The 72,089-nt window shown below is 38.3% G+C and overlaps 2 protein-coding genes across 2 annotated transcripts; both read left to right on the top strand.

Annotated features, from left to right (window-relative positions):
- The first annotated feature begins 13,635 nt into the window (after positions 1-13,635).
- LOC138874720 (uncharacterized) lies at positions 13,636-14,181 on the top strand. Its single transcript, XM_070153498.1, has one exon. It carries the CDS (start codon positions 13,636-13,638, stop codon positions 14,179-14,181), a length of 546 nt encoding a protein of 181 aa, XP_070009599.1.
- A 14,344-nt stretch (positions 14,182-28,525) lies between these two features.
- On the top strand, positions 28,526-29,860 carry LOC138874719 (uncharacterized). The gene is made up of 2 exons (XM_070153497.1): positions 28,526-29,258; positions 29,346-29,860. The coding sequence occupies exons 1-2, from the start codon at positions 28,526-28,528 to the stop codon at positions 29,858-29,860; spliced, it is 1,248 nt and encodes a 415-aa protein (XP_070009598.1).
- The last annotated feature ends 42,229 nt before the right edge of the window (positions 29,861-72,089 follow it).

Raw genomic sequence — 72,089 nt, 5'->3', positions numbered from 1 at the left:
CATTGTTGTCATAATCACTATTCTCTTCCTGACTCTACGCATTTGCCAGATCCCAATTAAATTTGTCGTGATTGGTCAATTGAGTAAGGATAGGACCATTAGGTTGCTCATTTTCACTACACAACCAATAAAATAATGAGTTGCTCAAATTGGTCCAAACTTTACATATAATTTATATATTTTTAACAACCCGACCGGTCGTTATAAGTTTTTTAACTTTGCTCGCCAGTTCTCAGGCATGACTAGCCTCGTGTGATGTATTATTACTTATACAAATTGTCGGTTTTGATTTTCAGGGTAATCGAAATGGATTTGGAAGGACAAATCTCAGTTTGAAGCTTAAAATTTGAAAGGCTTGACCAAGTTTTGACTTGTTAGTATATGATCTCGGATTTTAATTTTTATGATTTGGTTAGCTCCGTTAGGTCATTTGGGACTTAGGAGCATGATTGGAATGAGTTTTGGAGGTCCAGAGTAGATTTAGGCTTGAAATAGCAAAATTGGAATTTTGGTGTTGCCCGGTTGATAGGGGAAATTTTGAGATAGAGGTCGGAATTGAATTCCAGAAGTTGTAATAGGTTCGTTGTGTCAAATGTGACGTGTGTGCAAAATTTCAAGTCATCCGACCAAGGTTTGGTAGAATTTTTGATCAAAAGTGGAATTCAGAAGATTCTTGGAACCTTAGGCTTGAATATAATGTTATTTGGTTGATTCGATGTTGTTTGAGGTGTTTTGAAGGTTGGCATAAGTTTGGATAGTAGTATATGACTTGTTCGTGCTTTTGTTTGAGGTCCTGGGGGCCTCAGGGAGATTTCGGGTGGTTAACTAGTGATTTTGAGTTAGGTTTGGCAGCTGAAGTTTTTTGTTGCTATCATAACCACACCTGCAGCTAGGGGACCGTAGGTGCGGACTCGCAGAAGCGGATTTTGGAGCCGCAGAAGCGGCCAGGAGAGGAGCAGGCTGGGATCGCAGAAGTGAGGTCATGGTCGCACCTACGATTGCGCAGGTGCGGATTTCTTTGCGCAGATATGGACTTGGAGTTTTAAGTGAATCTCGCAGGTGCACATCTAGGACCGCAAGTGCGGTTCCGCAAGTGCGACCATTTAATTGCATGTGCGGTTTTGCTGGGTCAGAAACTATAAATTCCACCCTTCGTGATTTTTGGCCATTTTACTCAATATTTCATTCGGGAAGAAGCTTTTGGGAGCAATTTAAAGGGAGATTTTCAGAGGGATTCATTGAGGTAAGGTCCTTGGTTCCTAAACTCATTATTATGGTGAATTTTATCGTTGTTAGCATGAAAATTTAAGGGAAAATCAGTGGTAAATTGGGGGTTAGGGCTTTTAATTGGAGAGCTTTGAGTGGTAATTTGAGGAGCCATTTGAGGTTCAATTTTGGTACTTTTTTGTATGAATGAACTCGTGGCCGAATAAGTATTCTATTGATGTGATTTTTATCGGATTCCAAGACGTGGGCCCGGGGGCCAGGTTTGGCCAATTTTGGGATTTCTTATGTAAATTGGTTATTTTCGAGTGGGCTTTGTTCCCTTTGCATTTTTGATGGTATAAATTTGTATTTGGTTAGATTTGGAGCATTTGGACACCGAGTCGAGAGGCAAGGGTATCACAGGCTAGAGTTTGGACCGGATTGAGGTAAGTAATGATTGTAAATGTTTGTTTTGAGGGTATGAAACCCCGAATTTCACATCATTGTGCTACTTTGAGGTGGCGCACACACTAGATGATGAGCGTGGGGTCGTGCACCATTGGGGATTGTGACTTAGTCCGTCCCGTATGACTTTTAAGTCGCGTATTTGATTGAAAATTGTTTGATGTGTTTTGGAAATTATTACCATATTTTGGGCTGAAGGTCATATTTGGGCTCCGTGCCAACTGTTTTGGACCCTTAGGGAATTTTTGCTACAATTCCTCACTGTTTTGACTTCATATTTGTACTCAGTCATGTTGTATTCTAGTGTTTTCATAACTCAGGCATATTTACTCCGTTTTGATATTTTAAATGATATTTTGGGCTGAGCGTCATGTTTTACTGTTGCCCGAGTGGCTTGAGAGATTTTTTGACTGAGTGAGGACGAGGCTTGTGTTGTGAGGATATTATAGGATCGGGCTGCGTGCAACAGCAGTGTTGTATTAATTCATGATTATGAGGCCGAAGGCCTGATTTGTTATGCCACGAGGTGGCTTGATATAAGGTCAAGAGCCTATTTTATTATTCCACGAGAGGGCTTATTATTGCGCTTGGGCCGTAAGGGGCCCCTCCCGAAGTCTGTACACCTCCAGTGAGCACGAGTACCCAGTGTGAGTGATGTGATGTAGCCCGAAGGGCTGTGGTTGATTCTTATTGTTGCGCGAAGGACTATTGTTGATTCATGTTATGCCCGATGGGCCGATTACGAATGATTATGAGGTAGCCCGAGGGGCTGGTTCTGTTGATATTTTGCCTGATGGGCTATTTACGTTTTCTATCATTTATACTCACTATTTTATCACTCGTTTGAAACTATTGAAAGTTGTTTTAAAAGGATTTTTTTATTGAAACTGAGCTTAATTTATGAAGTAAATGATTTGTGTACGACTTTGGAATTGATCTACATTTGTTGTAGTGCTATGACGTAGCTTACGTGTTTTCTTACTGCTCAGCTTTCATTTACTTTTATTACTTACTGAGTTAGCGTACTCACATTACTCTCTGCACATTGTGTGCAAATTTAGGTATTTCTGAACCCGGTAGCAGGTGTTGATTGTTTAGTGGCAGAGTCATCGGAGTTAACAAGGTAGTTGCTCGATGTTCACATCACTGCTTTTCTCCCTCTTGTCTCCCTTAGACTGTAGTTAGTACATTTTTAGACTCTTCGTTGCATTCAGACATTAGTAGATGCTCGTGACCTGTGACACCCTCGATGTCGGGCTTGTGTATTTATTCCGCACTGTTCATTTAGACTTACATTATGAGATATTTGATTAGTTAAAGGCTTAAAAATGATTTTTATTGATAAATGATTAATTCGGGAGTTGTGTTGGCTGGCCTAGTTTCACGATAGGCGCCATCACGACCGGTTCGGTTTTAGGGTCGTGAGAATATTCACTTACAAATCATAATGTGTTGATATCCCATGATGCACATTATCCTATTGATGATGACTCCCGGATGGACCACCATGATCCAACACACCAAAACTAGGCATATTCCAACTGGCCGTTAGTTCACAACTTGTAAAATTAATATCTGGTCGGTACTCCCTGTGGAATATATGAGTGTTAATACAAATTCAATACACAAAAATATACATCGTAACACAAAGAAAAATTGAAGTTTACCACTCCTCTTGTGGATTATGTAAACTAGGAGAGAAATTATTTCCTTGCTCCTCATTCGCTCGTGGAGATAAGTTTAGATCAGTCCACACTCTTTCAGCCGAAACCTGTTCGGGTAAAACTACTCCAAAATATCCACCGGATGATTGAGGGATATCCCTACATTGCGCAACCTCTTTATTGTGACCATCTTCAGCCTTGACATACATTTCCAACAGTTTTATCACAATAAATTTCGGGTATTCATCCGGAGTCCTCAAAAATTCTCTCAGAGTTTCATCGTATTCAATGTTAAACTCAGCATAACAAGCGACCCCTTGCGGAGTTACAGAATACGGGTATCTTCCGGTTACTTTAATATTCATCGAGTGTTTACTCACACTTATTTTTTACATTAAAAATGATATCAATGAATCGTACTCCATTGTAAGTGGCAACTTAACATGGCACTGTGGAGATAAACTATAGTTTACTAAGTTATTCACCACCATAACCTCACCACCCTAATATAATGAAACCCTAATTCTTCACTCTTCAGACATTATGACAAAATTCAAAACAACTTAACGGAGAAATATTTCACAAGACTTGAGAATATTTCTGAATGGATTTTTACAAAATCCTTAACGTCTTTAAATAAGGCAAAAACCAATCCAGGGGGTCGAATATTTTGAGGTATAGCGCCTTAAATAAGGGCGCTATAACCATTTGAATTATTGTTATGTCAGTTATGCCCAGAAGAACTATTGGTGGGCCCACATAATATGTATATCGCGGTAAGGAAGAGATTTATATATATAGCGCCTTTTAAAAAGGAGCTATACTTAACTGGCAACCGACCGTTAAGGTATAGCGTCCTTTAAAAGGGCATTATATATAAAATATTCACCATCTTTTTTTTCTACACATTTCGATTTTTTGAGTCCAAAAGAACCACATTTTGGTTCTGGACTCGAAAATGTCTCTTTAACTGAGGAAAACACCTTTTCAATTGTAATGTCCACTAACAAGTTACATTTCAGTGCCTCCACATGATAACAATTTGTACTCTTTTCAAAGTACATTCCTTATTTAATGGAATCTGGTCTCAACGTTACTTTGTTAAAGAAATCACCATGCATTATCGATTTCTAGTCGAAAACAAATTACTGGTGCCGCCTAACAGATCCAAATTCCTTTTGTGAACGGATCATACATATCCCACGTCGGTAATATGATATTGCAAGCCACCTATGAAGATCTATATAAATCCATGCGCTCATAATTGTTGAGCATCAGTTCGCAGTTTTTGCAAGCTATTTGAGTCTAGTGTTGTGGACTCGAAAGCATTGATGCGAAGGTAGTTTCATCTTCTTTTCTTTTGCTTTCTTCTATATTTTTTACTTTGTTGTCCTTTTTTTTCTTTTTAGAATTAACTTCATCAAAATACAAAGTACTTTAAAAGTTTGAGACAGAAGATTTTTAAAAGTTCTCGATGAATACCTTTAAAATTTATGGCGAAGACCCATAAAAGTTCGCGCAAAGATCCTTAAAAGCTCATGGTCAAGATCTTTAAAAGTTCCCAATGAACACCTTTAAAAGTTCGCGGTGAAGACCTTAAAAGCTCGTGGTAGAAATCATTAAAAGTCGGGTGTGTGGACCCTTAAAAGTTTTCCACGAACACTTTAAAAGTTCAAGATGAGCACCTTTAAAAAGTTTGAGACATACACCTTTTAAAAGTTCGGAATGAAAACCTTAAAAATTGGAATGCCTTAAAAGTTCGAGATGAATTCCTTTAAAAGTTCGCAACGAACCCTTTTTTTTAAACGACAGAGGCGAAAATATTTCTTATCCATGCTCTATCCCAAGATCATGAGTGTTACTTATGATCATTCTACAAGTATCATGCAAGCCTTTTGTGAGGCTTGATGTCCTCTTAAAAACACGTTGCTTACCTCAGGTGGAGAGTTATCACATCCCTTTGGGACTTATGCACTATTGAGGGTCTGCCTTTAATTGGGTCTCCTTATGAGGAAGTTATTCCAAATATTCAATAACTTATAAGTGCTTACGACAAGAACAAAATGTTCCTTCCACAAGCTTGCCAGCAATTGTTTGATGCGTATTACCAACTCCGAGAGGGAAACACTAAAAGTCATGACTTCCTCGTGAGAATATGGATAGAGTTTTGGTGCAAAAATATTGTAAAGCATGAACAACCTCCAGTAAGAAAAGAAAAGAAGTCTGCTCATCCCAAATCAACACACAACCCTAACAGAGCTATAGATAAAATGGTCAATTGGTCGGAAGTTGAAGATGCACTATTTGTTAAACATGGTGTTAGAAGTGACAAGAAAGGCGAAGTATAATTGGCTGATTTTCTATCATGCTGGTTATGCATCTTTCTGCTCCCTACAAAAGAAGGCAACTTCATTCGGCCTGAGTCTTTCAAGATTGCAAGCCTTCTAGCATGTGGGCAAAGAATTAACCTCGCCATTCTAGTCTTAGCTAACATCTATAGGGGCTTAAACACAATTTCAAGTGGCTCACCACTCAATCCCTCTAGAGTTTATTTTCCAATTCATTATGTGTATGGTTGGTTGGCCTATTATTTTAAGACTCATTTTTCTCTAACAAATAGGCTGGCTACTCCTCTGGTGGCAATATATTCTGGTAAGGTAACAGCGAGATACTTTTATAATGAAGATGCCAAAAAATGTATTCATGGAGGAGAAATTGCCGCATGCACTTCCACAATGCCAAGTAATTCTCAAACTTATTATTATTGTGATGACGACAATGAGGAAGAGTTCGAGTCAAATTATTTTATGAGTATTCGCTTGAATTATCTTCCTTTAAGAAATGGATCGACCTTCATCGTGAAGCCTTATATCCCTCATCGCTTCAGTTGTCAATTCGATTTTTATCAAGCCATCCTCGGTTTCTTGAATCAAGATTTTCATGACGCTTCTTTAGAAAAAGGATTGGAACATCTACGAACCTTTGTGTTGTCTAAAAGTAGGTCAAAGGCCACATTCTCCCCTTCCCCATCATGCCCAAGATGAAGAAGTATTTCTCGTCCGATTATAAGTCTTGGTGGGAAAGAGTGCATAGAAACTTCCTTGAAAACAACTTACAATCTTTGTTGAATACAACTAGGCTAGCTACTGCTACGCCTTTAGAGATCACACCTCAAGAGGATAACAAGGAGGACAAACCTCTTACTTTAAAATCCAAAGTGGTTGTACCATACAGTGTCAAGGGACCTACATAAAAAGAATTTCAAAAAAAGAAGGGACATGTCCAGGCTCATCAAGTCAATGAGGATTCCTTTCTATTAGGCATCGTTGTTCCTACCTCCAAAAAATACCCATCTCAAAACGAGAGTGATAGTAGTATTAGATATCAAAACATTAAGCGGGTGAAGCCATATTCAAACAAACAAGGAGACGGTAATTTGGGTGTAGTCGAGATTACTGCAGCATTGGCAGTGCTTCAAGGACTTTGACTGCTATTAAAGAGGTAATGATTAAACCTTTCATATTATCTTATAATATCCAAGTAATTTCACTAACTGTCTATCCTTTTCAATGCAGCCAAACGGTGTTCATATTTCAATGGTGTCACACCAAAGCAAGCCACAAGGTAGTAGCGAATCCGTGACAAATCTAGACTCGAGGATATCACTTCCAATACCTAAGTCAGAGCTACAATTGACTTCCATTCCCAGTTTTAGAGCAAAATCAGGGCCTAATTTTCACCAACGATCAGCACTAACGATGTCTATCTTTGATAGAAGAAACGTTGTCTTGACTTTTCGCAAGGATTTCATTTTGAATGTCTGCGCTAAAATTCATGCCAAACTCAGCGACCTTACTACAGACAATGCTTCTTCTCTTCAATTTGAGATCCAAGTGACTCTCGAGGAGATGGATGGAAAGGGTGTGGCTATTTCCCATCTAAAATACCTATTGATGTCTTTATTTGAGCTTGCCACTTCATATGGCCAGGCACGATCAACTCTTTCTGACAAGGTTGTGGATGTTGAAAAATCAAAGTCATTTTTAAACGCTAAGAAACATCTTGATCTTGTCTTAATTGAGAAAGGGGAGAATGTTGAGAAATCGTGTGCCACCAGTCAGTCTCTCAAAGAGGCCAAGGAGAAGGTAAAACAGTTAAGAGCTCTCCGAGATGTCCAATAAAGGTTGAAGAGATTGAATGTAGAGTCTCATCTGCTGAAGAGCAGTACCGTAGATGTTCTGATGTTTCCTTGGCAACTGCTGATGACTTGACGACGTGGAGATGAAGAAACAACACCTAGAGGCCACCCTTAAATAATTGGTCAATTACAATTTGTGGTTGAATTAGTCTATATAGAGTATTTTATTGGCCTCTTTTTTTTTTTTGCATTTAATTGACTAGCGGCTACTCTTAGGAATGAAAACTCTATCTATTCTACTTTATATCAAGCATTTTCACCGATGTCTCTTTTTTTCTTTGCATTTCATTATCAATAGTTCTTTGCTTATTGATGACGTCCAAATCCACTACTAAGAAGTAAATGGACATGGTTGCATACAATGTAATTTACCCAACTATGAGTCGGGGTTGAATCCCACAGAGAACAATATGTAGGCGATTAGGAATGTAAGAGAATCATCACTTGTTATGCAATACCAAAACTCTTGAAAATTTTTTTAGAAAATATTTATACCTAAATGCAAAAAATGTAAATTAACCTAGAAAGCAAGTAAAATGATCAATGGCTACAAGTATGGATGCATTGGGAATTACACTCAAGTAACGATCCAATGTATTTTACGATTTACAAATATGAGCGAGTTTATGTTAATTAGCCTCGGGTAATAATCTATATGAGCTTTTTCCAAAGACTAACAAGACTTCCTAAATGAATTATTCCTAAAACAATTAAGAGATTAAACACACCTGATTATGACTACAACTAGTTCAATCCTATACCTGGGTAGAATCTATAAAATGAGGGTTAAAGCCTCAAGTTCTTGTTAATTAATCTTTTCCAACCCCAAATAATCTTTCTCAAAATTAATTCAATGTTAATGGGTGACTCCTAGGGTTAGCTAATCCCTTTGGAAACATTAAAGAACAAGAATAATTAAACAAAACAATAACTCACTTCATAAAAGATAAAAAATCATTCAATACATAAGCACAACAAGATATTTAATCTACACTTTAATTATGAATATTCTCATAAACAAGATTTAAGTGTCGAAATAAATACTATACACTTAGATATTCAATACAAAGCAAGAAAATGAAGAAATGAGCACAAATGAATAAGAAATTCTCAACCAAAAGCTTCAAATCTTCAAGATCCAAGTGTGTGTACAAACTCTAGCTTCCCAAAACTTGTTCTCTCTAGTCTTCAAGACTGAAAATAAGCCAAAGATCTTTTACAGATAAGCTAGTTTGTGTATTAAAGGGTTTGGGGCTAGAAAATATGAAATGACATAATTGCCCAGAACTGCAGCGCGATATTCGCATTTGCAAACTTTGACTATCCTGTTGTCACATTTGCGATCATGACTTCGCATTTGCGAAGGTTGCCTATTACATCTCGCGTTTTCGTACGTTAAAATTTCGTTTTCAGTCAACAGACGTAGACTTGGGGATGAGATCATCTTGACATTAACGTACTTACGCTATTTATACCAAGCGATAAATAAGTGTTATGAAGGATAAAGGGGTACACGGATTAAAGAAAACGAGTTTCGTTGAAAGTGGACAATTTGGAATAAAATATGGGTCGAGCGATAATACCCGATAATTATGAACTAGTACAATGCAAAGTACCATATGACCACGGTAGTATAATATATAAAGTATATATGAAATATTTTAAAAATAAATAAAATTTTAAGTAATTTGTGGTAATTTTTAAATTATGCGGGTAATTGATTAATTACCGGATAACAGGATATTATCTGTTAACTAATAAGTAGATAAAAAGTAATATCCCACCCCACCCCACGTGGCAAAAAACCACAAGATTGGAAGTGACTAAGTAGTCACTTATACCTAGGTGGTAACCTAGGCATAAAAGAGTATGGCATGGATAACTATCCAAAAATTGTCTGGTTACAAGCAATATGAATCAAAAATGAGAAAGCAGAAACATTACTCCTCTCAAAAATCCAAGGAACCAAAAAACGTATTTCTTCCAAAATTTCAAGAAACCAGAGACGTATTCCTTTCAAAAATCCAAGGAAGAAAAAACGTTATTTCATTTCAAAACTTTTAGGAACCAGAAGTAAGTTCGTCCGTGAATTTCTAAGAAGCATGGGCAAATTTTGCTCAATCAACGAAGGTTTTCCAACGGAGTATTATACGGAATTTTCCCTACTTTAGGTATGTTAAGGCCTTCCCTTTTTTTCTTTTGGCATAATCCAAATTATACTGAAGAAACGAGCAAACAGACAGTTTCTACAAATTACTCTATTCATAGAAATACTAGGGGTGTCTATATTCTTGATTCCTCATGTGAATTATTATTATCTTCTGGTCATGGGTCTCAGAATAATACGCAATTGAAAAAGTTTATCCGGAAGAAATATTGAGATTATTATGTATTTTTCATGCATTTCACTCATTTGCATTGACTCATGACCAAATGGCGTTATATAACCGTATATATATATATATATATATATATATATATATATATATATGGGAAAAGGTTACAGCATTATATATGCACCACCACCTGATCAGCTGGTATATGTTGATGATGTTGCCCATAGTAGCCGAGACGATATGATGGGATGCCCTCAGTGGCTTGATGATATTATGTACACCCATACCTATGCATGGCACGACATTTATATGCACGTGCATGAAATTATTAACGTGTCAGAATTTATAAGGTTATTCAAATTTAAAGATGTGTTTCTCTATTCCATGTTTCGTCTATGTCTTTTACGTACTAATTTTCATGCCTTACATACTCAGTACATTTTTTGTACTGATGCCCTATTTCACGGGGCCTACATTTCATGCCTGCAGGTACAGGTAGGCAAGCTGACGGCCCCCCTTCGTAGGATCCCTAATCAGCGAGAGTTGGCGTGCTCCACTTGATCCGGAGCTGCTTTTGATTTTTGTACGATATGTTTATATATATATATATATGGAGATAGCGTGGATCAGTCCCGTCTTCGTACAGTTATGTTCTTATTAGAGGTCTATAGACAGTATACCTAGTAGGGTTGTATATGGCCTTGTCGACTTTCAGTTATTGGATGTATAGTTGTTTATTGCAGCCTTGCGGGCTCGCCCATTGTATTCTGCATGTATAAGTACATATGCCTTGTTGGCAGGTTTCCTTCATGTATGTTACCTTTGTAATTCAACAGATGTTATACAGGTTCATATCCTAGACGCATGCTTAGGGGTGTTTGACAGGTACGACTCAGGCACCAGTCGCGGCCCATCGGGTTGGGTCATGACAAAAGTGGTATCAGAGCAGTTCTGTCCTAGGTTTGTCTATAGACCGTGTCTAGTAGAGTCTTGTGTATGGGTGTGTTGTGCACCACACTTATAGATAGGAGGCTACAGGACATATAGGATGTTATCCTCTCTTCTTTTCTTAGATCGTGCAATATAAACATTTGTGTTCCTAATTATGTGTAACATTTTTAGTGATGCCTCCGAAGCCTATAGCCATTAGCATGGGTCAGAAGGCTACGAAGGTGTTAGAAAGAGATATAAGTTATACTATGGAGTCAGACCCATCAAAGATCATGGTTTCTATTGAGGAGGATCCATCCGAGGGTCCATTTGAGGCACCCGTTTAAGCTGTTTCGACCAATCCGGCAGCAGATGGGGTAAGAGAAGTTCCGCCCTCGCCAAGGCCCTTAGTTTCACTAGCACAGACCATTGATTAGGGTATGAGGGGAGTAGTGCATGGATTGGCATAGCCGGGTTTCCCTCAGGCTCAAAACTATGTCATGGCATTTGCGGACACCAGCTCTTCTGAGGTTCCGGATAGTCCACAGTCTTGGGAGTCAGTCAATCAAGGTTCGTCAGTGTATGTTATGGGATATGCAGAGGAAGAGGATATTTGTCAGGCTAAGAGAAGGAAAGTGACCAATAAGAATATGAAGATTTTGCTTCAAAGTGTGTCTGATCGAGGTTCTTATATAAGACGAGGCAAGGACCCTTTACTTTAGACTTCCTCCAAGTGTTAGTTTTTGGTTGATGAGTTCTACTTCTTCTTGGAATATTACCAAGTCAGGGTTCTAAATATGTTAGGTTATTTTATGAGGATGTAGGGAGCCCCATCCCAACTTGTATATATTATGGTTATACCTACTTAGAGGTTTTGCAGACAATATCATGTATATACTTTTGGGTATGACATGTCTACGACCTAGTCGACTCCTATGTATATAAACCTTTTTGTAAATTAGTTATGCAAGTTATGTTTTAATATTATTACTTATATATATGGATATGACCCGAAATGGCCCGTGAAAGATTTGATAATAAACAAGGATAAGATACGTGGTGTTCGGTTGGGTAGGACTTGATATTATAATAGGTGTGGATTAATTGGCCTTTTATTATGTTAACATCAAGTGTAGATCAAAGATTGTTTGATTTCAGCTTCTAGTAGAGCCTGTTTTAGAATGAAAAGGTAATATCGCATCGCCAAGAGGTAAATTTATATCCTATCTCAAGGCAAGGAAGATGATCATAAAGGACTATATTTATCACTTAGTTCGGGTTTGGGATGTGGAATTAGAATTCCCGATGAGCTTTCGGGTTTTCTGCCAGAGCAAGAAATTGAGTTTGTCATTAACCTACTACCAGATACTCATCCAATATACATATTTCCCCCTTATAGAATGGCCCCTGCAGGGTTGTGAGAATTACAGGAACAACTAAGGGACTTGCTTGAAAAAGGTTTTATCAGACCTAGTACGTGACCGTGGGAGCACCTATTTTGTTTGTAAGAAAGAAAGATGGTTCCTTACGAATGTATATTGATTATAGGCAGCTGAATAAGATGACGATCAAGAATAAGTACCCGCTCCCGAGAATTGATGATTTATTTGATCAGTTGCAAGGTGTCACGTATTTCTCAAATATAGACTTGAGGTCTGGATACCATCAGGTAAGGGTTAAGGATGAAGATATTCCAAAAACAGCATTCAGGATTAGATATGGGCACTTTGAGTTTTGGGTTATTTCGTTCGGTCTAACCAATGCCCCAGCTGTATTGATGGATTTGATGAACCGTATGTTCAGGCCCTTTTTAAGATCTGATTGTAATCGTATTTATTGATGATATATATATTGGTATATTCTCGTTGAGGGGCTAAGCATGCAGATTATTTGCGTACCGTGCTCAGAGTTTTACAAAACGGAAGTTGTATGCAAAATTCTCTAAATATGAATTCTGGTTGAACTCTGTAACTTTCCTTGGGCAATCATTTCGGGTGAAGGCATCCGGGTGGATACACAAAAAATGAGGCATTGAAGACTTGACCTAGACCCACAACATCGACGGGGGTTCGTAGTTTCTCTATTTGACAGGTTATTACAGGAAACTTGTAATTGTCTCACTTAATGTTCCGGAATAACATAAGGAAATCTATGATGCAAGTAAGTTGAAGAAAGATTGTGAATAAGTATAAATAGATATATGTAGGTCGCAAGCTAAAGTATGGTAGAGCGACAAGTTTTTAGGAAGATGCGAGGAAGGATAAGAAAGGATGAGTGAAAAGGTGACGAGAATGGATAAGTCCTTGGGGTTAAGCTCATAAGAGAGTTAATGGCTTATCTAAGTTATAGAAGGATCAGTATAGCCTGAATGAACTCAAAAGGAGCCTAAGACTAGTAACATTTGGAATAAATGAAATGTTGCCCTGGCAGTGGAATAAGGGCTTAATTGTGATAAATAGAGGATGAAGTTTGGGCCTTCGAAAAGGGAAAGTTCACGAATTTTAAAAGATTATAATACCCATGTATGTTAACTCATAAGGGAGCTAAGTTTCAATGGACCGATGCTTGCAAATGGAGTTTCCAGGCATTGAAGGACAGATTAATTTCAGCACCGGTTCTAACACTCCCAGAAGGGACCAATGGTTAGGTTATCTATTGTGACACTTCAGGCTTTGGATTGGGTTGTGTGTTGATGCAGCATGGTAAGGTTGTAACTTATAGACAACTAAGAAAGCATGAGAATAATTACCCTACCCACGATCTAGAGTTAGCCGCAGTGATTCATGCACTAAAGATGTGGAGGGACTACTTGTAGGGTATTTATGTTGATATCTATATGGATCATAAGAGCCTCCAGAACTTCTTCAAGCAAAAGGAATTGAATCTACATCAAAGGAGATGGTTGGAGCTACTTAAAGACTATGACGTTGATATTTTATACCATCCGGGGACAGCGAACGTAGTAGTAGACGTCCTCAGCCGTGGATCTATGGGTAACCTGTCGTATTTACAACCAGAAAAGAGGGTAATAGCCCATGAGGTTCATCAGCTATCTAGTCTTGGAGTTCAGTTACTGGACTCATGTGACATTAGAATTACTCTTCAGGATACAGCAACATCCTCTTTAGTAACTGAAGTAAAGGAATGCCAGTACGAGGATCCTGTGTTAGTTCATTATAGGGATGCCACCCTTCTGAAGGAGAAAACACCATTTGAAATTATAGAAGATAGAGTTCTCAAATATCAAGGGCGATTATGTGTGCCTAATATTGCAGGGTTGCGCCGGCAGGTTATAGGACAAACTCACTATTCTCGCTACTCTATCCATCCAGGTGCAACAAAGATGTATCATGATATCAGGGAAGTATATTTGTGGGACTGAATAAAAAAGGATATAGCAGAATTTGTTGCCCAGTGTCTTAACTGTCAGCAGCATCAAAAACCCGATGGGTTATTGCAAGCTATGGAGATTCCGACTTGAAAATGGGAAGTAATCAATATAGACTTCAGCGTAGGTTTACCTCGTACCCAGCATAAGTTTGATTCGATATGGGTGATTGTTGATAGGCTTAAAAAGTAAGCCCATTTTCTGCCCATTAGGACTACATATTCCTCAGAGGATTATGCAAGACTTTATATTAAAGAAATAATATGACTTCATGGTGTCCCTGTATCTATTATCTCGGATAGAGGTGCTCAAGTTACAACTAACTTCTGGAAGTCCTTCCAAAAAGGATAGGAGACTCAAGTCTTAGTGCAGCATTTCATCCCCAGACAGACGGACAGGCTGAGGGTACTATTTAGACATTGGAGGATATGTTACGAGCTTGTATAATGGACTTCAAAGGTAGCTGAGATGATCATCCGCCACTTGTTGAGTTCGTATATAATAATAACTACCATTCCAGTATTCAGATGGCTCCATACAAAGCTCTTTACGAATGGAAGTGTAAGTCGCCTATAGGGTAGTTTGATGTTGGAGAATCTGGATTACATGGGCCAGACCTGGTTCAGTAAGCCATAGAAAAAGTAAAGTTTATTCGGGATCGACTATTGACAGCTCAAAGTTGTCAGAAGTCATATTCTGACATGCGGCGTCTAGATTTAGAGTTCGGGGTCGATGACTAGGTATTCTTAATGGTGTCACCTATGAAGGATGGGATGAGATTTGGCAAGAAAGGCAAACTTATCCCACGGTATATTGGGCCTTATAAGATCATTCGGAGAGTGGGCCAAGTAGCTTATGAATTAGAATTGACCTCAGAATTAGAGTATGTTCATCCGATTTTTCATGTATCTGGGCGATCATACATGAGTGGTGCTCAGGAATGATGTACAGATTATAGAGGACTTGTCATATGAGGAAATTTCGGTTGTCGTGTTAGACCGACAAATCCGCAAGCTGCGGAATAAGGATGTAGCCTCCGTGAAAGTACTTTGGAGAAACAACAATGTGGAAGAAATGACTTGGGAGGACAAGGAAAACATGAAGTCTAGATATCCCTACTTATTTCCTCCTCCAGAGAAGGGTCCGACTAAGACGTCATAATCATAAAGTACGTGTATAAATTCTTGTATTAGTTATTGTCGTTGGTCATGTGAGGTCATTGTCATTATTCATAATTTTGGTCCTGTGTGTCGTTGGGTTATTAAGCTTCTACAGGGAGAGTTGATAGTGGTGTTGTTACATAGACGACCTTGCTGAAGTTATATAGATCACGGGGAGTTGAACATTTGAGGATGAATATTTCTAGGGGGGAGGATGTTACATCTCGCGTTTTCGTACGTTAAAATTTGATTTTCAGTCACCGAGGTAGACTGGGGATGAGATCATCTTGTCATTAACGTACTTACGCTATTTATAACAAGCGATAAATAAGTGTTATGAAGGATAAAAGGGGTACAAGTATTAAAGAAAACGAGTTTCGTTGAAAGTGGACAATTTGGAATAAAATATGGGTCGAGCGATAATACCCAATAATTATAAACTAGTACCATGCAAGGTACCATATGACTACGGTAGTATAATATATAAAGTACATATGAAGTATTTTAAAAATAAATAGAATTTTAAGTAATTTGTGGTAATTTTTAAATTATGCGGGTAATTGATTAATTACCGGGTAACAGGACATTACCCAGTTAACTAATAAGTGGATAAGAAAATTAATATCTTACCCCTACCCCACGTGGAAAAAATCCACAGGATTGGAAATGACTAAGTTGTCACTTATACCTAGGTGGTAACCTAGGCATAAAATAGTATGGCATGGATAACTATCCAAATATTGTCTGGTTACAAGTGTTGATACCCAATTTTTCTCTATATATTTTTAATATATATAAATACTTCAAAATAGCATATATATGCATATATAAGCATGCACAAGATTTTTATAATTTTTCTATAATTTTAAAGATTTTAAATTGATTTATTTCCTCCCCTTTTACTCATAAAATCCCCGACAATTATCCCTCAAATTATTATTGTGTTAATTTAGTCATCTAAATTCTATATTTATGCCAAAATATTGTTAAAATATTTTTAGTGCATTTTTATATTTGTATTTTTAAAACTAATTTGCATATAATTGCAATATTAGCCCTATTAATGTATAATTATATTTATATGTATAAAATTGATCTTTTATATTTTTAAAATATTAAATATCTATTTTAAATCATTTTATTACACGAAACTATTTTTTTAGAAATTATTTACTATTTATTGTAAATTATATAGGATAAAATTGGCTATTTAAAACTTAGCCAAATTGGATTTCAATTTTAGCCTAATTAAAACCCAATACCCCAGTCCAATTTCATATTAAACCACCCGACCCAAACCCTAAACACAACTACAAAACCTATAACCAATTAAATCATGGTCGTTGATCTGAGAGATCAACGACCCGTATTAACTCTTGCCATTTTTAACTCTAAACGACCACTAATCCTAACTCATTTTCCAAACCCTTCGCCTCTGTATTCTCTCCTATCCTCTCCTCTCCTCTCTCAGTAACTCAACCAAACCCTAGCCCTTCAACCACCGACCTCTCTTCCCCGGTCTTCTCCGGTGATCTCTCATCGACTCCTAAGCCTCCAATGGCTTCTCTCATGCCATGCTTGACTTCTCTAAGGTCTTCACGTTGTATTTGTTATTATCCTTGGGATTCTAGACAGATTCTTTCATCTCTATATGGGTTTCTTCTGAAACCCTAATTTCTGCCTATATCTCCTAGATCTGTACAGATCTAGATTGATTTGAGTTTGTTTCTTTAATGTTTTACACTGTCCTTGAAACTCTTTACAAGAATCATCTGATTTCAAGTGTTTTCATCTTCTTCAAAAAAATTCGGGTTTCGAAACTTCTTTAAAAACTTTGTTTAAACTAATTCTTTATGTTTAAACTTCTATTTCTTGAATATTTTTGACTGATTCTATGATTTTACTACCTCTTCAACTCGTCTATGTTGAAAGACATAATTTTCTAGGTTTCTCCGTTTGGTTCTGTGTATTAGCATGACTGATCATTTTTTGTTTGAGTTTTTGTGACTATCTTTCCTCGGATATATTCTTACTCAGTTTTAGCCTAACTTATATCACTTCTATGTGCTTGTGTCCATCTTGACTGTTCAAGACTTGATTCTTTCCATCAGTGCTGTGTAACCTTCGTGTTTGCTATGCCTGGTTGTTCTTATCTTACTCTATTTATATGTTGAACACTGAATCATGAATTTCTCTTTGATTGATTCTGGATTCCCTATTTCATGGTTTGATTGGAAGACCTTCCTTTAAACCCTCGATTTCTACCCTTTCTATTCAAATTAATTGATTCGCCTACCTTGTCTGTTGTGGTACTTTATTACCTTAACTAGAGTTTTCTGAACTTAACCCTAATTGTTTACCCTACACTTACTGAGTTTGAAATCTTTCCTTATTGGTCATATATTGATTTCTTTCCTTATGTGTTACTTGTTCTTACCATTTGAACTGATTCCCTTAACTTAAGGGAGTACTTGTCCTGACTTTACTCTAATTGGTTCTGAGTTTCATAGTTACTATACTATTGTGATTCTTGCTTCATTTTTAACTAGTTTCGAACTACTATATATGCATACTCTCTCATTAACACAAAGACGAACACATTGGTTCAAAACTCTCTCTTTCACCCTAAAAGTTTTCTGCTTTCTCTCTTGGTTACTTGCTACCATTTTGAATTAGTCGGTTGTAAGCCAAGGCTAATTATTGTGCTCTCCTGTTCTTCACCTTGTGTTTACTATCTCTATACTGGTATGCTATGATTTCAATTCAAGCCCCAAAAACAATATGTTTCTTTTAATAGTTCAGTTCATCATGTTCCTGATTCATTTCTTCCTATGGTTTTGATGTTCAACATGTAATTAATCTCTTTGCTTCAGCATGCTCTCATGAACTAGTTACTTGACTCTACTATATTTAATGCATGTCTACTAGTTCTAGTATGCACTTGTTGGGCTATTGGCCAAGTTGTTTTAGTATTATGCTCAACCATGTTTAGTGTAAAATCCTATAATCTACTATCTCCCACTCCAATGAATCCCCTAGGCATCTCTGGTTCTGTAACTGTGTTCTAATTAACACTCATGAATCTAAGTCTTACTACCTGCAATAAGGGCAAAGGACTTCTGCCTGTTATGTGTTCATCATACCGACCTTATTTGTCCCCAACCCCTAATTGACCCTGTGTGGAGACTTGTTTCCTGAGTGTTTGCTGAACTTGCTTGACTGACCTGCTGTTTGTTGAGTTACATGACTGTTCTCAAAAATTGTTTTACTAAACAACCCTCTTATTTACAAAGCTATTTCAAGCAAATCTCTTTAACACTATTTCCCCACTAAAACCTTTCAAACTGTTTCAAGCACTCTCACTCTACTTCTAAATCACTAGGTTCTACCCCCTCCAGTGTGTGTACTGCCTTGGGATCCTCTTGAGAACCCTCTGAACTCTGGCACACTGAGGCTGGCCCTTCCACACTACACTTACTCAATTTGGCTACAAAGTCTAGGTGTGAGCACTACCCAGGATCCTTGATATCCTTGGGGAACTCTGACGCACCTAGACAATAATATTGTCTATGAAGTTGGCATTTGAGGCTATTGGAGGTTTTGGGAAATCACTTGGGCCTACTTCAGGCTCCCTATAGTGTAACTTCTTCTTTTCTTTTTTAGCTAATTATGTAATTCATTCATATGGTCTGTAATAATTTGTAAACGAATATTGGGGTAACTAGTGAAAAAGGGTGGGTAGTTACATATTTGTAAGGTAATACGGGTAGAAACCATGCCTATAGGACTTTATATTTTTTTTATATTTTGTCTTACCATGTTAGAAATCATGCCTATAGGTCTCAAGTGGTTCCAATAATAGAAATCATGTTTATAGGTCTTAAAATCAACTTCACAAGTAGATACCATGCATATAGGATATGATCCAGTTCAACTTCTGTTATAACGAATGTTTACATGTGTTTTTCATTTGTTATCACGCCCACAAGTTTCTAACATCAGTTCTTAAATAATTAGATGTCATGCCTAAAGGAAATAACATCAGAAACTCTACCTAGATCTCAAATCAGTTTAGTTTAAATAAGTCAATCCAGTCCATGATTAGTTCACTTCGAAAGTAGTTTAATTAGTGGTTTATTTTCCTTGAAATGAATTCTTTCAAAAACTGCTTTAATCTATCATTAGACAGCATGCCTATAGATATTCAAGAGTCTGTTTTAAAATCTGCCCTGTTTTACAATATAAAATGTAGTTATCATTATTCCATATGTAGGCAAGCTTATAGGGGGTTTTCAAATCCTATAACTCTAAAACTGTATCTGTTACTTAATGTCGTTATGATTTTAACAGGCTTAAAAAATTAGTAGGCAAACTGATAGGGCCATTACTTCTGGGTTTATAAAATAAAATGCCTATCTTTTGTGTCTTGATATTCACTTAGACATCATGTCTTAGGATACTGTTTAACAAAAAGGCCCTTATTTGTGTTTGAGTCGTGCTGCTTATGTGTGTTGTCTGTGGAGGTAAACTTGAGCCTCTAATTGCTCCTTTTCTGTCTTATGTGCTAAGGTCCTAATTGTTCTTGCCTGTCGCCTTAGTATTTTCTCCTTTAAACCTTAGGGGTCTATCTAGAACTACATATAGATAGAGGTCCTAAATTTCATCCAGGACCATTAAGAGGGGACGTGTAACAGCACGCAATAGAGATCGCTGACCAACACTCGCTTTAATGACCACTAAGGGGGTGAGAAGGGTAGACATGAGATATGATGACTACGCACTAATGTCACTGTTGATACCCAGTTTTTCCCTATATATTTTTCTAATATGCAAAATACTTTCAAAATATCATATGTGTACATATATAAGTATGTCCAAATGCTTTATTATTTTTACTTAGTTTTTAAAGATTTTTTAACCAATTTATTTCCCTATTTTGTTCATAAAAAATATAATAATAATTCCCAAAATTATCGGATTCTCATATTTATGCCAAAATATAGCTAAGATAATTTTTACATATTTTTTACTAATTTATTTAGTATTTTTAAAGCCAAATTGCATATAATTGCAATATTAGCCTCTTTTAAGATTTAGTTGCGTTTACATTTATAAAAATTAAGTTCAGTATTTTTAATTTGATAATTATGTATTATAAATAATTTTAGTACCTTTAATCTTTCTGATCTCCTTTCCTTCTATTCATCAGATTTTAGGCTTTGACCCAGTGAAAAATGGGGTTGATGGTGTTGGCTATTTATTTATAGAAATTATTTTACTATTTTGTATAAATCAAATAGGAAAAATTAGCTATTTAAAAGTTAGCCCCATTTTATTTCAATCATATCCTGATTTTGAACCCCAATTGAACCCAATTTGAAGCCCAATTACCCTAACCTAATTCCCATTCAAACCGGCCCACAACCCATTTAAATGACCCACCCTGACTCCCATCTAATCCCAGCCGTTGATCATTTAGATCAACGACTCCTATTAATCCTTTCCTAATTAAACCCAAAGACCCCCCCAAACCCTTTTCATTTTTTATAATCTGCCGCCTCTGAAACCCCTCCTCTCCCAAATCCTCTCTACAACCACATCAAACCCTGGCCACTGCCACCCTAATCCTCTCTAATCCATGGCCTTCCAAGGTCATCGGAGACCTGTATCAACCTCCTATGGCCCCTACGTGTTCGTTCCTGTGGTCTCATGACTAGATCCTAAAAGGATTTTGTCCAGTCTTTGCTCGATGACTGTTCTCCAGTCGTCTCTGACCTTTCTCCGGCCAGCCATGGCTATTCTACTCAGACTTTTGACTCTCCTGCTTAGATTGATGGTTTTCAAGGCCTTTCTCATCACTTGAGGTTCTTCTGAAACCCTAACCTCTAAGGTTCTTTCGATTTCTCTTAGATCTGCTTCAGATCTATGTTTGCTTTGGACTTCTAAGCGTTTTTCTCAAAGTTTCTTTTTAAAACTCGTCTTTCAAAAACCCTTATCTTTTTCGATTAGGGTTCTTGTTAAGTTATTTCAAAACTTTCCTCTGGATTTTGACATGTTTTGCTATGTTTGCTTATATCGTTCTTCTACCTGAGATTGCATGTTAAAAGCCCTAATTTCTTTTGACTGTTTATTAGACGAATGCTTGTTTGCTTGAGTTTTGTCTGATTTGTTTGTTTATCCACTTTTAAAACTCTACTGTTGGTGAAAATCCTATGGCTTTGAGTCTGAGACTGCTCGTTTAAGTGCATGACTCGATTTGAAGTTCTTTATTTCAAAATCTTTTATTCCTTTGTGTGATTCTTCTAACTCTGGTTTTCTATCATCTCTAAAACTCGATTATGCTCGAAACCCTAATTTTTAAAAGGGGGTATTCCTCACCTGCTACTGTGAGATCTTCGCATGCCTTTGATATTCTATGTTTTTTTTTCACTAGTGGTTCAATGTGACTTCACCTACTAGACTATCATGCTTCGAATGTTGCTATCTATTGAATTTTGTGCTACTATTGTATGCTATTTCCTTTTGCCAACAGGCTTGGCCTCGCATGTATAATGTTTATGCACCTTATTTATATGCTGAGTTTCCTTCTTTGACTGATCTTCATACTTGTGACTGATTTCAAACTTTTCCTTTGCGAAATTCTAATTTCACTCGCCTGTTAAGGTTAACTGATTTCTTTTCCTGTTTTGCCTTACTGAATCCTTTCCAAAATTAGAGTATTTCTGTACCTAGACTCGATTGCTTACTTAATGTTTTACTACTTCTTTTATGGCAAATGTCAGCCTGCTAACAAATTAATTTCCTTCCTTATTTTGAACATGTCACTGCCCGTTAAGCAAGTGATCCCTTAATTAAAGGTAATCACTTGTATAATTGATTCTGAATCATGATTGTTTCCATGTTTGTAGCTTATTACCTCTCTCTTACCCATTTTCAAAAAACTATAAATACCCTGTACTTTTTTTCTTTCAAGGACACGAACACAAGGCATAAACATTTGAGTTCAAACATGCACTCCACTAAATCCCTCTTTTTTTTTTATCTTTTACTACTATATTGCTGCCTTACCTAGCCGACTGAAAGCCAAGTCTAGGCTGTGGGAAACTTGCTTATTTTTCTCTGCATTTGCATTTCTTACTGGTATGTTCTAATTAAGCTTCTGCACCACCAACAACATGCTTATTTACTGTTTTTTGCATCCTTGCTTGTCTACTGTTTGTATTTAACCCAGTACCATTATTAAAGCATGTAACTTCCCTTTTTTCCTGTTCTGAATTAATGTATCATGACTTGTGAATCCTAAATCCCTACCCCAATGTGTTTAATACTTGTGGTTGGTTTGGGACATAACAGCATTGGACATTGCTGTGCATGACCCAAACCTGATTCCCCTAGGATCATAACCTCCATGTTTATCTCATATGTTGTGATTGGGTTACAGGCATGTCAGCACTTCCCATTGTTGTGCATGCCAATTCTAACCCATACCTAAGTGTATAGGCTCATTGCAATGGACTCCCAATCACCTGACCCCTTTGTATGAAATTGTTAACTCTGTAAAATGCTAATGGTTGTCTCCCTATCATCCTTTCCCCTCCTCTATTCCCTCAGTTCTTGAAACTCTATTTCTGCATTTTCACCATCTTCTTAGACTTAAGTTTGGCCCCCCTTATGTGAGCCTGCCTTGGGACCCATGAGCTCCCTCTAAACTTGGACACATAAGGGATGGTATTTCCACACTGCACTCATTCCTATTCTGATTATGTAACTTGGGTGTGAGCACTGCCCGGGTTCCTATTGAGACCCTTAGGGAACTCTGACACATCAAGTTCGAGAAAGGCTTTGGATCAATGGCATTTTTGAGGTGGTTTATTCCATAACTCAAAGAGAAAGTCAAGAATTATGCTTCCTCTGGTTGTAACTTTTCTTTGTACTTTTCTGATATAATTCATTATTTTTGGTCTATAATAATTTGTAATAAACATTTGGGGGTTGGCTAGTGAAAAGGGTTGGGTAACTATGTATGCTCAAGGGTAGAAAGCATGCCTATAGGACTGTTTTAAATTCTTTGTATTCAATTTTGTAGTTTTTAGACACCATGTCTGTAGGGTTTATCTCAATTTCTTCATAGTCAATGTCATACCTAGATAACCTGCCTATAGGACTTATTTACATACTGCATGCCACTTAGATATCATGCTTTAGGTTCTAAACAGCTATAAATAAGTGTCATGTTCATAATCTCGAAATTAGTAACATATAGAAATCATGCCTATAGGGATTCCCAAGTAAATCTGGTTCGTTTACATTCACATTCAATATTAGATATCATGTCCATAGGGTTTAAAATCAGCAATAGTAGATACCATCGCTCGCAAAATCTGAAACTAGTTCAATTTAAGATCAGTCTATTCTGAATCAGTTTTAAATAATCTAATTCCCTTCTTTAACGAGGTTTAGCAAGCATTCCTATAGGATATTAAACAAATCATTTTGAGTTATTACCTTTTCGCCACATTCTGAATCAATTAGATATCATGCCTATAGGATCTCATCTAAACACTTAGGCAAGCCTTAGAATAATAATCATAAAAAACTGAATCCGCCTTTGTTAATTGCTACAACTAGCAGGAAGGCCTGATTCAGACTTCTTATCTGAGTTATGTAATAAACAGATCTGCTTTAATAATCAAACTCCCCTCGTCTTTAGTATTTTAATCAGACCGAAAAAGTATGTGCAAGTCATGCTAGTTATGTGCTTTTTTGTTTAAGGAGGTGTATATGGGCCTTTATCTGTTTATATATTTTCCACAACATGAAGTATGTGTTTGTATGGCGCCTTAGATTTTTACCCTTTGAAACCAATCAGCCTAATATCCCTCCCCTTTAGGAATAGTAGTCCTAAGCTCCTCCGGGACTGATAGGAATAGGACGGGTAATAGCATGCAATAGTAATCGAGACCAATCCGTGCTTTAATACCTTAACGGGATGGGAATGGTAGATATGGATATGATGACCGATGCGCTAATACCACGTGTATCACCTCTTTTGAGGAGTGTCATACCGGGTATCACATTGATGTGATCCATATTAAATATAAACATAGGATCCCCTTTCCCTTTATTTGCAAATTCCTTTTTTTAAAACTCTTCTTTTAATTGTTCTTTCTTTTTATGCGTTTAAATCCCCTAATATTTGAGCCCATACTTGTCTATTTGCTAAATTCACAATAAACTGTCTGGCCGGGAACCACACTAGTGGATCCCGAGGGGTGCCTAACACCTTCCCCTTGGGATAATTTTAAGCCCTTACCCTATCTCTGGTTATCAAACATAGTTAGGAATAAACTCTATAGGTGCCCTAACGCACCTTAAAAACTCTACACCGCCATTGCTGAGCCTATATACCAACTATTTGAAAGGTTAAAAGCCGCAAGTTACTTCACTCCTGTTTCCGCTACAGCATTAGAAAATCCATCCTAATAGTTCAATCCGAACAAAACTTGTGCGTACCATTCCGGTATGAAAGGGCACACCACTGTTGAGTGCCGAACATTGAAGGATAAGATCCAGATGCTAATTGACAACATGGTCATACAAGCAAAGGAAGCCACACCTATTGTCTACAACAATCCCCTCCCTGATTAAGAGGTGACAGTGTACATATGATAGAGACAAATGAAGAATGGGACCCCGAGGGGTCGATCGAGCTTATTCGAGAAGATGATGACTTTAAGGTTGCAGTCACACTTACTCCTATTGTGGTTCAGACTCAGGCACCAATCGATGTTGAGGTAACTGCATCAGTTCCATTCGAGGTGGAAATGGCTTCGCCCGCAGCCACCTCCGCTCGATTTGAAGTAGAAGTGGTCACACCCTTTACTGTGACAGTATCAACCACACCCCCATTCAACTTAAAAGCAATACCCTAGGATTATGTTGCCGAGGTTCGGTGGAAAGGGAAGGCCAAGATAGAGGAATTTGACACTGCACAAGGAATGACTAGAACCGGAAGAGTCTATACACCTGAACACCTGGAAGGTTCAAGTAAGGAGGCCACCACTAGGCAACCTATCATTGAGACCAGGCCAGATGACCCGTGGAGGAAAGTACATGCAAATGAGTTTGTTGTTATTGAGCATTTGAACAAAGTCCCTGCTCAAATATCTATCCTGTCACTATTGCAGAATTCAGAGGCACACAAGAATGCTTTGATGAAAGTACTAAGTGAGGCTTATGTACCCAATAACATCACTGGTGGAGAAATGGCCAACATGGTTGGGCAAGTGCTGGAGAGCCATAAGATTATCTTTCACGAAGACGAGCTACCACCTGAGGATTTAAATCACAATCGAGCATTGCATATCACAGTGCAATTTGAAGACAAGCTCATTGCTAGGGTCTTGGTTGATGGAGGTTCGAGCCTAAATATTTGTCAATTGGACACTCTGAAGAGGCTGGACAAAGGTTTCCACGAGATACTAGTAGGAAGCATGAATGTGAAGGCTTTTGATAGGTCCTAGAGGGTCACGATCAGGGAAATCAACCTTTGCTTGTAGTTGGGGCCAACTTGGTTCGACGTTGAATTCCAAGTTCTTGACATACCAGCCTCTTATAATCTTCTGTTGAGCCGACTATAGATCCATGCTGATGGAGCCATGCCTTCCACACTACATCAAGCCGTGAAATTCGAATGGAACCATCAGGAGGTGATCATCCATGGAGATCGAAGTATCTACACTAGTCAAACCATCCCGGCCATTGGACATAGAAGAAGGCTAGGAAGGGAAGCCTATCATCACATCGAACGAGTCAATGCCGTAGAGAAGGATAAGTGGTGGAGTAACAAAATAGAAAATATACTAGCATGGTCCGGATATGAACCCGGCAAAGGGTTGGGAAAGAACCTCCAAGGCATTACCAAACTAATACAGCTAAAAAATCATGGTACCACTTTTGGGCTCGGATACCAGTATACATGGTAAGAGTACAATGATTGGTCGCCTCTATGGCATGGGCCGTATTACCCTCTTGAGCAACCAGTGCAACGTTTGGAACAAGTTTTTCATCAGGCTGACATAATATGGGGGAGTGTAGAGGAAGAAGCACTAGTTGGTTGAAGAATTTGTTCTTGGAGGATGAGGACATGGATTGTAGTGCCATAATTGAGGAGGAGGAAGAAGAAGGCCTTACTAGTCAAACCATGAAGAAGGGAGTTGTTCTCAGAAACTGGACCACCACACCATCCCGAGCCCGCCAAGTCCCTAGGTAGCTTAGCAAAATTTACTTCTATAGCCATTCTAGGCATTTAAGATTTCTCGTAGTTTTGTTTTAAGCTTTACTTGTTTCAAAATAAATGCTCGATTCATCAAGACGTGCTTTGTCTGGACAATTTTGCAAGTTTTAATCAAATGCATTTGCTCTTTATTATTCACTATTATCTTTACACTTTTCCTTTCCACAGCGTTATTATTACTTTTCCTGATGAACCAGTGACTGTGACATGTAATGACACAACGCAACATGAGGATAGTGATTCAGAGGAAGAAGATGAGATACCCGAGGAAATCGTTAGGGAGGTTGAAAATTTTGAGAATAAGCCTAATTCCAATCTGGACGAGATAAAAGAAATAAATTTAGGAGACGCCGAGACCGTCAAGAAGACCTACATCAGCATTCGCTTGTCACCAACAGAGAAGGAAGAGTACATTCGTTTCCTAAAATAATATGAGGACATTTTCGCTTGGTCATATGATGACATGACCGGTTTGAGCATTTCCATAGTGGCTCACAAGTTGCCTGCTAGTCCCATGTGTTCGCCAGTAAAACAGAAACTCAGAAAGTTCAAACTAGACATGAGCCTGAAAATCAAGGAGGAAGTTACCAAGCAGATCAAAGCCAAAGTTCTCAGGGTGGTCGAATATCTAACCTGGTTAGCTAACATTGTGTCAGTTCTGAAGAAAGACGGGAAAGTCAGAGTATGTGTTGACTATCGGGATTTAAATAGAGCAAGTCCCAAGGACGACTTCCGGCTGCCGAATATACATATCCTGATTGATAACCGCGCCAAGCATGAACTCCAATCCTTTGTCGATTACTTCGCGGGTTATCACTAGATTTGGTTGGATGAAAAAGATGCAGAGAAGACATATTTTATTACACAATGGGGTGTATGTTGTTACAAGATGATGTCATTCGGTCTGAAGAGTGCTGAGGCCACTTACATGAGAGCCATGACAACCATCTTCCATGATATGACACATAAATAAATAGAAGTGTATATGGACGATGTCAGTATCAAATCCAAGAGGTTCATAGATCACATAGTAGACTTGAGGAAGTTCTTCGACAAGCTAAGGAGGTACAATTTGAAATTGAACCCCGCAAAGTGTGCATTCGGGGTTCCCGCAGGAAAGTTACTGGGATTCATCGACAGTCGTCGAGGGATCAAACTGGATCCATCTAAAGCCAAAGCTATTTAGGAGTTACCACCACCTAAGAGTAAAAAGGATGTAATGGGCTTCTTAGGACGTCTCAACTATATCAGTCGCTTCATAGCACAGTCCATAATCATATGTGAACCCATCTTCAAAATGCTAAGTAAGGATGCCGAAACAAGCTGGACTGAGGATTGTCAAAAAGCTTTTGACAAAATCAATGAGTACCTATCCACACCACCAGTTTTGGTCCCGCCAGAACCAGGACGACCTTTGCTACTCTATCTATCTGTATTAGATGGAGCCTTCGGATGTGTTTTGGGACAACATGATGAGACAGGAAGAAAGTAGAAAGTCATATATTACTTGAGTAAGAATTTCACACCTTATGAAGCACGATATTCTCTACTTGAACGCACTTGCTGCGCTTTGACCTGGACAGCTCAGAAATTGAGGCACTACTTCTGCGCCTACACTATATATCTCATATCTAGGATGGACCCTCTAAAGTACATATTTCAAAAACCTATGCCTACTGGGAAATTGGCAAAATGGCAGATACTATTAAGTGAGTTCGACATCGTCTACATAACTCAAAAGATAGTCAAAGGACAAGCATTGGCAGATCACCTCGCTGAAAATCCGGTGGGAGGAGAATACGAACCTCTAAAAATATATTTTCCTAATGAACAAGTATCATTCGTAGGAGAGGACATTACCGAAACATACAATGGTTGGAGGATGTTCTTCGATGGAGCCGCAAATTTTAAAGAAGTGAGCATTGGAGCAGTTTTGGTATCAGAAACGGGTCAACATTATCCGGTATCTGCTAAACTTAGATTTCCTTGCACCAACAACATAGCAGAGTATGAAGCATGCATACTAGGGCTCAACATGACAGTCGACATAAACGTTCAGGAGTTGCTGGTGATTGGTGATTCAGATTTGCTTGTGCACCAGGTACAAGGAGAGTGGGCCACAAAGAATTCCAAGATATTGCCTTATCTACACCATATGCAAGAACTAAGAAAGAGGTTTACGAAGATACAATTCAGACATGTTCCTAGAATTCAGAATGAGTTCGCCGATGCATTGGCCACTTTGTCATCTATGATACAACACCCAGATAATAATTACATTGATCTCATTCCAGTGAGGATCCATAATCAGCTAGTGTATTGTGCTCATGTCGAAGAAGAAGCAGATGGAAAGCCTTGCTTCCATGACATCAAAGAGTATTTATCAAAAGGAGAATATTCGGAGCATGCAAATCACACTCAGAAACTCACACTCCAGAGATTGTCAAATCACTTCTTCCACATCAGAGGAAACTTGTACAGAAGAACTCTTGATTTGGGTTTACTAAGATGTGTTGACGCAACGGAAGCTTCTAAGTTACTTGAGGATGTACATGTCAGGACCTATGACCCGCACATGAATGGTTTTGTCTTGTCTAAGAAGATACTCTGGGCAGGTTATTTTTGGATGACCATGGAGACGGATTGCATTCAGTATGTTCGCAAATGCTTTCAATGTCAAGTGCATGCCAACATGGTAAAAGTGCCGCCAAATAAGCTCAATGCAACAAGCCCACCTTGGCCATTCGCCGCCTGGGGAATGGATGTTATTGGTCTGATTGACCCCACTACTTCAAATGGACACAGGTTTATTCCGGTAGCCATTGATTACTTCATAAAATGGGTAGAAGCTGCATCTTATAAAGCTGTAACCAAGAAAGTCATTGCAGATTTTGTCAAGGATCGTAGCCGATTCGGAGTTCCGGAGTCTATTATTACCAACAACGTCGCCAATATCAATAGTGATCTGATGAAAGCTATGTGTGAAACTTTCAAAATCAAGTACAAGAATTCCACAACCTATAGACCTCAGATGAATGGAGCCGTAGAAGCCACCAACCGGGATACCACACCACGGTTCGCACATCAAACGGGGCAACTCCCTACATGCTGGTTTATGGTAACGAGGTTGTCATCCCAGCAAGGTGGATATTCCTTCTTTACGGATCATAAAGGAAGCCAAACCCAGCGATGCAAAGTGGATAAGCAATCTCTATGAATAGTTGGCCCTTATCGATGGAAAGAGGATGAACGCAGTATGTCACGGCCAACTTTATCAGAACAGAATGTCCAGAGCTTTCAACAAAAAGGTCAAGCTAAGACAGTTCGCACCACGGTGGTTGGTATTGAAGAAAATCTTCCCGCATCAAGATGAAGCCAAAGGGAAATTCTTTCCCAACTGGCAAGGTCCCTACATGGTTCATAGGGTACTAACAGGAGGAGCACTCATACTTACAAAAATGGACGGAGAAGTCTGGCCAAAACCAATCAATTCAGACGCAGTCAAGAGATACTCTGCCTAGATTATTTCGCATTTCTTTTCTGATGTAATTGAACTATGCTTGACCTGATTCCCATTAAAGAGGGGATACGTAGGCAGCTTTATAGGTTCGGTCATATCATAATAAAAATTTTATTTTCCCCAAGATTAGAAATTGGGGTAGAATTTTAAGAAGGGTCCTCAAAATTCCGGAGCAAGTCCAGCCAATGCCAACATGTTAAGAAATTGGGGCAGAATTTTGAGAAGGATTCTCAAAATTTCGGAGAAGGTTCAACAAGATCCATTATCCGCAAACGGTCAAAGATCATCTACCAAACTGGGGCAGAATTTTGAGAAGGACCCTCAAAATTCCAATATAAGAGAGCTGCAATGCCTTCGAGATGTGTTACAGTCACTAGTTCATCAAAATTACCTGATATATCAATACGTTTCCAAAACAACTCTATTTTTATCAATAACTGCATATTTTTGAAAACTCTATTTCTATATCAATCAGGTGTCACCCAGGGGAACTCAAAAGGCTTTCAGAACGGAGCAAAGTAAAGCCAGCCGATAGAAGCACGAACCAACCTTCGCCCTACAAAACTTACAATTTTTCTTTGAATGCAGGCACATTTGACGTAACAATAACATTCGCGAAACATGTATACACAAAGATAATTCACTATCAATCAGGCCATCAAACATCAAATACATCTCCAGCTAAGACATACACTACTCTTATTTGTTGCTTGCTCCTTGCATGAGGCTAATCCCTGCCTCCATACTTGCATGAGGCTAATCCTTGCCTCCCTATTTGCATGAGTCTAATCCTTGACTCCATACCTGCATAAGGCTAATTCTTGCCTCCCTATTTGCATGAGTTTAATCCTTGACTCCATACATGAGGTTAATCCTTGCCTCCCCATTTGCATGAGGCTAATCCTTGCCTCCCTATTTTAGTGAATCTAATCCTTGAATCCACATTTGCATGAGGCTAATTCCTTCCTCCCTATTTGCATGAGTCTAATCCCAGACTCCACATCTGCATGAGGCTAATCTCTGCCTCTATATCTCCATAAGGCTAGTCCCTGCCTCCCATATTTGCATGAGGCTAATTCTTGCCTCCTTATTTGCATGAGTCTAATCACTGACTCCATGCTTGCATGAGGCTAATCCATGACTCCCTATTTGCATGAGTCTAATCCTTGACTCCATGAGGCTAATCCCTGCCTCCATATTTGTATGAGTCTAATCTTTGACTCTATGAGGCTAATCCCTGCCTCCATACTTGCATGAGGCTAATCCCTGCCTCCCAATTTGCATGAGTCTAATCCCTGACTCTACACTTGCATGAGACTAATCCCTGCCTCCCTATTTGCCTGAGTCTAATCCTTGACTCCATGAGGCTAATCCCTGCCTTCGTACTTGTATAAGTCTAATCCTTGAATCCATGAGGCTAATCCCTGTCTCCATACTTGCATGAGGCTAATCCTTGCCTCCCTATTTGCATGAGCCTAATCCCTAACTCAACATTTGCATGAGGCTAATCCTTGACTCCCTATTTGCATGAGTCTAATCCCTGACTCAATAATTGCGTGAGGCTGATCCCTACCTCCCTATTTGCATGAGTCTAATCCCTGACTCCACATTTACATGAGGCTAATACTTTCCTCCCTATTTGCATGAGGCTAATCCCTGTCTCCACACTCGCATGAGGCTAATCCTTGCCTCCCCATCTGTATGGGACTAAGCAATGTCCCTCTTTGCACGAATATTGCTCTATTTCTAAGTACTCTTTATTCACTTTTCAATCGGGCTAAGCTCTGCCCTCCATTTCACGAGACTAAGCATTGTTTTGATAATATCATGACTATTACATATCATGGGCTAAAATATCTCCAACCTATCAAAAGGCATCATAGTCTAAAGGCATCATCCTCATAGCCGGAAGACACTATGCCATGGCCTGAGGATCCCTCAAATTTGCATATCATTATTCAAAGGCGTCATGGTTCGGAGGCACCATCTTCATAGCCTAAGAACACCATTTTATGGCCTGCGAATCCCTCACTAAACAATTCATGGCCCAGTACATCATGGTCCAAGGACATCATCTTTAACCGTCCAAAGACAACCTTCATGGTCCAAAGGGAATCTGCATCATGTTTAAATTTTTGCAAATACATGTTTGTAGCATCTTTTATCCACAAGTAACTAGTAAGCAACCACTATCCTAATAGGAGCAATCTCTCTCCAGTTCCTTTAACTATCTCGAACCTTAACCGCTCACCATGGCTGTTTCCGCATCTCGTGCTCGTTCTTGCAATAACTTCATCGATATATTCTACTGATGAATACATGGCCTGATTCCCGTAAGACCAGGAATATATAGGAAACTCGAAGATCGGAGTCCAGCCCCTATCTTTTAAAGCATCCCTTCCGATCAAAATTGGCCATCATTTATTTACCCGAAAACTCTTTCATCCTTCCCGGGTAAAGAGGGGCAGCTGTTGATACCCAATTTTACCTTATATATTTTTAATATGCATAAATACTTTCAAAATAGCATATATATGTATATATAATCATGCACAAGGTTTTTATAATTTTTCTATAATTTTAAAGATTTTAAATTAATTTATTTACTCCCCTTTTACTCATAAAATCCCCGATAATTGTCCCTCAAATTATTATTGTGGTAACTTAGTCATCTAAATTCTATATTTATGCCAAAATATTGTTAAAATATTTTTAATGCATTTTTATAATTGCATTTTTCATTTTTAAAGCTAATTTGCATATAATTGCAATATTAGCCATATTAATGTATAATTACATTTATATGCATACAATTAATCTTCTATATTTTTAAAATGTTAAATATCTATTTTAAATTATTTTAGTACATGTAATTATTTTTTACAAAATATTTACTATTTACTGTAAATTGTATAGCATTAAAATGGCTATTTAAAACTTAGCCAAATTGGATTTCAATTTAGCCTAATTGAAAGCCAATACCCCAGCCCAATTTCATATTAAACCACCCAACCCAAACCCTAAACATACCTACCCGACCCAAAACCAATTAAATTATGGCCGTTCATCTGAGAGATCAACGACCCGTATTAACTCTTGCCATTTTTAACTCTAAACGACACCTAACCCTAACACATTTTACCAAACCCGCCGCCTCTATATTCTCTCATATCCTCTCCTCTCTCAGTAACTCAACCAAACCCTAGCCCTTCAACCCCCGACCTCTCTTCTCTGGTCTTCTCTGGTGGTCTCTCATCGACTCCTAAGCCTCCAATGGCTTCTCTCATGTCATGCTTGCCTTCTCTAAGGTCTTCAAGGGCCCAGGTCCATGCCGACTTGCACCTAGGGTTTGTCATTTGTCTGTTCTTGGTTACTCCAACATGATTTCGAGCAAAATCACGTTGTATTTGTTACGATCCTTGGGATTCTAGACAGGTTCTTTCATCTCTATATGGGTTTCTTCTGAAACCCTAATTTCTGCCTATATCTCCTAAATCTGTAGAGATCTAGAACGATTTGAGTTTGTTTCTTTAATATTTTACACAGTCCTTGGAACTCTTTACAAGAATCATGTGATTTCAAGTGTTTTCGTCTTCTTCTAAAAAATTAGGGTTTCAGAACTTTTTTAAATACTTTGTTTAAACTAATTCTTTATGTTTAAACTTCTATTTCTCGCATATTTTTGACCGATTCTATGATTTTACTACCTCTTCAACTCGTCTATGTTGAAAGACCTAATTTTCAAGGTTTCTTCGATTGGTTCTCTGTATTAGCATGACTAATCATTTCTTGTTTGAGTTTCTGTGACTATCTTGACTCGGATATATTCTTACTGAGTTTTAGCCTGACTTATATCACTTTTATATGCTTCTTTCCATCTTGACTGTTCAAGACTTGATACTTTCCATAAGTGTTGTTTAACCTTCGTGTTTGCTATGTCTGGTTGTTCTTATCTTACTCTATTTATATGTTGAACACTGAATCATGACTTTCTCTTTGATTGATTCTGGATTCCCTATTTCATGGTTGGAATGGAATACCTTCCTTTAAACCCTCGATTTCTACCCTTTCTATTCAAATTAATTAATTCGCCTACATTGTCTGTTGTGGTACTTTATTCTTACTGATTATCTCATTAATTAGAGTTTTCTGAACTTAGCCCTAACTGTTTACCCTATACTTACTGAGTTTGAAATCTTTCATTATTGGTCATACATTGATTTCTTTCCTTATGTGTTACTTGTTCTTACCGTTTGAACTGATTCCCTTAACTTAAGGGAGTACTTCTCTTGACTTTGCTCTAATTGGTTCTGAGTTCCATAATTACTATACTATTGTGATTCTTGCCTTATTTTTACCTAGTTTCGAACTACTATATATACATACTCTCTCATTAACACAAAGACGAACACATTGGTTCAAAACTCTCTCTCTCTCTCTCACCCTAAAAGCTTTATGCTTTCTCTCTTGGTTACCTGTTACCATTTTGAATTAGCCGGCTGTAAGCCAAGGCTAATTATTATGCTCTCCAGTTCTTATATTTCCCGAGTAGACGCGGCTTCTGAGGACTCACCATATGGAGGAAGAGTTCCATTATGATCGGGAGATTCCGATTTTGCAGGCTCTTAAGCCTTTTGATGTCACAGCTGTGACAGACCCCTCTGCTGTTGTTATTCTTATAGATAAGAGATTTCTTCATGTTGAGGAGACACTGCAATTGATATTTGCTGATATGTGCCTTTGCGCTGCTCGGGGGAGGTTGACTTGGCAGAGCTGCAGGAGGACCATCCCCTCTCTGCGATCACGCAGTGGTGGTTAGGCTTAGCCGCAGGAGTACAGATGCCACCAGATGAGTATGCAAACTTTGTTCCCTCTGATGATGAAGAGTACATGCACACCTTTGAGGTTGTTAATGAGGAGTAGGCCACGGGCATCAGGGAGTTACCTTTTCACTCATGTTTTACTATTTTGCATTGGGACAATGCAATTTCTTAAGTGTGGGGTTCTCCTATTCGATTGTATTTGTACTTGTTTTCTATTTGCTAGTTGGCTTTGTCTGATTTGTTTCTTGCTTTCTTAGACAATATGGCATGTAATCACAACTCTGAATTCTATCGGCCTATAATAGTTAGTAGTTAATAGTTTAGTTTCGACTCTTCCCAATAATGGATTTCGTCGACTGTCTTCTTGAGGTATTTGAACTTGAACGAGAAAAATACAAGGTTTTTCTTGAACCGGGTGTAGTTAGTTTTTTATTTTATAGGAATAAAGAATCTTGAGCCATAGTACTAATTTGAAGCAATTTTTCTTGACTGCATATGCCTTGAGAGTGGTGAGTGCCTTAGTCGTGATGCCTAGGCTCACTTCTTGACGCTTAGATAAGTGCCTTAAATTACTTGATCGTAACTCTGCTAAAATACTTTGACTAGAGAGTCGGGAAAGATCCAATTCTAAGCGAGTTATGTGCCACTGTATGAGTGAGGTTTTTGTTGATATTCTGTGCATTTTAGTGATGTCTAGAACTTGCCCCGTGTGTTTTCAAAGTAAAATAGTAGTCTTGTTCCGTCTAGGAAGTGATATAGGCATTTTTGTATTGAGCCAATTATAAATCTGTGAGCCGCCTAATTGTTGTGCATCTTAGTTAACCCCTTTGAACCTGTAATCCTATTCTTTTGGAAACCACACTACAAGTCTTACCTCTTTGTTTGAATTGACTATCTGTTTGAACTGATGACCTCTCTTGAGCACATGATTTTGGTATGAGCTTATTAAAAGCTACAAAGAGGTATGGTTGGGTTTTGAGTGAAACTATAGAAAAAGAGAAAGGTGCATTGTTGTGAGAGCCACTTGTAGGGAATTGAGATAAAAGAAGAAGAGAAAATCAGAATCTAGAAAAAGAAAATATTGGTGTTTGTATATATTATTGAGAAAATTAGTCCTTGCTAGTGGTAAATCTTGTTTTTTCTGTGCTTAAGGAAATTGGGAGCTTGATGTTAATATGATGTGAAGGTTGGGGTTTGGTTCAACATAAGTGTGAGGTTTGAATAGTTAATGTATATGTATGAAAGTGCTTAGGGAGGTGTAATCACTATATCCAAATGTATCATACCCATCCCCGTAGCCTACAGTATAACCAATTAAAGTCCTACTTAATCCTTGATTGAATGAGCTAAATTAGCAGAGTATTACACTACGGAAAATCATATGGTACGTCTTCTGTGGCGCATGAATTTTATTTCTTAGAGTGAGTGAATTATTTCTATCTTGAATTCCTAATTGTTCTTGAACTTTATTGTATATGGAACTGCTTTCTATTGTTTGTGTGAGGGAACATGACTTGCGAAGGTAAGGTAAAGTCTTTGACCTCTGTATTAGAGTAAGTGAACAGGTTGTGAAAAATGCGTGGTGCTTTTTAGTCGAGTCCTAAGGTCAGGATGTTATGATAGGGTGCTTAGTCGATTTTAAATATTCTTGGTATACTGTGTTAGGGATGTTATTTAATGAAAAGGTCGTCCCTAGGTGAAGTGCATTTTAATTGCTCGATGACAAGCAATGGTTTAAGTGTGGGGTGTTGATGATAGGTAAAAATTCGTGTGTTAGCCTTAGTATTGCACTCTAATTACTAAATTTTAAGTGTGCTTGACTTTAATTGATAGTAAATTATACTTATTAGGTGTTTTATGCCTTGTAAGAAATGACTCTGAGCTATTTAGGTAATTTGAAGTGAAATCAAACAAGTTGGAGCTTTGAAGTCTGAGTAGAAGCCCAAGAAATTAAGCCAGAATCATGTTCAATGGTCGAGAACCAAGTTCGGATATCAAAAAGTGAACACATGAATTTACTTTGAGAAAAAAGCCACTACCACACTGCATGTGGCACGGCAGTGCAAAAATGAACAAGCAAAGTGCTAGCTCTCTGGATTTCCACACTAGCACGCCACATGGGGCTGCGTGGCATGTGGCGTAGCTGTGCAAAATTGTTAGAGTGATTTCCAAGTTCGGCTAGGAAAGGGTAGTTTTGTCCGGGCTTGTTTCTACACAGTATAAATACACCAAAAACACGAATTTTGAGGGACTTTTGGCCTACGGGAGATTGGAGAACCAACCAAGGCAAGAAGACTCAAGAATTCATCAATATTACAACCTGCAATCGATGCAATATGAGAGTTTGTATCGAATCATTAGAATTGATGGTTTCTTTGTTCTTAAACTTATTTGAGATGTATTACTCCATTGTTAAGGAGTAATTTCCATTAGGATGTTGAAATATATGGTATTTTGATAACTTGATTAAGGATTCGATTCTTGATAATTGTTAGAATTAATTGATGGAGTTTTAATTTGCATTTTGAGTTATTTATTGTTTTGCTTAATCGAAAGAGGAGTTTGATATTGAATTTCTTCACATCTTATGGTCTAGTTTAAATTCAGGATTCAAATAGGTAATCAAAAGAGCCTCTTGAATTGTTAATCTAACTAGAAAATAGGCAAATATTCGTGAGAGGTTACCCTTTAGATCATAACCATCATTTGATTGTTGCAATATTTTATCGTGCTTCAATTGGATTAATTACTGAATTAACGTTTAATCGAAAGAGGAATATTAACTTCAAGTGCAATCTGATTATCGGTTGAAGTCGTGAGAATCAACTGTATTATAGAGTGAATTAACTCAAGAATTGGATCCAGGGTCAGTTATCTTTCACCTATCTAGTCAAATAACCTTATCCCTGTCATTGATATTTCTTTGTTGCTCATCTATTGTCTTTTGTGACCAATTGTTATTTGCTTAATTTTTAGTAGTTAACTGTAGTAACAGTCATCAAAGTGTTAATTTTCCTGGATAGTAATCAACTGATAATTATTCGAACACAGAGCGCGGACAATTGGACTAGTGGCATATAAATAAAAGAAGAGAACGCAAATGATCGGGGTAAAAAGTAATAATAGAAGATATTCATACGCAAAGTATTTGTTAACACAACACAGCTACTGCTAAAGGAACTCGCCCTTTGATTTCAAACTCGAAAAATTCAATTCATGATAATATTAAACAACAACAACAACAAAATTAGTGCACGAGATGTTTAGGTACGACGACTATTATTTCGCCGTAACGCCGAGCAATCAAATTTTCTTGTGATAAAACAAATGATAGAAGTGGAGGTGGTTCATTTAACAATTCATCACATTCAATAGCATAATTAATGATACTTTTCCTTGTAGATTAACATCTACATGATTTGCAGCTTTTGAATCATTCTTTGCTTGGCTCAAGGCGTCAATTATTCTCATAAAAACTGCCACATTGTGTATATCTACTCTTAGAACGAAAGTCCTTAGCTCCTGAGATCAGAAAAAGAATCTCCGAACTGGTGTTTTTTGCGCTCTTCATTCCCAAATCGATAGCAATAATTTCGAGTTCAGCAATACTAGCAGTTTTAGAACGAGGATCGGATTGAAAAGCCTTTGTACAAAAAGTTGGATCTTGGGTAAAACTACAAACGCTTGTGATTTGTTCTGCTCTTAATGAAATCACATTCAAAAGGAAAACTAGAAATAAGAGATCGATATTAGAGAGGGAGATGAAAGCCATTTTATGAAGAAAAGAACATGCAACTCTTTTTATTGCAACGAATAAATGGATGATTATCATGGCTTCATTCCCTTCATATACAGACTTGCTCATGCTTTTGAACTGTAGAAAGTTCATTAACAAAATTACAAAAATATTACTACAGTCAGATTTATTTACCTCTTTTAAACAAAAACCTAATTATCCTCCCAAATAAGAAAGATATCTATAATTATTTATTTTATAGGTGAAGAATATGATGACTCGATAGGTCTTTTTGAGTTTTAGCCTTATTTTCGTATTCTGAGACCATGATTTGCTCCGTTTAGCGTTCCTCGATTTGTATGCACAGTTCGTGCCTCATTCTGGAAAGTCATTATGTGAAAAATTGAAGAAAATGTAAATTTTTGCCTTAAAAATGATTTGAGTTGACTACGGTCAAAATTTTATATAAATGGACTCGGATCGATATTTTGACGGTCTTGATGGATCCGTATCATTATTTGGGACTTGGGTACATGCCCAAAATTGAATTCGGAAGTCCCTAACTTGAACGTGATTTGTTGAAAACAAGTAATTTGAAGGGTTAAAGAATTTCGAAGTTTGACCATAGGTTGACTTTATAGGTAACGGGTTAGGATTTCGGTTCCGGGACTTGGTATAGGTTTATTTTACTAGTAATGACTTGTCCATAAAATTTGGTGCAAAACAGAGTTGATTTGACAAGATTCGGACGCTCGGTTGTAAATTTGAAAGTTTTCAAGTTTCTTTAAAAATTTCATGCATTTTGATGTCCGATTCTAGTTCTAGGTGTTATTTTGTTATTTTGCGTGCGAGAGAGTTCGCATGATGTTATTATACTTGTGTGTGTCTTTGCTTTGGAGCCCGAGTGGCTCGCATGAGTTTCGGATAGGCTACGGGCCAATTTTGAACTTAGAGGTTGGAGCTTAAGCTTGTTTTATAATATCTGGTGCGTTGTTCTTCGCGATTGCAACCACCCTCGCAATCGTGAAGGGTAACTTGGGCTGGGGGTGGATTTCTTCATCGCGAACGCGACAAGCTTCTCGCAAACGCATAGGGTTAGGGGGCTTGGGAAGGAACTTGGCTGTTACTCTACGCGAATGCGAGCCCTGGCTCGCAAACTCGAAGGCTATGGGTGATGCCTTCTCGAATGTGTGAGGTACATCATGAAGGTGTAGGCCATTCTGGCTGTTGTGCATCGCAAACGCGACGGTCTTGACACCCAATGACTTAAATATCCCAAAGTCAGGATTAAACTCATTTTTCACCGTTTTCAAGTTTGAGCTCGGTCTAGAGGCGATTTTGAAGAGGTTTTTCATCCCAACTTTATAGGTTAGTAGATTTTAAGTTGTTTCATTCCATTTTCATAAACACCTACTGATTTTAACCTTTAATTTATGCTTTTTCATGGTAGAAATTAGGGATTTAGGTAGGAATTGGAGATTTTGAGAAATTGAGATTTAGATCTCAAATTGAGATTGAATTTCGAAAATAATCATATATTCAAGCTTGGGGTGAATGAATAATTGGGTTTTGGTCTGAATCTCGAGTTTTGACCAAGAGGGCATCGGGTTGACTTTTGTTGACTTTTTTCAAAAACATTAAAGATTTAATCTTTTTCACTTGTGGTAGTTTCTAAAGCTTATTTTAAATTGTTTGAATCATATTTGGTATTGTCAGATTTGATTGGTTTGGAAGCTAATTCTAGAGACAAAGATCTAATTGAGCTTTGATTTGATTGCAGAGCAAGGTAATTGTCGTAGTTAACCTTGACTTGAGGGATTAGGACTTGTTAGTCTATTTGCTACGTGTTTTATGTGTGCGAACAACGTACATGTAAGGTGACGAGTGCTTATACATTGTTATTGGGTTAAAGCATGCGGATGGAACTTGTCTCTTTGTATTTTATTGCTTTGTTAATTCTGATATCGATACTTCGGTTAGATTATTACTTATTTGATTATTCGTTTCATAATTATTGCTTATTTCATAGTTGTTGAATACTTTTGGAAGTTAAAGTTTGGTATTATGGCACAATATTTGACATTAAATTTATTCTCTGCATTATTTATTACTCTAATTCATATCATTATTATATGGTGAGGAAGAGAGTAAAAGTACGAAGGGTGATGTCGTGCCATTTTATTCACTATTATTGCTACATGGTGAGGATGGGGTAGAAGCATAAAGGGTGATGCTGTGCCATTAAATTCATATTATTGCAAGGTGAGGAAGAGAGAAAAAGCACGAAGGCTAATGCCTTGTCATATTCATATTATTGGTTAGACTGATTTGACCGGTATTGACGATTTACTTGGTTATTTCGTTATTTTATACTTGTCATAGATATTATATTTTCCCTTTTTCACATGCCCCCTCTTAATTTGTACCTTATCATTCTCTGTTATTATTGTTGCTTTATATACAGTTGTACGGGTTTATTTACGTAGTTGTCTTATCGTAGTATTGTCACTATCTCGTCGGGGTTAGGCTCGACACTTACGGAGTACATTGTGTCGGTTGTACTCATACTACACTTCTGCACTTCTTCTACAAATACTGGTATTGGTCCTAGCAGAGCGTGAGGTGCGCCAACTCGGATCATTGCATAAGGAGACTTGAGGTAGATCTGCTGGCGACCGAAGACCTTGAAGTCCCCTTCCTTTTCCCACTTTTACTGTTCATTTCTATCGAAATAGTTGCATTTATTTCAGACTTTTGTTTGTATATTTCTAGTTGCTCGTGTACTCGTGACTTCGGATTTCTGGGAGTAGATATTATCACGTGATTTATATCAATACTGTGTTAGACTGGATTTCTATTTCTCGTTGTACACCACCATTGTATTTTTAACTGTTAAAACTGTCCCAATTCAACATATTCCTTTTTTGCTCCTGCTTGGTAGCAGGCTTGTGTGCGAGCTTTGTCCGGTTTCGATTCCTAAACAATATTGACGATCTCACAAAGATGAAATTTTAGTGAATTGTCATTTACTGATCTCATCTTTTACGGAATTGATCTTCTTTGACTGTACAAGAATATGTGGAGCTCAGCATGTCTGGAAGCACAGGAGAACGTTCGTTTGCTGATAGTTAATTATGTATTAACAGCTAGTACGTTGCGTCGGATCAACATCGGGATTAAAATAAACTGCAAAAGCAACTAAATTGGTTATTTAATTATTTCATGTCGGCTTGCCTAGCTAGTGGATGTTAGGCGCCACCACGATCCCATGGTTGGGATTCCGGGTCATGACAAGCTCTCAAAATAGTAGCCAATTTTTTTTTTTTTTTTGTATATATATGCATTTCTGTATGTTATATTCAAAAAGATATAAATTTTATACACTTTTAGGCTATCAGATGTAAATAAATTTGGTCATGGGTTAAAAGTGATCATTGCGCTAATATAAATCACTTTGAGATTATTTTATATTTTCTTCTCCTTGCACTAAGAAAGAGACAATTTTATCAATCACATTATACGCTGAATATATGAACAATGCTGAAATACTTAGACTTGTTGTAATTTCCTTTCATGGATTCAATTTTTTTTTCTAGAGGTATTAATTTTCAATAGTCTTAAGGTATAAAAACGTATGAAAAATGATTACGAAGTAGAAAGAAAAGTGAGAGAAATTGGTGGTTTTGTTTTTTAAAAGAATATGTTATTATCTGATATTAGTGCTTCAGGAATAGATGATAATACTAGGACTTAGCGAATTTGGTTTTGATTCTTTCTTTTTAAAGTCTATTTTTTTAAGCGATTTTCAATTTTGAATCATCTATTTAGGAGTTAGTGAAGTGCGTGTATAGCTTTTGGAATTGAATATACTATGAATTTTGGAGTTAATAGGATAAGATACTATATTCGCATATAATGCACAAAAACCGTATCTCTTCTACATCTATAAAGTTTTTATAACAAGATCATATGATATGATTATGACCTTGCAGAGCGCGAACAACTTGACTAGTAGTATATAAATAAAAGAAGAGAACGCAAATGATCGGGGTAAAAAGAAGTACTAATAGAAGATATTCATAGGCAAAGTATTTAATTTGTTAACGCAACACCTTTGATTTCAAACTCGAAATTTTCAATTCATGATAATATTTAAAGAACAACAACAACATAACTAGTGCACAAGGAGTTTAGATACGACGGCTATTATTTCACCATAACGCCGAGCAATCAGATTATCTTGGGATAAAACAAAGGATTGAAGTGGAGGTGGTTCATTTAACAATTCATCGCATTCAATTGCATAATTAATTATACATTTTCCTTGTAGATTAACATCTACATGATTTGCAGCTTTTGAATCATTCTTTGCTTGGTTCAATGCGTCAATTATTCCCTCATAAAAACTGCCACATTGCGTATATCTAGTCTTGGAACGAAAGTCCTTGGCTCCTGAGATCAGAAAATGGATCTCCGAACTGTTGTTTTTTGCGCTCTTCATTCCTAAATCGATAGCATGATTTCGAGTTCAGCAACATCAGCAGTTTTAGAACGAGGATCGGATTGAAAAGTCTTTGTACAAAAGGTTGGATCTTGGGTAAAACTACAAATGCTTGTGATTTGGTCTGCTCTTAATGAAATCACATTCAAAAGGAAAACTAGAAAAAAGAAATTGATATAAGAGAGGGAGATGAAAGCCATTTTATGAAGAAAAGAACATACAACTCTTCTTTCTTTTTCTTCTTATTGCAAAGAATAAATGGATGATTATTATGGCTTCATTGCCATCATATATATACTTGCTCATGCATTGGAACTGTAGTAAGTTCATTAATAAAATTACAAATATATTACTACAGTCAGATTTAGTCACCTCTTTTGAGTAAAAACCTAATTATCCTCCCAAATAAGAAAGATCTCTATAATTATTTATTTCTTCTTTTTAGTATAATTTATTAAATGAATGAATAGAATGGATCTTATTGTAATTAGTAAGTTCATCAATAGTATTACAAAGATACTATTAAAAGCAGATTTACTCCACTCTTTTGAGCAAAGAATTGAATTTTCCTCTCTAAGTAAGACAGATCTCTACAACTTTTAGATGTCGCATTTCAAAATGATTAACTATACTAAACCGTATCTCATATCTAATATAGAATTCAAACAAATAAATTGTCACGATTCAAGCCCATGGCACATATTATCTTCTTTGGGCCTAACTCGCATGCATTTGTCTTTCGTGCTACGTCACCTCGAGCTCTCAAAGAGCGCGTATTATGTGAACTAATGTCATGCCTTATAAAGCTTTTCACTTTCCCCTCTTATTCCGATGTGGGTTTCGTCTAAGATAATATGTGCACCCCCTTCTTCAGAAACTTGCCAACTTAAAAGCCTATCAGTCGTGCTTGACCCGTTCTCTTTAGTCCATCCTCTGTCATGGGCATCACATAAATCACAGAAGAAATCTACTTATTGTACTAGTTTATAATAGTTTATTGGTTACAGTGTACCACAGATGTATGTTAAACTTCAACCAGGTTACTCTGTTCTTCGTATTAAAAATAAAAGAAATTGAATAAAATCATTTGATAGTATTGTCATACATTTACATGATACTCCTACCGGGAGAACACAAAATGGCATTGTTGATAGTCTAATAAATTACAATAGTTCCATAAAATAATTTGATATTTGTAAAAAAGATAATGTCTAAGAAATCATTTCCAGTTAAGAGGAGACAGTCATAAGTGTCTAAACCGTTAAATTAATTAATATATCATTAGGGAGCCATTAACATTGAAAATTATAAAACTTATACAGTAATCAACACAGATTGTCAGGGGCATACGTAGAAATTTTTATAAGTGGTGTCAAAATTTATAGAAGAACGAAAATAATAATTTTAATTATTATATTTTTAGAAAAGAAATAGTCTTAGTCTATTGATTTCTTTGAATCTGAAGTAGAATAAAACCAATGAACCAAGAAATTTATGTCAAGTAGTGTCAGTTTTTTGTACTTCTCTCTTTCTTCACAATATTAATACATATATTTAATACAAAATTTTGACGAAGCGATGTCGCGTAATACCGCTTCGATAAGTGTGTATCCACTCCTGCGGATTGTGATTAAAACATACAACAGCAAAAACGCTTGACCCCAAACTACTTGGGATAATTAATTTAATGAAAAATAATTAATGAGATGAAATAATCCAAATTAATCGGTGAAAAGTAATGTAACGATCCGGTCGGTTGTTCTGAGAATTTTAGCCCGTTTTTCCCAATTTTTGCTTCTTGTTGTGTTATTCAGCTGTGTTGAGCTATATCGAGTGGGTAGGTTTGGGTCTGGAGTAGTTTGGAGTGACATGAGACACTTAGTCTCTTAATTAGGAAGCTAAGTCAGAAAAGTCAACCAGAAGTTGACATATGAGTAAATGAATTCGGATTTGGATTTTTATGATTCGATTAGCTTCATTGGGTGATTTTAGACTTAGCAGTTCGTCCGGAATGTAATTTGGAGGTCCGTGGTAGAATTAGGCTTGAATTGGCGAAAGTTGGAAGTTTAGAAGTTCTTAGGCTTGAATCTGAGGTTGATTTGGTGTTTTGGTGTTGTTTTGGGTGTTCCGAAGGTTCGACTAAGTTCGGATAATGATATATGACTTGTAGGAATTATTGGTTGAGGTCCCGAAGGCCTCGGGTGAGTTTCGGATAGATTTGGGTTGTGTATTGAGTATTGAGTGTTAAGTGTTCAGTGTTGAGCGCGAGTGATGAGTGATGGAGTGACATTGCTGTGAGGTTGCATTTACTTTTGTTGTTGCTGCATTTACCTGTTAATTTCTTTGTGGCATTTGTTGGTTTTAAGGAATTTACCTGTTTATTCATGTTTATTGTAAATTGTGAAAATAAATAATTTGACGGTTTTGCTTAGCTCGTCACTGCTGCTCAATTCCTTAGTTATTTCTATTACTACTGAGTCAGTTGTACTCATACTACATCCTGCACTTTATGTGCAAATCCAGGTAAGTTAGAGTGCGGTGATCGTTGAGTTCTGGCTGGCTATCTTTAGAGATTTCAAGGTAGTTGCTAGTGTTTGCAAGACCTTGTTACTCCTCTTGTCATTTCTTCTTTTGGACAGTTAGATAGTTTATATATCTTAGTTTATAGTTTTAGACGCTCATGACAGTGACGCCCTGATGTTTGGGGCTCGTTTCCGTATTTTTCTATATTACATTTAGAGTTGATTTAGTTTATGGAAAATTTAAATGTTGAAATATTTTATTAATTTCTTATAATCGGTTTAGTAGTAATATTTTGGGAAGTAGGCTTGTCATATAACACGATAGGCGCCATCACGACTATGGTTAGATTTTGGGTCGTGGCAAACTGGTATCAAAGCCTAGGTTACATAGGTCTCACGAGTCATGAGCGTGTTTAGTAGAGTCTAGTGGAACGTACAGAGACGTTTGTACTTATCTTCGAGAGGCTACAAAACTTTTAGATAAACTTCACCTTCTTGAATTCTTATCGTGCGATATTGATTCAGCTTGAAGCGTAAATCTTTGAATTCCTTCCACGGATTCGTATGCGCACATAAACGCTCGGTATCAGTTGTGCAAAGACGGCTTGTGATTCCCTAGATGAGGTGTGAGAGGTGATTTCTGTGTGTTGATGTTGGGCCAGTCTGGAGAACTTGAGGCCGGATTTTGACTGTAGCTTGAGCACTGAGGTGTTGATTGTGTGAGTGCGTACTTGTGGACTTATATGTCCGGTAGTGCCCTTATTAGTTAAAATGGTGGCTGGATGGATACGTGATGAGTGTGATGTTACCGTGAGATGAGTTCATATGATTTGAATATGACGAGAAAGATTTGTTTGAGGTGATACAACGATCTGATGGATTTTGGAACAACTCTGGGCACGTTCGAGGACGAACGTTTGTTTAAGAGGGGGAGGATGTAACGACCCGCTCGGTCGTTATGAGAATTTTAGCTCATTTTCCCCAATTTTTGCTTCTTAATGTGTTATTCAGCTGTGTTGAGTTATATCAAGCGGGTAGATTTGGGTGTGGAGTAGTTTGGAGTGAAATGAGACACCTAGTCTCTTAATTAGGAAGCTAAGTTAGAAAAGCCAACCGGAAGTTGGCTTATAAGTAAATGAATTCGGATTTAGATTTTTATGATTCGATTAGCTTCGTTGGGTGATTTTAGACTTAGGAGTGTGTTCGGAATATAATTTGGAGGTCTGTGATAGAATTAGGCTTGAATTGGCGAAAGTTGGAAGTTTAGAAGTTCTTAGGCTTGAATTCGAGGTTGATTTAGTATTGTTTTGGGTGTTCCGAAGGTTCGACTAAGTTCGGGTAGTGATATATGACTTGTTGAAATTATTGGTTGAGGTCCCGAGGGCTTCGGGTGAGTTTCGGATAGGTTTGAGTTGTGTTGCGCTCCTTTTTCTTATGTTTTGACGTCGTTTTTTCAAGTATAAATGATATCATATTGAACAAATGAGCTCCGATTTCTTTTTTGATTGAATCATTAGATCCGTATCATAATTACGGACCCGTAACAGAAAGAATCATCGAATTTGGACATCGTATGAGGATTTTATGATCATTTTACTAAGAATTAGGTTGCCATATTTTTCAGATTAATTACGGAATTGCCACTGACGGCGTAATTAAAAATCTACACTATTTGCAAATATTGAAACCATCATATCTCCTTTATTATAAGGTCCAATTGAGTGTTTAAAAAGTCTAACTTGATTAAAATTTTACAAGGATTCCATTAGAGGAATAAAAAGCGAGTTTCAGGATCGTTTAGTACGAGAAACGTGGTAAAATAGATGGCAGAAAAATATATAAAATAAGGGTTTGTTCATTCGGTCATATTTTGAGTTTGGGAGCTCGGATTTGGGCGATTTTGGAGTCGATTTTCACCATATGGATTGGGGTAAGTGTTCTCTACTAGGTTTTGGTTATATCTCATTAATCCATCCTCGTTTTGGGATTTGATTGATGATTTCAAATTGAAATTGAGGGAGTTAGGACATGAGTTTTTGGAGAGTTTTAGGTAGGAATTTGAGGGACGCAACAGAGTCTGATTTTGATAAATTTAATATGGTTAGACTCGAGAGAGGACGAGGTTTATTATTCTACCCCTTTTTTTACTTGTTTTGAGACGTGGTCCCGGGTGCCAGGATTTGGTCGGTTTCGGATTTTTGGCTTGTTTTTGTAATTTTTATTGTGGAATTCGATTCTCTAGCTATGTTGACAATATTATTCTGATTATGGTTAGATTCGGAGCTTTTGGAGACCGAGTCGAGGGACGAGGACATTCCGGAGTAGGATTTTATGCTGTTGAGGTAAGTAAAAGTTTTAACTCTGGCCTTGGGGGTTTAAACCCGAAGAATTTGATATCATGTGATTGTTCGGAGGTGATACCCGCGCTAGGTAACTGCCGTGTGGGTGTATACCTCGAGGGATTGAGACTTGATCCGTCCTGTGAGGCTGTGAGGCCTAATAACCATTATATGTGTTTATCCATTTACTTGTTGGTGAACTTATCTGCCTTCACGTTAGAGACCTTGTTTAGGCTTCATTCATGCTCACGTTATGTGTACTCAGTCATAGAAATTATTGTACATGTTTACCTCAGTCTCTATTATTTTGTTGATATGTTGTGATACTTGATGTGTGTTGTGTCCCCTTAATTGGCGGTGCATTGTGAGGCTGGAGAGATACATGACTGAGTGAGGCCGAGGGCCTGGTTGTGAGGATATTAATACCATAGCGCGTGAGCTGTCTACGTAGCACGTGAGATGACCGTGCGAGTTCAGGTATTGATACCATAGCGCGTGAGCTGTCCACGTAGCACGTGAGCTGACCGTGCAGATCCAGGTATTGATATATGGCACGTGAGATGTTCGTGCTTAGCTCTTGGGCTTTGGGAGCCCCTCCGGAGTCTGTACACACCCCCAGTGAGCGCAGAGTGTTGAGTGCGAGTGATGAGTGATGGAGTGACATTGCTATGAGGCTACATTTACTTTTGTTGTTGCTGCATTTACCTGTTAATTTCTTTGTGGCATTTGTTGGTTTTATGGAATTTGCCTGTTTATTCATGTTTATTATAAATTGTGAAAATAAATAATTGGACTGTTTTGCTTAGCTCATCACTACTGCTCAATTCCTTAGTTATTTCTGTTACTACTGAGTCGGTTGTACTCATATTAGACCCTGCACTTTATGTGCAGATCCAGGTGAGTTAGAGCACGTCGATCGTTGAGTTCAGGCCGGATATCTTTGGAGATTGCGAGGCAGCTGCTAGTGTCCGCAAGACCTTGTTACTCCTCTTGTCATTTCTTCTTTGGACAGTTAGATAGTTTATATATCTTAGTTTATAGTTTTAGACGCTTATGACTTAGTGATACCCCGATGTTTGGGGCACGTTTCCGTATTTTTCTATATTATATTTAGAGTTAATTTAGTTTATGAAAAATTTAAATGTTGGGAGATTTTATTAATTTTTTATAATCGATTTAGTAGCAATATTTTGGGAAGTAGGCTTGCCTTGTAACACGATAGGTGCCATCACGACCATGGTTAGATTTTGGATCGTGACAAGTAAACAGTTGAAACTGTCGATATAATTGTATTTCATTATTCTTTGAGCATATGTATCTATGTAATTGGAGGTTTAAGGACCTACATGTATACGTACTCGGATAAGAGAATGTGGAGCAGATGAACAATATAAAATCCTTCGTAAAACTTAAAATTTTGACAAAAATGCGACAATCTAACTCTTGAAATTTTTTAATTTCAAATAGAAGAAGAAATAAAGTGGTTAAAATCAATTTTTTTAATCTCTTCTTAAAGGAAATAAGCAAGCAATAGAGATTGTTTACCCCAAGATTGATGAATTGTCATGATAATTTGAAGTGGGTTCAAAAGATCAACTGTATAGAGTTTTTACTGTCTATTATCATAAATGGATTTCCACAACGGGAGGTTGAAAGCAAAAATGAGTGGATGGTTAGGAAAACCCAAATGCACAAAGGATTATTAATTGAGATTATGTAAGTTATCTAAGAGGATATTTTTATACATAAAAGGAATTCGAATTGGGGCTTTGCGTTTGTAAGACCAAGATACACAAAGGATTAGTAATTGAGATTATGCAAGTTATCAAAGAGGACATTACTTAAAAGGAATTCGAATTGGGGCTTTACGTTCGTTGAAATGATCAAGAAGTATTCCCCATGATTCTGATCCAGAGACACTTATTTAAACATTTTAAAACTAAAAAGAGTCGACGGACTTTTCTATTCCACTCTATCCAGGAATCCGAAGATAATCGTGCGATCCGCGCAGGTAGTTCCCTTCGTTCGCTAACCCAGTACTTGCCCAATCGTGCCTTCTCCACTCCTTTTCTTTCTTTTTTTTCATTTTTCTTGGACACCTTATTTCACATAGCTTAATTTAATTCGATATGTTAGACACTAATTGGTATTTTCGACAGAATGTTGGAATTTTTTGCAAATGAGTTTAACTCCGACGGACTTCTGTTTTAAATTTGTACTTTACTAGTAGTTATTTGAGTTTTAATTATATATTCTCATAGTATGAAGAATTTTATGTTATTAGTGTATTTTAATATATTATGTAACTGTCTATGTACTATATTTTCAAATATATCAAAGCATATATAAATGGTTTTTCCTGTATTCTTCCTGACTATGTACTGGATATGTTTTAGTTGATGTTATTGTTGTTATTGTCATTGTCGTATTACAGATAACTTAACTTAAAGTTAATATTTATATCAATCCACAAAACTTGCACTACTATAAATTCGGCGAAAACCGATCGCGGTCGACCGATCAATTTTGGTCGGTCAAAAAATTGGCCAAAAAACCAACCAAAGTCGGTCAGTTTTTCAAAGTATTTTTTTTTTTACGAAACCGACCAACTTTGGTTGATTTTCTTTGGCGCAAAAATGCGGAAAACTATTTTTGAGTCCCGCAGAATTTATTTTTCAAGAATCCGACCAACTTTGGTCGGTTATTAATTTAAAATAAATTAAAATTAATATAAAAAACCGACTGAAATCGTTCGATTAATTCGGCTGGTCATTTTAAAAAACCGACCGAATTCGGATGGTAATTTTATTTTTGAACAAAACCGACCGATATTGGTCGGTTATTTTGGTACGAAAATACAATTAAAGAGTATAAATGAAATAAAAGACAATCTTAAAACAAAATGCACCTATGGTCTAGTGGTAGATTAGTATCCCGCCATAGTACAAACCTTGGTTCGATTTCCAGATGGTGCATTTTTTAATTACATAATTAAAATACCGATCGACTTTGGTCGGAAAAAATGACGATTTTGGTCCATTTTTTTGGCATTGTTTTTAATTTAATTGACCGACCTTTGGCCGGTATGCCCTTCCGACCTTCAAAATACTGACCACATGTTAATGGTCGTATTTTGGATGGTTATTAACCATTATCGACCTATTTTGGTCGGTTTTTTTCGGACGATTTTGCCCGAATTTCTAGTAGTGTTGTATTATAACGCATAATTTAACGCAATTATATAATATCATTGCACAAAACCTAAAATCAATAAATTTTCTCTCTATTATCAATTGTCATGCATAACTTATTATTACTTGATGTTTCCTTTGCTTTGTTTTTTATTTAATTTTTTTTGGTTGTTGCTACTATTTCGTTTTCTGTAATCTTCGTCATAACTGCTATAATTTTATTTTATTGAGCCGATGATCTTTCGTAAACAAGTTCTCTATCTTCACAAGATAGAGGTAAAGATCGTGTACGTAATAACCTCCTCAGACAGAATATCAAACAAAAAGAGAGGAGTTGATTGGACGAGACTAGGAGTGGAAAACGGGCGGGTCGGGTCGGATATGGTTCGGGTCGAAAACGGATAATGAAAAATGGATAAATTATCTGACCCGACCCATATTTAATACGGATAAGTAACGGGTTAACCGGCAGATAATATGGTTAATCATATTATCCATAACTTCTTGCTCATATGATCACTTTTTGGAGACTTCTTAGTCTCTCTAACTTGAGGAACCCCCAATTTGAGTTTTACAAATGTAAAAGTTAGACCCATTAGTTATCCATTGGTTACATATTGGTTATCCATTTTCTAAATGGATAATATGGTTCTTATTCATATTTGACCCGTTTTAAAAAGTTCATTATCCAATCCATTTTTTAGTGGATAATATGGGTGGTTAACTGTTTTCTTTGAACTATTTTGCCACCCCTAGACGGGACCTTTAAAAGGCTGTGAATTAGCAAAGAAATATTATGTGGTTATCGTGGCCAACAAAAATGTGAGTGAAGATAGGGTAAGACGTCGAAATTTCATATGGTTCTCATTGCCATTGTATCAATTCTCCAACTAACTTATTAAACTTATTAATTTCAGCTACCACTGCACTCCAGGTACCAATTAGTTTATATTTCAATATTTACATATATAAGGGCAGGTTACTTGCAACAACAAAATAAAATATACATATACTTTGCAAATTTCTTATACTGTTGGTGCTTATGAGATAAATCTAGTAGTTTTGTTAGTGTCACACTCTTAACTCTTATCCACATACAACCATGTGGACTGTGATGGGATGGGTGTGACTTTCACTCTTAGCTATAAGGTTTCATGTTTGAATCCTTAGAATACAAAATATTTTTGTATATGCTCATCTCGACTAGTTTTATCAATTATTTGCTACCTCCAACGAGCACATGCAACGAGCACATGTACTCGATAATTCTTTCACCAAGGCTTAGCAGATGAATATAAATAATCTATTACTTTTTTCTCCACTGAGATTTGAACCTGACACCTCATAATTCTCGGCCACTTCTTTTTTCTAAGCTAGTGTTTGGAATAGATTTGATTGAAACTTAAAAGAAAAGAGTTTTTTAAATTGTATTGAAAATTAATTTTTGAAAGTTGAAGTTATGTTTGGACATGCATTTTATTTGAAGAAAAATTAATGTTTGGTGAGTGGAAGAAATATTTTCATCCAAAAACAGTTTTTGGGAGCATGAAAATTTTAAAATTTTTCCCCCAAAATATAACCATATTTCATAAGCAAACAATGTTTCAAGAATTTAAACAAATAAAGCCAAAACCTATGGCCAAACGGGAGCTAATAATTTAGTATTTGACAATTTATGATTTTAAATTGTCAATATTTGATATTTATCATCATTTCCAACAACATATATAACTCACTCTTTGCATTTCGATCGAGCTCTAATTTATGATTGTCTTTTGAGAAATGATGCTGAAACCATTTGCTTTATCATAATAAGTTGTATACGGTTAAAATCGGGCTTGCCTCTTTTATAATTAATCGAGACAGAGGGGTGACAGGCCAGGGTTCGACCCCATGCCATACCGGACCGAGACACGAAGTAGATGGCCGAACTTGTGACTTAGAGACCAGTCGAGATTGAGACCAGCCTAGAACGATACCGAGTGGGGTAAAGATCGAGGGGAGCATGTCGACTCAAATAACGAAAAGTCTAGATATCCGCGATTGGGCGAGGATCGCAGCGGAAATCCCGGCACGTATCAAGAAGAGGCGATTAATTTACCAATCATGGGATTTCTTACAGTATTTAGAATTCTACCAATAATAGGACTCCCTTACTATATAAAGGTGATCTGATTATTTGTAAAGCATATCACATTCATGTCACGACCCAAAACTGACCCTGTCGTGACTGCGCCTATCGTGGTACTAAGCAAACCGACACATTACCAAAACAAATCGATATTTCCATTTCAAAGATAGTTCCAAACTATTTAATATAAAACCTTCATAAAAGAGTTCAAATCAAAATAAAAGAGAGGAAAAGAAAGCCCAACATCGGGGTGTCACTAGTCATGAGCATCTATTATAACCGTCTAACAATATCAAGACTAACATTGTCTGGAAATAATTGAATACAACTAAGGGAAGATAAAGAGGGAGGAAAGCAGGGTTGCGATCGCCAGACATCTACCTTGCTAACTCCAATGGATCTGCAATTGAACCATCAACACTCGCTACTGCGTCTAGCAATGCCTACATCTGCACACAAGGTGTAAGGAGTAACATTAGTACCCTAACTCAGTAAGTAACCAAAGTAAATAAAGGCTGAGCAGTAGTGATGAGCAATAAAGCATGTAAAGTTCATATCATGAAATCTCAGTAAAAAAAATACAACAGGCTTTAAAAGCAGAGTTTGAATCAAATCATTTCGTTTAAACTTAGTTCCAATAAAAATCATTTGAAGATATTTTTCAACAGTTCTTAAACAGAGGCTCAATGCAATAGTGAGCAAAATGATGGAATTATAAACAGCCCCTCGTGCAAAACATCACTCATATAAAGCCCCTCGGGCAAACCTCACTGTCACTCGTACACAACCCTTCGGGCATACATCACCATCACTCATATACAGCCCATCGGGCAAAACATCACTTAGTAGGTACCTGCGGTAACTGGGAATGTGCAGACTCCGAAAGTGGTCCTTCAGCCCAAGCGCTATAACAAGCCACCTCGTGGTATAAGTCAATCAAGCCCTCTGTCTCACTCAATCATGAATCAGTAAAACATGCTGCGGCGTGCAGCCCGATCCCATAAATATTTGTTTACCTTAAAAATGGTAATTACTATTAGATTTGATTTTATGGTTCTAAAAATACGTGATTTATTTTTATGGTAGTTGTTAGGCAGTAGATGCTAATTGTGAGACTAGAAAATATGATAAGATCTTGAAGGCAGAAGGTTAAGCAAACCGAATGACCGAGAATCGGGGCCTCGACCTGGCCGATATGGGACCTCAAGGTCAAGCTAAGCATAGGCAGTGACCGGCCGATGAAGGTCTAACAATTTTAAGAGCTTTAATTTGAGCTCTTTATGATCAATAATGAGCAATAAATGAAGAACAATTAATGAACACAATAAGTGTAAGCAATAAATGTAAGTAATAGAATCAAGGGAGAGTATGTTAAGTTAGAGAGCAGAAAATGTTCTTGTATTTAATGTTGTATTGAATATCATGTGTGCAAAAAATAACATCGGTCCCCTTTATATAGGAGGAAAAATCCCAGCATAGTCCATATGCATTTATTACAAAGAAATGTAGCTGGTACAACTACTTAGCAGTCTGGTACAAACTGGTACTATTCTTGTAGGTGTTGTCAGCTTTGACCACGTGCCTAGGGAACTTCCCGTTTATCTATGATAACCATAGATTTAAGCTGACCTGAGGTCGAGCATGAAGAACCCTCGAGGTTGAAACCTCGAACCGTGCCCCCGGGCCTTCGAGGTGAAGCTACGGAAAGACGTAATGATCGCAAAATCAGGCTCTCCAATTTTATCTATATACAGATAGTCCCCACGTTTCTTAGAGTAAAACGATAAGAAACGATCTCAAATTCTTGCCCTTTCGATACTTCTATCACGACGGTAGTCACGCCCTATCAAGCGATTGACATGACAAAATGAGGTGTCAAAAGGTTGTGTCCACACAGCCCTTAAAAGCCTTTGAATTAGTTACAGCGGTTGGCTGTCCTTTGGTCCACTCCAACGTGCATGTTTGACCTTTATAAATACTTTTTCTTTCGCCTCTCATTTTCCACTACACCACCAAGCCCTCAAAAGAGTTCTTCTCACCTCTCTCTTGTGTTCTATTCTGAAACGCAATTTTCATTTCTCCTCTGAAATCTTTTAACAAGAATGGCAAAAAATTCCACCTCCGTTCCTCAGGAAGATGTGCCTTCCTCTTCCTCACACTCATCTAAGGGAAAAGAAATAATGCCCCCTCGCGTCAGGGAGTGCATTCTAGAAGACTTTGAAAAGACCTCCGATTTTAAGACCGAAAAACCTTCTTCGAAACCGGGATAATGCGAACCTGTGTCCCAATATATTAGTTCAATAGTAGATGTCGAAAAGGTGAAGACCGACTGCCACTGGGGAGACGCGGTGCTTGTGGAGATTCTTTCTCGGGAGGAGGACATAACGACATACAAGGCTGGCTTCCTCAGTGTGGATACTTATCCATTTATCCTTGGGCCGGTGGAGCCATCCTTGCCTCCAATAGACCCCGTGATCCTCGACTTTTGCAAATGATATCGAGTAACCCTCGGCCAAATTCATCCTTCATTCTGGCGCATTGTTTACATGACCAGATATTATGTGAACATGATTATGGGGATGCCCTACACCCTCGACCACCTGGTCAGAATGTATAGTCCCCGACTCTTCCGTGGGGGCCTGATTAAGCTCCATTGTCGGGCCTTGAGAGCCTTTTTTGCTTGTACCGACAAGGTTAGGAACAGAGGGTGGATGAGCATTTTTGTCCGAGTTAGAACTTCGAACCTGATTCCAGTGGAGAGGATGTCGTTCCCTAAAAGGTGGAACATGAAATGTTAATTAAATGTAAGTAGATGTGTTAATTAAATGTTCCCTTGTTTCTTTTTAATACATCTCCCTATGAACTGACTTCCTCCGCTGATGCAGCCGTCGCAGTATACCCTAATACGGTTAAGGACCTCTCGGGCTGGGTCAACCAGTTGGATTCGATTTGGCCATACGCCGAGTGCGCATGGCACGGTCTGTCCCAGGCTCTATGGGAAGCCAAGGACCATGGTGAGCCTCCAATTCTGTTGTAATTGCATCTCACAAAAGAACTATTACTGATAGTGTCCTCATTCCCTGCGCTTATATTTTGAATTTGTGTAGGTCTAGGAGAGGTTCTCTTGATAAAGGAAGCACTGCTTGGTGAAGCGGATACCCTAAAACCCGACGAAAAGAGGAAAAGGCAAAGGAGGTCGCTAACCCATTCTCCGAAACCCAAGAAAGCAAAAGTGGAAGAACCTAAGGCTGACTCAGAAACCTTAATTCTAGAAATTCTAGGGAGTCCTCGAGCTGAAAGAGAGAAGAAAGACGATCCCTCGGAAGTACCCGCGGGGGGGAAAAGCCTGACCATCCCACATACTGCAGAATCGATGGCTTCTAAATCGGAAATTGATTACGTTGTTGTACTACCTCATACTGAAGAGGCCTTGCGTCGGGTGATATCCCCGGTAAAAAATTTCCTCGAGCTGATGTGCTTTCATTAGGCGGTCTGGGGGAGCCTAGTTCCGAATCTCTTCAAAAATAGGAGGCGGCCCCGATCGATCCAGTCAGATTTATTGAAGTGAGCGATTCCTCTTTGGGATCGACTATTTCTCCGAGGGAGATGCAGGATGCCCAAAACAAAGAGTCTTTCGACGTGGGGGCATTTGTTGGAGACAAAAATGTGTTTGAAAAGCTATTTGATGATAAGGAAAAACCTGAGCTTGACGCTTCACTTATATTCAGAGAGATCGATAGGCTTTGTAAGCAGGTAATCCTTTCATAAATTCTACTTGGTGCCCCAATTTTTGTCTTGCTAACCTTGTTTTTTTCATGGTTCCAGGCCAAGGTGCTTTACAATCAGACCTTCGCCAGGTTTCAAACCGAGATGAATCGTTACGAGGGTGAGCACAAGAAGCTCACCTTGGAAGCTGATGAGCTCAAAGCTCTTTCTACTGGGAGGGAGAAGGAACTCTGTGGCCTTCGGGATTGATTGGAGGTGTCATCCCGAGATAGGACTCATCTCACTGAGCAGGTTGCATAGTTCTTGCTTGTTTTTTATCTACATGTTTATCCGACTTCAGTTCTTTAACACCTTTGGGTCGATCTCTGCAGGTTGAGAAGAAAGATGTCCTAATGAAGCAGGAACTACGAGCCAGGGACTCAGAAATTCTCGAACTCAAATCGCACGTGAGTGAGATAGTCTCTGAGAGAGATACCCTCCAGGCGGAGGTGGCCTCAGCCGGCATCAACTTGATGATGCAAAGGTAGAGAGTAACAAGTACAGGGATCTTCATACTGAGGTGGTTGCTGCATTATCCAAGTTTAGGGCTGAAGTCGAGGAGTTCGTATCCTCATACAAAGATGATGCTGCTACTGGAAATGCTCAGGCCAGGAAGGTGTCCGAGGAGGCCGAGCTGCAATTGACCAAGCTGTAGAGCATGCCCATTTAGAATCTCGGAGACAGGCTCTCGAGGATATTTGTACGGGGGGCATCAATTTATCCGCTGAGATTGAGAGGGTGAAAACCCTAGAAGAGGAGGTTGCAGCCTTGCTTTCTTCTGCAGGCGAGTCGAGTAGTGGCTCGAAAGATGATGAAGATGGAGGAGAGATCCCCGAAGGGGGAGAGGCTGTTGAAAAACCGGGGGTCATGGTCGATGCTATCAAAAGCACAATTTCCGAGGGAGTCGTTAAAGGCATAGCCCCAATGGTAGATTAGGTTTTTATTTGCTTTTTTGCCCTTGTATGGGCTTCAAACATAGGCCTTGTAAATGCACATTTGTGAACCTTTCAACATATATGTAAAGGCTCTTCGTTTTTCATCGCTTTTTATTTTTTCCTTTGCTTTTTTAGGAGTAAACTTTGATGCTTGTTTGACAATTGATCCGAAATTTTGGACCTCAAATTTAAACCTGTAGGTTCCTGCCACCGTTGAGCGGTTTGTAATGGCCGAAAATTGATCGTTTGGGGCTTAGCCCCCGAGTCGCATTTCACTTGAGTTTATTAACCTTTAGGTCTACCATATTGGCCTTGAGGATTTTTGAGCTTTTACGTATTTGGTCGGTGCGACCTCTCATACAGGCTGGCGCTTAGGCTCTTACGCATTTGCCCTTAGGTGCTTTTTAGTTTACTGTTTTGGGCTGAGTCTTCGAGTCGGACTTTGACTCGAGCTCATCGACCCTAGAGTTTTTGAATTTCAAGCTGGCTCTTAGGTGTTGGGTTGGTACAACCTCTAATATTGGCTGGCACTTAGGCTCTTACGTATTAGGTCGGTATGACCTTTGGTATCGGCTGGCGACAGTGGCTCTTATGCGTTTGGTCGGTAGGACATTTCATTTTAAGCTGGCGATAGTGGCTCTTACGCATAGGGTCGTTACAACCTCTAATTTTAAGCTGGCGACAGTGGCTCTTACGCATTGGGTCGGTACAACCTCTAATGTAGGCTTTATTTTCCTTTGTTAAAGACTTTTTTGAAGTTTTTATATTCGCCCGACTCTTTGATGGCTCGATATATAGCAATAAATGAGCACCACGGGAGGTTTCGCTCGATGGCTGAATTGTTTGGAGCTGATATGATTGAAGCTTTTTTGCTTATGCCGAGTGTAGCCTGATTAATCGGTTCTTTTCGAAGTTCCTTCGAAGTAATTGAAGGCTTGTGATTTTATAGCGATGGTCGGGAGTCCCCGAGTCGTGGGAGTTTGGACGGACCCTTATGACCGTAGTCATTGTGTTTTAGCTGTAGCCTTTCAGTCCCCGAGTGAAGTAGTTTCATTGTTTACATCGAGGGTATGCCTTTTTAGTGGTCTTACAAGTTCGAATGTATAGCCTTAACTTTAAGATCAAGATTATGCATTTTGTAAGGTCTTATAAATTTTAACATGCCTTACTTGAGGTCTTACAGTTTTGGTTACTTGGTACAAGTGTAACTCATGCCTTGCTTGAGGTCTTACAGTTTTGGTGTTGCCTTATAGATGTCTTATACTGGCAATAATGCCTCATGGAGGTCTTACATTTTCTAGTATTGCCACATGGAGGGCTTTCAGGCTCGAGGTTGCCCGCTTGCGGCCTTACAGCTTTGGGCTTCTGTTTGCTCGATGGGACGTCAGTAAATACGGTTCATGCCTTGCTTGAGGTCTTACAGTTTTTGTGTTGCCTTTTGGAGGTCTTGGGAGCTCGAGGTTGCCCGCACGGGGCCTTATGGCCTCGAGTTTTTGATAGTTCGATGGGTAACAGTCGGTGACAGTCCCCGAGACATCGAGCGCTCTTTTGGCTCTGGAGCCATTCTTTGTAAACTTTGGCCTTGCCTCATTGAGGGCTTATGAGTTCAAAGTTTTTGACTCGGAGGTCTTACCGCTTCGAGTTTTTGACGTCAGTCCCCGAGTGTTAGGGGGATTTAAGGCCCTGGATCCGTTTCTTATAAAGATAGCAGACTTCTTTGAAGCGCGAAGCATTTTTGGTGGTAAAAGATACTCCGTTGATTACTTGGTACAAGTATACATGTTTTCGCCGCCAAAGGCTTAGTTATTCTTATGTGGACACGATCTGTTTGACCGTTTGGCCCGATACAACATTTTCCTATCGAGACCCATTGTGGCTCATCTTGACATCTTCGAAAAGGTGATCTCCCGGGGGGATGCCCCCCAGTATTCGATGTTGATCGAAGGGGAGCCTTGGATACTGGTTGAGTTCTCCTTTGGTAGCACACGGATGTTGCCTCGTTAAAAACCTTGCCGGTAAAATCCTTCTTGGGATAAAATCCTATCGAAGGAAAAGAGTGCATCACATGCATTTAAAATCCAAGGCCTTCGAGTTGGGGGATGTTTCAGCGTCTTCCATGGGTCACCTTAGTAGTAGTAACGTTTGAGCATTGACATGTTCCAATTGCTTGGAAGCTGTTTGCCTTCCATAGTAATGAGCTTGTAGAACCCTTTGCCGATCACTCTGAGGACGCGGTATGGTCCTTCCCAGTTTTGGCCTAGCTTTCCTTCATTACTGTTTCGAGTATTTAGGGTGACTATCCTCAACACTAAGTCCCCGACTCCTAAATGTCGGAGATTTGTTCTCCTGTTATAGTACCTTTTGATCCTTTGTTTTTTGGGAGGCCATTCGGACCAGCGAAGCTTCTCACTTTTCATCCAATAGTTCGAGGGCCGCAGTCATGGCCTCGTTGTTTGAGCTCTCGGTGGTGTGTCAGAATCTGGCGCTTGGCTCTCCAACTTTTACCGATATCAAAGCCTCTGCACCATACACCAGAGATAAAGGCGATTCCCCTGTGCTTGATTTCGGAGTTGTCCGATATGCCCATAGCACTTCGGGTAATATTTCTCTCCATTTTCCCTTGGCACTTTCCAACTTCTTTTTCAAGTTTTAATGATGGTCTTGTTTGTAGATTTGGCCTGACTGTTTGCACACGAGTGGTAGAGCGTCGACATGATTCTTTTGATTTGGTGATCCTCGAGGAACTATGTTACTCTGCTTTCGATGAACTGCTTCCCATTATACGTGTTATCTCGGAGGGAATCCCGAATCGGCACATAATGTGGTCCCAGATGAAGTTAATGACTTCTTTTTCTCTTATCTTTTCGAAGGCCTGCGCTTCCACCCATTTTGAGAAATAGTTTGTCATAAATAAAATAAATCTAGCTTTACCTGGTGTCATTGGCAGGGGTCCGACAATGTCCATCCCCCACTTCATGAATGACCACGGCGACAAGACCGAATGTAGCTGTTCGCCGGGTTGGTGAATCATCGGGGCAAATCTCTAGTATTTGTCGCACTTACGGAAAAATTCATTGGTGTCCTTTTCCATGCTGTCCCAATAGTAGCCTACTCTAATCACCTTTCGGGCTAAGGAATCGGCACCGAAGTGATTTCTACAGGTGTCCTTGTGGATTTCTTGGAGCACATAGTTTGTGTCCCCTGGCCCCAGACATATTGCTAGGGGCCCATCAAAGGTTCTCCTGCACAGAGTTCTATTTTCGTCGAGCGAGAATCGGGTTGCTTTGGTTCGCAGGGCACTCGACTTTTTTGGATCTATAGGTAGTTTCCCATTTTCCAAATAATCGATATATTTATTTCTACAATCCCATGTTAGGCTAGTGGAGTTGATCTCGGCATGACCTTTCTCGATCACTGATTTGGATAGCTGAACAACAGCCCCGAGGAGTAGGTCATCTTCTTCAACAGATGATCCCATGTTTGCAAGGGCATCGACCTCACTATTCTACTCTCAAGGTATGTGGGCCAGGGTCCATTCTTTTAAGCAGTGCAATGTGACTTGAATTTTGTCTAAGTATCTTTGCATCCTGTCTTCTCGAACCTCGAAACTCCCATTTACCTGATTTACTACCAGGAGGGAATCACATATTGCTTCGATTACTTCAGCTCCTAGGCCTTTGGCCAATTCTAGGCCTGCAATCATAGTCTCATACTCGGCTTCGTTGTTAGTCAATCTTGCATTTTTTATAGATTGTCTGATTATGCCGCTCGTAGGCTGCTTCAGAACTATGCCGAGCCCGGATCTTCTTACATTCGAGGCTCCATTAGTGAACAGGGTCCACACCCCAGAAGATGTGCCTATTTTTAGTAAAAGCTCTTTATCTACCTCGGGCACGAGGGAGGGCAATAAGTTGGCCACGAAATCCGCCAAAATTTGGGACTTGATAGCCATTCGGGGTTGATACTCGATATCATATCCCCCGAGTTTGATGGCCCATTTGGCCAATCGACCCGATAATTCGGGCTAATGCAATATGTTTCGGAGAGGATATGTTGTTAAAACACAGATATGATGGCATTGAAAATAAGGTTTCAGTTTTCAGGATGCGCTTATTAATGCAAGAGCTAATTTTTCTAGATGCGGATACCTAATTTCGGCATCTCCCAGGGTCTGACTTACATAATAAATAGGGAATTATGTACCTTGTTCTTCTTGAACTAGCACACCACTTACCACTATTTCGGATACGGCCAGGCATAAATACAACATCTCATCCTCCTTTGGGGTGTGGAGTAAAGGTGGGCTAGTAAGATATCGCTAAGACTCCTCTAAGTCACGTTAGCATTCCGTAGTCCATTCGAAGTTGTTTTTCTTTTTGAGTAAGGAGAAGAAATGATGGCTCCTATCTCATGACCTCGATATGAATCAGCCGAAGGCTGCTATCCGCTTGGTCAGCCGCTGCACGGCCTTCACATTGTTTGCCACCATGATTTCTTCGATGGCCTTGATTTTGTCAGGGTTGATCTAGATTCCCTTGTTTGACACCATAAAGCCTAAGAATTTGCCCAAACCCACTCCGAAGGTACATTTATCGGGATTGAGTTTCATGTTGTAGCTTTTGAGGATATCGAATATCTCCTGCAAATGAGTCAAATGGTCCTCTGAACGCAGGGACTTAACTAGCATGTCATCAATATAAACTTCCATGGATTTTCCTATTTGATGTTCGAACATTTTCTTAACTAGGCGTTGGTAGGTGGCTTCCGCGTTTTTCTGCCCGGGCATTACATTGTAAAAGTATGCATCGTACTTCGTGATGAACTAAGTCTTTTCCCTATCTTTGGGATTCATCTGAATTTGATTATACCCTGAGTAGGCATCAAGAAAAGTGAGGATCTCATGACCGGCCGTGGCATCGATCAAGCGGTCGATGTTAGGCAATGGGAATGAATCCTTGGGGCATTCTTTATTTAAGTCTTTATAATCTACGCACATTCTTAACTTATTTCCCTTTTTGGGAACTACCACCACATTGGCCAGCCATTTGGGATATTTTTACCTCCCTAATAGACCCTATTTTGAGGAGTTTTGTTACCTCGTCCTTGACGAATACGTGTTTTATTTCGGACTGGGGTCTCCTTTTTTTTTTCATCGGTTTAAATCTGGGGTCGACACTTAGTCAATGGGAGGTTATTTCCGGTGGGATTCAAGTCATATCTAAACTGGACCAAGCAAAGCAATCGATGTTATTAATAAGAAATTGAATGAGTTTTTTTCTGAGTTCGAGGGTTAGACCCGTTCCCAGATATACCTTCCGATCTGGGAGGTGCTCGATCAAAACAGCTTGCTCTAGTTCTTTAATAGTCGACTTCGTTACATCCGACTCTTCGGGGGCGACGAATGTTCGAGGAGCAAGGAAATATTCCTCATCATCCTCGGGGTCTGTTTTCCTCCCGACTCTTCCGAGGTAGAGTGTATAGAATTCGATGCTTCCCAATGGACCGCAAACATTTCCTTTTGCGCATGTTGTTCTCCATATACTATCTTTATGATGTCTTTTGTCGGAAACTTCATCATCTGATGCAGAGTTGAAGTTACTGCCCTTATGTTATGTATCCACAGCCTACCGAGCAATGTGTTGTACCTCATGTCACCTCCGATGATATGGAATTTGGCATCCTGAATAGCACTGGACACGTTGACCATGAGGGTGATCTCCCCCTGCATTGCTTCGCCGACCATGTTGAAGCCGTTGAGGACTCGAGAGGTAGGTACGATCTGATCGAGCAATCCAAGCTCTTCCACCACCTTTGACCTGATTACGTTGGCTGAGCTACCTGGATCCACGAGTACACGTTTAATTTGAATGTTATTCAAGAGAAACAAAATTACCAACGCATCGTTATGTGGTCGAGTCAAGGTCTCAAAATCTTCCTCTCCGAATGGAAGGATGTCTTCGGACACGCGACCCCGAATTAACCCTTCCGTTACAACGGACACTATTACCCATTTTATCACGAGCCCTTGGGGAATGTCGGTCCCCCCAATGATAATATGAACGATATGCTGAGGTCTTTTCACTCCGTTTCTCCCGTCTGCCTCTCTTCTTCTTGGGTGGGATTTTTCCGAGTTTTCTATTGATTTTCTTGGCATGTACTCCCGTTAATGTGGGAACTGACATCAACATGTTGGGCGTTGCGTATACCCACAGGGATCGGTTTTGGTGCACTCTCAGGGTTTTGTGGTAATACACCAATACCTAGAATAGCTACACCATTCTCTCTATGGTCCTCAAGACCGTTGTTTTCATGTGCATTCACTGAGTTAGACATTTTGACCTGAAATCAAAGATTCTTGGACAAAAAAAGTGTGAAAGATAACTTGTGTTATGTAGTACACTAGTAGGAAAACAATCACTATTATTTTTAGCTCCACGGTGGGCGCCAAACTGTTTACCTTGAAAATGGTAATTACAATTAGATTTGATTTTGTGGTTTAAAAAATAAATAATTTATTTTTATGCTAGTTGTTAGGTAGTAGATGCTAAGTGTGAGACTAGAAAATATGATAAGAGCTTGAAGGCAGTAGGTTAAGCAAACCGAATGACCGAGAATCGGGGCCTCGGGCTGGCCTATACGGGACCTCGAGGTCAAGCTAAGTTTATGCAGTGACCGGCCGATGAAGGTATAACAATTCTAAGAGCTTTAATTTGAGCTCTTTATGATCAATAATGAGCAATAAATGAAGAACAATTAATGAACACAATAAATGTAAGCAATAAATGTAAGTAATAGAATCAAGGGAGAGTATGATGAGTTTGAGAGCACATAATATTCTTGTATTGAATGTTGTATTGAATATCATGTGTGCAAAAAATAACAAGGGTCCCCTTTATAAAGGAGGGGAAATCCCAGCATAATACAAATGCATTTATTACAAAGAAATGTAGCTGGTACAACTACTTAGCAGTCTAGTACAGACTGGTGCTATTCTTGTAGGTATTGTAAGCTTTGACCACGTGCCTAGGGAACTTCCCGTTTATCTATAATATCCATCAATTTAAGCTACCCCGAGGTCGGGCATGAAGAACCTTCTGTCGCGCCCCCTTTTTTTCCCTCCGTGGAGAGAAGTCCGGGTTTCGACATTCATGGGGGGTAATAACTCATTTCCTTTTGGGAATTGGGTATTTGAAGAGTCGCCACCTATCAGGTTATGGTGCGTTAGGGCACCTAGAGCTATTAACACTTGGATTGGTTTGCATTACCAGAGATTATGGTAAGGGCTCGAAATGACCTCGAGGGGAAGGTGTTAGGCACCCTCTTGGTCCACAACTGTAGGTCCCGACCGAACTTATATTACGAATTAGTACATTAATAAATAGTTGGCAAGTAAAGCACGTTGGACGTTGTAAAACTCAAATAATAAGACAAAGATTTTGAACAAGTTGTATACATATAAAACAAAGTTTTAAACAAAAGGAATTTTTGGGAAAGGAGGAGTCCTAGATTGGTTAGCCTATAGGATCACCCCACACAATGTCCGGTAAACACTCCTCAATGAGGGGTTACACGTAATATTAGCGTATAGTCATCATATCTCATATCTACCCTTCCCACTCCCTTAGTGGTCATTAAAGCAAGTGTTGGTCAGCGACATGTTGTTACCCGTCCCTTCTTAATGGTCCTGGAGGAATTTTAGGACTTCTACCTATAGGTAGTGACAGAAAAACCCTTAAGGTTTTAAAGGTGAAAATACTAAGGCGACATGCAGGAACAATTAGGACCTTAGCACATAAAATAAAAGGGAGCCATTAGAGGCTCAAGTTTACCTCCTTAAACAATACACATAAGCAGCACTACTCAAGCACAAATAAGGCCTTTTGTTAAATAGTATCCTAAGGCATGATGTCTAAGTGAATATCAAGACACAGAAGATAGCCAGTTTATTTTTATAAACTCAGAAGTAATGGCCCTATCAGTTTGCCTACTGATTTCAGAACGACATTAAGTAACAGAAACAGTTTTAGAGTTACAGGATTTGGAAACGCCCTATAGGCTTGCCTACACGTGGAATAATGATAATTACGCTTATATAGTAAAATAGGGCAGATTTTAAAACAGACTCTTGAATTCCTATAGGCATGCTGTCTAATGATAGATTAAGGCAATTTCTGAAAGATCGTTTTAGGGAAAATAAACCATTAATTAAATTGTTTCAAAGTGAACTGGTTTAAATTTATAGGCAGAATTTCTGGTGTTGTTCCCTATAGGCATGATATCTAGTTGTTTAAAACTGATTTTGGAAACTTGCAGGCATGTTGACAAATGAAAAACACATGTAAACACTTGTTATAACAGAAATTGAACATGACCATATCCTATAGGCATGATATCTACTTGTGAAGTTGATTTTAAGACCTATAAACATGATTTCTATTATTGGAACCACTTGAGACCTATAGGCATGATTTCTAACATGGTAAGGCAAACATAGCAAAAATATAAAGTCCTATATGCATGGTTTCTACCCGTATTACCCCACAAATAGGTAATTACCCACCCTTTTCCACTAGTTACCCCAATATTCGTTTACAAATTATTACAGACCATATGAATGAATCACATAAGTAGATAAGAAAAATAAGAAGTTATTCTATAGGGAGCCTACAAATAGGCCGAGATTTCCAAAGCCTCCAACAGCCTCAAATGCACAAATTCAATAGACAATGTCATTGTCTAGGTGGTCCGAGTTCCCTAAGGATCTCAAGAATGCCAGGCAATGCTCACACTTAGACTTGGTAACCAAATTGAGTAAGTGCAGTGTGGAAGGGCCAGCCTCAGTGTGCCTGAGTTCAAAGGGTTCTCAAGTGGATCCCAAGGCATTACACATACTGGAGGAGGCAAAACCTAGTGACTTAGGAGTAGAGTGAGAGTGTTTGACATAGTTTGAAAGGTTTTAGTGGAAAATAGTATTAAAAAGAGATTTTGTTTGAAATAGTTTAGTAAAACGATAGAGGAGTTATTCAATGAGATAGTTTTTGAAAAGAGTAGGGAAATCAACAAACAACAAGACCAAAACACGTTTCGCATCACACACGACACAAAGAACCAAGACAGGTTTAGCACCACAAGCCTTCACATAGGGGTACATGGGAATTGGGGACAGGTGAAGCACATAATGGTAAACACATAGCAGGCAGGAGTCTTTGGAATTGGTACAGATATGCTCAAAAACATTGATTGTACATAGTCACAGAATCAGCAATGCTTAAGGGGTTCAGTATAGGATCAACAAAATTTAAAATCAATCCTAGAACTATACAAGTTTAGGAGTGCAGACTACTTTACAAAGAGATTCATACCAGAAACCAAATAGAGCAAGATTACATGGAGACAGACTACAAAGAAGGGGTAACATGCTCATACTAATCCTAAGAAAGGGGAGTACATAACATGCTAATCATGTAAACATATTAACTATAGGTTTCACAACAAGTAACTAGAGAAAAGAGAGCAGAAGAGAGTTTTTTTTGAGTGAGAGAGAGTTTTTGAACCAATGTGTTCGTGTTTGTGTTAATGAGAGAGTATGTATATATAGTAATTTGAAACTAGGTAAAATAAGGCAAGGATCACAATAGTATAGTAATTATGGAACTCAGAACCAATTAGAGCAAAATCAGGACAAGTACTCCCTTAAGTTAAGGGAATCAATTCAAACGGTAAGAACGAGTAAAAAATAAGGAAAGAAATCAGTGTATGACTAATAAGGAAAGATTTCAAGTTCAGTAAGTATAGGGTAAACAATTAGGGCTAAGTTCAGAAAACTCTAATCAGTAAGAATAAAGTATCACAGCAGACAAGGTAGGCGAATCAATTAATTTGAATAGAAAGGGTAGAAATTGAGGGTTTAAAGGAAGGTCTTACAATCAAACCATGAAATAGGGAATCCAGAATCAATCAAAGAGGAAGTCATGATTCAGTATTCAGCATATCAATAGAGCAAGATAAGAATAACCAGACATAACAAACATGCAGGTTAAACAACACTGATAGAAAGAGGCAAGTCTGAATAGTCAAGATGAACATAAGCACAAAGAAGTGATATAAGTTAAGCTAAAAACTCAGTAGGAACATATTCGAAGCAAGATAGTCATAGAAACTCAAACAAGCAACGATCAGTCATGCTAACACACAGAACCAAACGAAGAAAATCTAGAAAATTAGCGCTTTCAACATAGGCGAGTTGAAGAGGTAGTAAAATCACGAAATCAGTCGAAATATGCAAGACATAGTAGTTTAAACATAAAGAATCGGTCTAAACAAAGTTTTAAAAGAAGTTCCGAAACCCTAATTTTTTAGAAGAAGACAAAAACACTTGAAATCGCATGATGCTTGCAAAAAATTCCAAGGACAGTGTAAAACATTAAGGAAACAAACTCAAATCGTTCTAGATCTATACAGATCTAAGAGATATAGGCAGAAATTAGCGTTTCAGAAGAAACTCAAATAGAGATGAAAGAACCTGTCTAGAATCCCAAGGATCGTGACAAATACAGTGTGATTTTGCTCTAAATCATACAGGAGTAGCCAAGAACAGACAAGTGACAAACCCTAGGTGCAAACCAGCATGGCCCTAGGCCCTTGAAGACCTTAGAGAAGGCAGCCATGGCATGAGAGAAGCCATTGGAGGGTTAGGAGTCGATGAGAGATCACCGGAGAAGACTGGAGAAGCGAGGTCGACGGTTTAAAGGGCTAGGGTTTGATTGAGTTGCTAAGAGAAGAGAGGAGATGAGAGAATACATAGGTGGTGGTCTATGAGAAATGGTTAGTGTTAGGGGTCGTTTAGAATTTAAAAAGGAAGGAACGAACGAGGGCTGTTGATCTTTTAGATCAACGGCCAGGATTTGACGGGTCTTGGGTCGGGTAATTTCATTTAGGGCCTGGGTCGGGTAATTTGATTAGGAATTAGGCTGGGTATTGGGTTTAATTGAGGCTATGATTGAAATGTAATCTGGCTATATTTTAAATAGCCAATTTATCCCCATATAATTTATTATAAATAACAAATAATTTCTGAAAAATTATTTTGTGTACTAAAATGATTTAAAATAGATATTTAACATTTTAAAAATATAGAAGATAATTTTTATGCATATAAATGCAATTATACATTAATAAGGCTAATATTGTAATTATATGCAATTTAGCTTAAAAAAATACAAAATGCAATTATAAAATGCACTAAAAATATTTTAACAATATTTTGGAATAAATATAGAATTTAAATAACTAAATCACCTCAACAATAATTTAAGGGATAATTATTGTGGATTTTATGAGTAAAATGGAAGGAAAAACAGGGTACTCAGCCCAAAACAACATTTATATGCATCAAAAGAGTAATAAAGACTGAGTTATGAAATCAAAAGTATAACACAACTGAATGTAGATTTTCCCTCAAAAGTAGTGAGAGGATAGTAAGAAAAAGGCCCCTAAGGGTCCAAACAGCTCTGGCACAAGGCCCAAATGTGGTATTTAGAACAATTTACAGAAACTCCTTCTAAAACACATAAGTATCATATAGTTTCAACAAAATACGCAACTTTATAGTTGCTACGGAATGGACCAAGTCACAATACCTAACGGTGTACGCCCACACGCCGTCACCTAGCATGAACATACCTCAAAATAGTAAAACGACACGAAATTCGGGGTTTCATACCCTCAGAACTAGATTTACAATCTTTACTTACCTCAAGCCAATCAAAATCCTACTCTGCGATGCCCTTGCCTCTCGAACGGTCCTCCAAATGCCTCGAATCTAGCCATAAACAATTTGATACAATCAATACGAGCTAAAGGAATCAATCCCATAAGAAAATGCTAAGCTTTAGGTGAAAAATCAAAAAATCAACTCAAAAGCCGGTCCCCGGGCCCACGTCTCGAAATCTGACAAAAGTCACAAAATCCGACAATCCATTCGATTATGAGACTAACCATACTAGTTTCACTCAAATTCGACTTCGAATCGGCTTTAAAATCCCAAAAATTCATTTTATGAAACTCCACCATTTTTTCATAAATTCCATCCCAAATCACGAATCGAATGATGAATTTAATGATATATTCATGAATATTAGCCAAAACCGAGTTAGAATCACTTACCTTGATGAAATTCTTGAAAAGCTCTCGAAAAATTGCCTTAAACCGAACTCCCAAAGTTCAAGATGTGAAATAAAACCGTAAGCCTCGCTTATATAGTGATCTCTAAACCTTCATTGAGCGGTCCGCATAATTCCACCGCAGCCGCCACCATCACCGCGGTCCACACAATTTTGTCGTGGCCGCATAACACCTTCATATTAGGCTTCGTTATTTTGACCATAACGTTCTTTACATATGTCCAAATGATAACTTCTTTATCTTTCTGGAAACTAGACACGAAGGTCTACAACTTTCATTTTTGAATCATCTCAAAATTCCTTGTAGATCAAAAGATATAAGATCCCAAAGTCGGACCAACGATCCTGCAGAACATCTTGATGCACAGCCGCTCACGAAATTGTGCAGTCTGCATTGAGGTCCACGAAATTTTAGTATTGTCCGCACTCTCCTCTGCGGTCCGCATATATTTGGTGCGGTCTGCACTTCCGAAAGTGCCAGAACCATCTCAAAGTACCGAAATACCCATACTCGCTCAAAACTCACCACGAAACACACCCGAGACCCCCGAGACCTTAACCAAAGGTACCATCAAGTCCCAAAACACTATATAAACTTAGTCGAGCCCTCAAATCACATCAAACAACAACAAAAACATGAAGCACACACCAATTCAACTTAATAAACTTGAAACCTCAAACTTCTATAACCGATGTCGAAACCTATCAAATCACGTCTGATTGACCCCAATCTTTGTACACGTCATAAATGACATAGTGGAGCTATTCCAACTTCCGAAATCCTATTCCGACCTCGATATCAAATTTTCATCTGCCGACCGAAATCGCCAAATTTCCAACTTTTGCCATTTCAAGACAAATTCAACTACGAACCTCCAAATCATGATCCGGACGCTCTTCTAAGTCCAAAATCACCCAACAGAGCTAACAGAAACATCAAAAATCTAATCTGAGGTCAACTACTAAAAAGTCAAAACTTGGTCAAACTTTTTAAATTTAAAGCGTCAAGCTGAGAATCATTCTTCCAAATCAATTCCGAATAACCTGAAAACCAAAACCGATGATTCACATAAGTCATATACATCCTACAGAGCTACTCATATCCTCAAACAACCAAACAAAGTGTAAATGCTCAAAATGACCGGTCGGGTCGTTACATCCTCCCCCACTTAAACATACGGTCATCCTCGAACATGCCCAGAGTTGTTCCAAAAGCCATAAAATCTTGTGTATCCTCGTTATGAACATACCCAGGGGTGATCCCACGTCACCCTATCCCATATTGGTCCGATAGCACAACATAACTGAAATTTTGCAATCCAACCTAGCCCATAAACCTTAGAACCAAATTTTCACTTCCAAAATTATCTATAAGATCAGAATCTCACATCTATACACTGTATAAGTCCGAACAAGCTGTATCAAACCATATCCGTAACCCAAGATGTAATCACATGATATACCACACAACTCAAACACTCATAGTGATAACTTCTAATCATAGCAGTTGCTCTAAACAACCTAATACCGATAATAAACCTCTTATCAAACAAAGCCTCGTTCTAACACCTTCATATACTGCCAACGAATAAAGAGACACGGAGAAACTTATAACCATTCATCAGATCAACAAATCATGGAGCTCCCCCTTCTCCGACAGGAACTATAGCAGATTTCTAAGCCGACTTCCAATATTATCCTTCCAACCATGTTGTAACCAATTTTAATAGTATTCATTCTAGGTCCAATGACCTCATCTCATCCAACACAACAACTCTGATGACATGGCACATAAGTACAA

This window comes from Nicotiana sylvestris, chromosome 8 (assembly GCF_000393655.2).
Source record: "Nicotiana sylvestris chromosome 8, ASM39365v2, whole genome shotgun sequence".
Classification (NCBI taxonomy): Eukaryota; Viridiplantae; Streptophyta; class Magnoliopsida; order Solanales; family Solanaceae; genus Nicotiana; species Nicotiana sylvestris.
Note: the sequence above shows the minus strand (reverse complement) of the source record. Positions and strands in the feature narration are given on the sequence as shown.

Coding starts and splice junctions, on each gene's coding strand:
- LOC138874720 (XM_070153498.1), top strand. CDS start 13,636: ATGGATCATAAGAGCCTCCAGAACTTCTTCAAGCAAAAGGAATTGAAT.
- LOC138874719 (XM_070153497.1), top strand. CDS start 28,526: ATGTTCTTCGATGGAGCCGCAAATTTTAAAGAAGTGAGCATTGGAGCA. Junction 29,259..29,345: donor TAAGAAGATACTCTGGGCAG/GTTATTTTTGGA, acceptor ACATGGTAAAAG/TGCCGCCAAATAAGCTCAAT.